The sequence below is a fragment of the Mangifera indica genome, chromosome 4 (genome assembly GCF_011075055.1).
Source record: "Mangifera indica cultivar Alphonso chromosome 4, CATAS_Mindica_2.1, whole genome shotgun sequence".
Taxonomy (NCBI): Eukaryota; Viridiplantae; Streptophyta; class Magnoliopsida; order Sapindales; family Anacardiaceae; genus Mangifera; species Mangifera indica.
In genome coordinates, this window is record NC_058140.1 from 1,480,095 (window position 1) to 1,535,651 (window position 55,557).

General features: G+C 29.7%; 4 protein-coding genes across 7 annotated transcripts; 2 read left to right on the plus strand and 2 right to left on the minus strand.

Annotated features, from left to right (window-relative positions):
* The first annotated feature begins 1,068 nt into the window (after nt 1-1,068).
* LOC123214507 (U-box domain-containing protein 10-like) lies at nt 1,069-3,782 on the plus strand. 2 transcript variants are annotated; one of them, XM_044634311.1, is made up of 4 exons: nt 1,069-1,786; nt 1,861-1,977; nt 2,049-2,399; nt 2,492-3,782. In XM_044634311.1, the coding sequence occupies exons 1-4, from the start codon at nt 1,463-1,465 to the stop codon at nt 3,569-3,571; spliced, it is 1,872 nt and encodes a 623-aa protein (XP_044490246.1). In that variant the 5' UTR covers nt 1,069-1,462; the 3' UTR covers nt 3,572-3,782. The 2 variants fall into 2 exon arrangements, with proteins under 2 accessions (XP_044490246.1, XP_044490247.1); XM_044634312.1 differs by having other exon boundaries at nt 1,072-1,786; nt 2,061-2,399.
* Nucleotides 3,783-11,883: 8,101 nt separating this feature from the next.
* On the plus strand, nt 11,884-15,435 carry LOC123213098 (uncharacterized protein At1g66480-like). The gene is made up of 3 exons (XM_044632456.1): nt 11,884-12,371; nt 12,587-12,859; nt 15,055-15,435. Exons 1-3 carry the CDS (start codon nt 12,024-12,026, stop codon nt 15,112-15,114), a joined length of 681 nt encoding a protein of 226 aa, XP_044488391.1. The 5' UTR covers nt 11,884-12,023; the 3' UTR covers nt 15,115-15,435.
* A 730-nt stretch (nt 15,436-16,165) lies between these two features.
* On the minus strand, nt 16,166-24,311 carry LOC123213097 (putative 1-phosphatidylinositol-3-phosphate 5-kinase FAB1C). The gene is made up of 11 exons (XM_044632455.1): nt 22,795-24,311; nt 21,848-22,636; nt 21,582-21,735; nt 21,154-21,492; nt 19,870-20,604; nt 19,455-19,786; nt 19,244-19,370; nt 18,939-19,103; nt 17,266-18,765; nt 16,880-17,146; nt 16,166-16,710 (listed from the first exon to the last, which is right to left on the minus strand). Exons 1-11 carry the CDS (start codon nt 23,331-23,333, stop codon nt 16,456-16,458), a joined length of 5,202 nt encoding a protein of 1,733 aa, XP_044488390.1. The 5' UTR covers nt 23,334-24,311; the 3' UTR covers nt 16,166-16,455.
* A 15,441-nt stretch (nt 24,312-39,752) lies between these two features.
* LOC123212773 (nicotinate-nucleotide pyrophosphorylase [carboxylating], chloroplastic) lies at nt 39,753-44,005 on the minus strand. 3 transcript variants are annotated; one of them, XM_044631962.1, is made up of 11 exons: nt 43,864-44,005; nt 43,646-43,771; nt 43,429-43,571; nt 43,144-43,277; nt 43,005-43,068; nt 42,844-42,926; nt 42,229-42,312; nt 41,986-42,138; nt 41,625-41,801; nt 41,003-41,070; nt 39,753-40,159 (listed from the first exon to the last, which is right to left on the minus strand). In XM_044631962.1, the coding sequence occupies exons 2-11, from the start codon at nt 43,702-43,704 to the stop codon at nt 40,063-40,065; spliced, it is 1,062 nt and encodes a 353-aa protein (XP_044487897.1). In that variant the 5' UTR covers nt 43,705-43,771; nt 43,864-44,005; the 3' UTR covers nt 39,753-40,062. The 3 variants fall into 3 exon arrangements, with proteins under 3 accessions (XP_044487897.1, XP_044487898.1, XP_044487899.1); XM_044631963.1 differs by having other exon boundaries at nt 43,646-43,763; nt 43,864-43,997; XM_044631964.1 differs by lacking the exon at nt 43,646-43,771 and having other exon boundaries at nt 43,864-43,966.
* Between the last annotated feature and the right edge of the window lie 11,552 nt (nt 44,006-55,557).

The following is a 55,557-nucleotide window of genomic DNA, read 5'->3' on the forward strand; positions in this document are numbered from 1 at the left end:
TATAATCGAATAGTTTGTATAATAAAAAAAGAGGTTTTAAATTTTTTATTGTATCATCGGACTAATATATTTTTTTTAGACAAATAATAATATAATAGAGATGTATTTTAAAAATTTTAGTAGTTTGAGGGTGTATGAGGAAACAGTCGATATATAATTAATATAATATGATAAGATATATCTGTAATTTGAGAAGTATCAATAATTCTATCAACGAGGAACGATATATTTTTGTTGAGAAATAATAATTTGATAAGAGTGTATATGAAAAATTTCAAAAGTTTGAGGGTGCATAGTATTTTTCAAAATAATGATATAAGAATTGAAAATTATATATTTTTAAACTTTGTCTTAAATTATGGTACCATATGAAAAATTAGGTCTTGCAACACAATACAATTAGGGGTGTAATTGACCCAAGCTAGGTATTTGTTGGCTCAAGCTTGGCTTGATTATTTAAAGAGGATCTCGAGCTCACCGAGCAAGTCAAGTCTCAGTTTAAGCTCGAGCTCAAGATAAGTTTAGCAGACTTGAGTTTGGCTAAAAAAATTGCATTTAGCCACCTAATCAACTTTCAGTTTTTTACATTTTAACACATTATTTATATATTTATCAATATATTCAAAGAATAAAAATATGATTTTAGGGGTGTAAATATAAGATTTAAAATTATTTAGAGCGTATTGATATTTTATTTGAGTCAAATTATAAGTTCATAAACTTATTGAGCCAGGCATCCTCAAGCTCGGCTTAACGATAGTTGAGTCGAGCATATGATTGTGTGAAAACAATTAAGTTTCGTTTATATTTTTAGATACAGTATTTGTTATATCATATAAAAATTTAGATTTTTAATTAAAAAAAAAAAAAGCTGTTAGTAGTATTTATGGGAAGTTCACAGAAATCTCTCTTGTTGACTAAAATAGTTAATATTAATAATATAGAAATATTTTGATTAATATTCCGCAATGTCAAATTATTTTCCAAAAAAGGGAGAGAACATGGGGACAATAACAATAATAACGGCCATTTACAGGCTGTCAGCAAAGCTTCAAAGTGGTCTCTCAATCAGATTTCACAGAAGACAAGCACAACCGGAAACAGTTGGTGTTCATACATTGTAAGAGAAAGTCAAGTCAAGAATAACAAGGAGGAGTAGAAGCCAGAGCAACAAGGTGGTTTATGTAAGAAAAAAAAATATATAAATATAGGTTAATGTGTTGTGTTGTGTTATGCTGTGTTTTACAATTCATCATATTCCAAATCCAACTGTATCCTCTTGTTCTTGTTCTTGTTCTCTTCTCTTTCTTCTCCGCGAATCTCGCTCTGTTTTCACTCATATACTCGCCTTTTAACTCACCCCATTGAAGTATTTACTTAAAAACCTTCATACCCGGATGGGCTTTCTCTTTCTCTCTTTTTCTTCTTCTTGTTGAGGTCAGTTAGCTAGGTGAGGAGGAAGATGGCCGGTGGAGCCTCCAAGGCGGTGGGGGGAGTGCTGGAGGTGGTGGGGGAGATTGTGGGGATGTTGGGGGAAAATGGGAATGGAGGGCTTTTTAAGAAAGATTGTACGGATCTGGTCAGAAGGATTGCTTTGTTGAAGCATTTGTTGGAGGAGATTAGAGATTGTGGAAAGCTTGATGAATTGAATAACTCTGAGTCTTCTTCTTCTTCTTGTTCTTCTTCTTTGTCTAAAGGGAGCTGGTGGAACGATCTGGTGCTTTCCCTGCAGGCTGCTAAACGACTTCTCTCTATTGCTGCAAATTTTGCCTCCAGTGATTCCTCTGTAAGCTTCTACTTTTAGATCTTAGACTGAATTGAATTTTTGACATTGCTTTGACATTCATTTTACCTTTCTAGGATGTTGCTGCGAAGAAGATCTCGTTTCAGTTTCAATCTGTGACATGGAAACTAGAGAAAGCATTGAGGAACATACCGTATGATCGTTTTGACATCTCTGAGGAGGTTCAAGAACAGGTAAAACTGGGTAAAATTTATAGTTCATTGGTGCTTTTTGTTCTTTATTGAAATCTGATGTTAATGTATAGCTTCATCATCAGGTTGCATTGGTGAGAGCTCAGTTAAAGAGAGCTGCAGAGAGATATGGATCTTTAAAGTCAAGGAAGTTTTTTCATGTATTATCCCAGCCGCTGGACAAGGAAGGTAGTAATACTAGTGATGAAGTTGTTGTAGAGAAACAAGATCATGCCCTAGAAGGAATCGATTCGGAAGCTGATGTTGCAGACCAGGTGTTCGATAAATTGGAACAGTCGCAAAGCCCTTCTTTATCATCTGAGTTAGCGCAGGAGAAGCCCGATGCCCTTGCGATTCCAGTTGATTTTCTATGTCCTATATCTTTAGAACTAATGAGGGATCCTGTTATTGTGGCCACAGGACAGGTAATATATTGCAGCAACAACACAATCTCGAATTTCATCTGAAAGTATTTATAATGCTGGATTTCTAATTGTGTTTTGTGATGAAATTGCAGACGTATGAACGATCGTACATACAGACATGGATAGACTGTGGCAATGTAACATGCCCAAAAACTCAGCAGAAGCTCCAGCATTTAACGCTGACTCCAAATTATGCTTTGAGAAGTCTAATTACTCAGTGGTGTACAAATCACAATATCGAGCAGCCTACTTGTGTGGTGAATGGGAAGTTAAAGAAGAGTGATGGCTCTTTTCGTGATGTTAGTAGGGATGTAGCAGCCATTGAGGCTCTGGTTCGCAAGCTCTCAAGCCGGTCAGTTGAGAAGCAAAGAGCTGCTGTGGCTGAAATAAGATCACTATCCAAAAGAAGTACAGATAACAGGATACTAATTGCAGAAGCAGGGGCGATTCCAATTCTTGTCAACCTTTTAACAACAGATGACACTGTGACACAAGAACATGCTGTGACTTCAATTCTTAATCTGTCGATATACGAAGACAACAAAGGACTCATTATGCTTGCTGGTGCCATTCCTTCCATAGTTCAAATCCTGAGAGCTGGAAGCATGGAAGCAAGAGAGAATGCAGCAGCAACCCTTTTTAGCCTATCACATCTGGATGAGAACAAGATAATAATTGGTGCATCAGGGGCGATACCAGCTCTGGTAGATTTGCTCCAAAATGGGAGTTCAAGAGGAAAGAAAGATGCTGCAACTGCATTGTTCAATCTTTGCGTTTATCCAGGCAACAAGGGAAGGGCTGTAAGGGCCGGAATTATATCTGCTTTGTTGACAATGCTTACAGATTCGAGAAATTGTATGGTTGATGGGGCTCTGACTATACTCTCAGTGCTTGCAAGTAACCAAGAGGCGAAAGTTGACATAGTGAAGGCCAGCACAATACCCGTATTGATAGACCTTCTGAGGACCGGTCTTCCACGCAACAAAGAAAATGCAGCTGCCATTTTACTCTCCTTGTGCAAGAGAGACAATGAAAATCTTGCCTGCATAAGTAGGCTTGGTGCTGTCATACCACTGAACGAGCTTGCGAAGAGTGGCACGGAGAGGGCAAAGCGAAAGGCTACTTCACTATTGGAGCTTCTGCACAAATTACAGCAACTTCAACAGGCGTAGTTTGTAATACAGATTTATATTCCAATTTTTCTTCTTCTTGATTTGATTCCAATTATTTTGACAATTACTGCCACACCATTCCTTTTTATTCATGAATCTAAAGACATGAGCATATGAGAGGTATAAGGAAAAGCCAAGTCTCATTGCTCTTTGTGTATGTATTTATTCAAGCATTTGACTGTGTGTAAAAAAACCCACTTGACATTTTTCACTTTTGATCTCTTGTTGTGATTGTAAAAAAAAATTGGTACGGAATATGGATTCCCTCAGGAAACTAGTTCATTTTAGTCGTCTCGCAAATGTATGATGAGATAGATTTATCAACAACAACGATTCCCGTATACTCAACTCGCCTAAAACTTTCTTGTGATTTAAAAACAGAATTTTCAACCCAAGGAGAAATATTTGAAGGGAAATGATTGACGAGATGGTATATACACAAGTTCTTCGGCTAGATTATAGAAATGTACACATTAGTGAATAATATGAGTTAAATTTAGAATTTAAAGCCATTTTACATTCGATTCGAAACAGATAATATCTACTTAGTAGGTTTAAATTGTTGCAAAGGGTCTACTGACACACAAAACAAAAACAAAAGGCAACAAAAGCGGAAGGAAAATAAAAGGTAAAACAAGTGAGATGAAAAAGGCAAAAAGCCAAGGCATGGTGATCATAATGAAAATGCAATTGAATTGAAACCCTTTTTGTATTATAATTTATTCTGTTTCTTGGTGGGTTTAAAAGGCTTTCTTCAAGCGTTGGATCTTCCTAAAATATCATCCTTTTCTTCATTTTAAACTATTTTGGCATTTCGAGCTCCACAGAGTCATATTTCACGTTCTCTGTACTCAAAGAATGATACCTAATATTTTTAATTATGGCTGAATTTGACCTGGGTTAAGTCAAAACAAGGAGTAATTTGAGATTGATTTAAATCTTGAAGAGCCAGCTCAAGATCGACTTGAGATCAAAGAAGTGAGACTCAAAATTTGTCTAAAAGCAATTTTACTTTAAATTTGATCCTAGTCAACTTAAATTTAAATATTTGAATCAACTCAAATTTGACTTATTTTATGAAAATGAGTTCAACTTTTAACTGAAACTCAACTAATTCGTTATGAACTCAAATTTAAATTTGAGCAATTTGAATTGAATCCAATCTTAATTTTTAATCATAAAAATTTCAATATAAATATTCAGGTTTGAAGTAATACATGAAAAACATGGAAGATTTTTGGTTTATTATAATAAATTTGACAGGGGTTAATCTCAGTAATTCCCCTTATGTCTGATAAACTGACAAATTCTTCACAGTTTTTCAAGATTACAAAAAATTCTTTGCCATTACACACATGCAAAACAACACATAAATTTGTTTTCCAAATGCAAAAGAATATCTATTTTGAGTACACAAATATATGCATACTTATGTATATCATCATATGATTGAATATTACTTTATTCTTATTCAAAATTACATAATTACTTGATGACACATATTAAATAAGTATCTATTTGTATACTCAAAGTGGATACATATAATTTTATTGTATATTTACTTGTGTAGGTCAAATTCAATCTATAGTTATTCGTAAGAGTTCTAGAATAACACATTCGAACTCATCTTGTTTTATCATAAGAAATTTGGGATATGCATGTAACATGCCAAACATGAATACCATGTAAGTTTTTTAATTTATTATAGGTAAATCAATACTAATATATGTGTTTCATGCAAAAAATACATAAAATTTGTTTTTTTAACAAAAAGTGTAGGAATGCATTCCTATTAGTCCGATAAAATATAAATATTGATGAATAATCACTTGACCTAAAAGTTTAACCATTATAATAAAATTCGAACATTTATCTCATCTATTAGTTAATATAAACAAACAATTTGATCAATTTTGATACATGAGTAAGATCTATCAAGGTGAGTCATTGAACATATTGAATTGAATTGAAACCAGTCTTTTTCAAACAAAAACTTAAAAGGGAAATTGGTGGTAATTCATTTAAAATAAATTGATGCTCAAACTAAGGATGGACTTGAACCAAATTTGAGCAAAAAAGTTCAAATTGAGTTAGCTTGAATCTATTGAATTGTCGAAAAGTTGCTAGCAAATGCATATTCTCTTATCATTTTTCATTTTTGTCAATAATTTTTCTTTTTCTATGACTTTTCATGATTTTCAACTATCTTTTTTATTCTTGTTTGGTACTTTCTAATACTTCTCTAGGACTTCATCATTTGCTTGAGAAAAACTTTATGGATTTGATGATAGAAATTTCCTGATGTGGGCTAATATTCATTATGATTTTGATTTAATAAAACCGGGTAATTAAATAGTTCAATATCAGTTTAAAGATGGACTTAAGTGATCAATAAAAATAAGTCTAATATACTTAAAGGGGCGTTTGGTTTGGGTAATATTTGATTACTAAAATAGAAAGATTATCTTGAAGATAGATTACTTAGAAGATTATTAGGTATAAATGATTACTATGTTTGATAAAATTTGATAAGTATAAATAATTATTATGTTTGGTTAAAGGTAATAAAAGATTACTAGTAAATTATTTTACTTAAATGCCCTTAAATATAATTATTTTTAAATATTTTTTATATTATTTGTCATATTAATTGAAAATAAATTTATTTTTATCTCAAAAATTTAATAAATAATAATTTTTCTATAATAAACTCAAGATTACCTCAGTAATCTTTAAATACCTAAGGTGAAGGTGTTAATCAGATTATCACCTATATTACCTGTCACGTCAGTATTGGTAATAGAAGATTACTGTAATCTTTTATTACTGACAAACCAAACAAGGGAATAAAAGATAGATTACCAAAGTAATATTAAAAACCCTTAACCAAACGCACCCTAAAAGTTATGATCTGGATGGATAACACAAGTGTGAGTCTTAAAGTTTATTGGACCTTAATGGGAGATCAATTAACCTACTATAAATTGGCTAGGTCTCTTCTCCAAAACCTAATGCAATAATTTTAGGTGATTTCAATAGGTTTTTCAGTTTCAAATTGTATGGAGATCCATGTATTTCTAAAACCCCAAAGTTTAATTCAGTATTTTATAATCTATACGTAGATTTTGGAATTATAATTGAATGATTTATTTTATTATGTTCTATGAAATAAATCTAACATTTGAATGGAGCCTGAGCCAACCTTTATTTGTGATTGATTTGAACTGAATCCACTCCTAGTTAAAATAATTCTATAGTCATTTGGCAATGGATTATCACAAACCAGTAGGCAACAGCAAACCCTATATAAAAAACAAAAGCAAAAATTCAATTCATATTGCTGATGGGGGAACTGTATTAATTTTGGACTCTAGAAGGATATAATTTGCATTTTCTATGTTCTTTAACAACAATATATTATTCATCCCAGGAGAAAAACGACTTCTTCAATTTGTCGTTTTAAATTTAGTCTTCAAAGTTTCTCCCAATTTTCAATTTGTTCACATTTGATGTGAATATGAAATGCTTTGGTGTCTTTTAGTTTTTCTACGTGTTCAAGCTGTAAAATAGACCTATACTTTAGTAAGGATTTGAAACTTTGAATTAATATACCCTCAATAGGTAGTTTGAATTGTAAAGGAGAAGGATTTCAAGTATGAAAATAAAAGTTCAAATCCTAGTTGGACAAGGGGTTTCACTTGCTTAAGTTGATTTCTTCAGCCTTGCACTTTGTATTAATTTGAAGGAAGTAGCTGAATTTTTTAAGAAATTTTATGATCTCTAACCATATATATATATATATATGAGAAATCCTTTTGGTGGAACTCATCCATCAAGCTTGTAAATCCTAGGGACAGTAGCCCTGTCCACTTCTATACTAACATATTTTTTTGTTAACAACCAATTTTTATTTGAGTCAGACTAACCTTTCCACATCTAATTGAGAATTACCTTTTCGATCTAACTGGGCATAAACCAATTACACCAAGCAGATGCAACTCTGAATACATTAAGAATTTAATTTATATATATTTGCATGTACCGATCACACCAAGTAGATGCAAATCGCTAACATGTTTCAAACCCATACCTTTTTTGTTGTTCGGGTCTCCATTTTGCCATTCAAATTACCCTTTTAGTGTCAATACAAACATATTAAAAATTGTTAATGTGTGCATTCAGGTCCATTCATGAGAGTGCATGTGAAGCTAAATTTGATCCTCTATTTCCACATTTAGAATTCCACAATTTAACCAAATGTTCTACTCATACCCGGTTCTAATAATTATTTTAAATTGATGTTACATTAATTTTTTTAATTATTGCTCAAGTAAATGTGCATATAAGGACAATAATTTTCATAATCAAAGGTCATTACAAGTTGTTTTATGTTCATATTATTCAGTCCATGACAAATTGTATATGCTCAACTAGTTGTCATGCACTGATTAATATGAATATAGAACAACAATTGCAATGACCTTTGATTATGAAATTTTCTTTTTCCACAAGTCATTAATTTTTTTTTCGAATTTTCGTCTGATAATTTTTATTCTTCATCTCCCATTTATTTTTTTCTTTATTCTTTTTTTATGGTTCTTTCTTTTTTCTATAATTCTTTTTCTTAGGCTTCAAGGTTTAAAAACTTGGTGGTGGAGCTATGCAACAAAAGGGTTTTGTTTTGAGACTCTGTCAAATAAGATTTTTTGTAAATAATTTTTTCCACAAAGGATGGATTTGAAAAAAACACTTTTTTATATCTAAATGATATAAATAATATTTTTTATTTAAAATAATAATTTTATTATTCATTAGTTTTAAAAAAATTTAAAAGAATCTTCATTATATGTCATACCAAAATATTTTAAATATAAAGATTTAAAAATTCATAGGTCAATCCTTGAAATTTTTTGAAAACCTTACTTATGACACTACTTCTTCGAAAATTAGTTTTTCACCCTCACATACTTTGAAAATACTATTTTGATCCTAATAGTTGGTAATATGATATTACACTTTTAATTTGTTTATACTTAATTCTTTAGAGTATAACTATCATTTTTGAAATTACTGAAAAAATATATTAAAATTTAAAAATACCCCATAGTTATCTCGGAATTTTAAAAACCCTCTGAAAAATTTTATTAACCATAAAATTTTAAGAAATTATGGTTTGTCCTCAAACATATGATTATACATCATTGACATATTTATCTATACATCTACTAGTACAATTAATACTATCACTAGGAAATAAATGAAATCTTATGTAATTTTGGATATTTAAAGAGCTCATTTTTTATTTTTGTTAATTTTCAATTATATAATAATTTTAAAAAATGAAATAATAGGGAGCTCTGTATTAGTGTAATCAAGCTGAGTTCGAGTCACACATGACTGACTCAGCTCTTTTGCACCCCTAATTAAATTCAATAATAGTATTAAGGGTAAAAAAGACATGAATAAATTATCAATTTTTTATAATAATAATACTTCATGTCATGCGTCAACAATGAGTATAAACATATATACAAATACAAACGTGTCATCATATAATTAAATAATTTTAAATTGAGAATAAAATAAATATTTAATCACATTATAATGCATCAACATGTCTAACCACTTGTTTAAACAATAAAACTATATGCATTAGTCATGAGTACTAATTTATATACTAACGATTATGTATCATTATATGATTATGTAATTTTAAATTAGAAATAAAGTAATATTCAATCACATAATAACATATCATTGTTACTGAATAAATTAGTATTTATTATTAATGCATATATTCTTATTTTATTTTATTTTATTTTTTACCCATTCAATCTCTCTAGAATTTAACAACTCAGTGGTCAAGCTTTACCCAAGAAGGGTGATCAGGCTTTGTCAAATAGAATTCCTCATTAAAAAAAAAAAAAAAACACTTTTGTACCGAAGAATTTTAAGCGAAGTTGTCAATTTCAAAAGCTTATTGATTTCTTTAATGTAAATCTTAAAAACAAATAAAATTTCTCACAATAATGGTGTTTTCTACATCAGGATTTTACATTGACAAAATTTTCAGATATTATTCTTTATAATACTTGACCCTTGAATAATCTCGTAGAAAAAATCAAAATTTCTTACTTGGAATGAATTATTTGGTTTTTTTTTTTTAATTTTAAAAGTTACTGCTCATGTGCCTCTTAATGAATTCATTTTTGAAGAAATTATTCAACACTTTAAAGTTACAAAATTTGATTAATTTAGACTAAAGTTTGAGAATTCTTCAAGATATATATATATATATATATATATATATATATATATATATATATATATATATATATATATATATATATATATATATATTTGACGAGGATGGAAGATTTGAAGATAGATAGGGACAATCACATTGTTACCCTTGAGGTTCGGTGAACGAACCATATATCCCGTCTAATTTGGAAAAACGATTTGACACCCCAAATTTGGTTCAATCAATTAAATGTAATAATAGTACAAGTAAAGGAGCAAACATGCTGAGCCGCTCATGAGCTCGTTGCTTGACTCACGTAGAATATCAATAAAATTCTAATAATTTCAAATCTCTTATTTACACATTCTAAAATCTTGCTTTTGGTTTAAAATATAATTAATAAATGTAAAAATTATGAAGTTTAAATAATTTTTTTTTGAGTTAAACTAGAGTTATTCATTCTTGTTTAGAACTCAAGCTTGAGCTAATATATTAGTAGTTCGGCAAGCTAGAACTCTTCCTTGTAATTGATCAAGCTCGAGCCAATATTACTGTTTGGGTAAGTCCATTTGCACCCCTATTGAAGTACAAGGGGTAAAAAACAGATTCTAAATAATTAATTGGAGAAAATCATTCTGCCAAACCTCAGGGGGGTAGAATGTAATAAATCCAGATTTTATATATATATATATCATATCACGAGGCTAGTGAACTTGGAAAATTTGGTACTTGGAATTTGAAATTCAACAAAATAATTGAATAGCAGAGCAGACAATTTTGTTTATTGAAGTAATTTTAAAAGACTGTAAAAGGGTTAGGTGTGTTTTCAAAGTAGCTTTCATTTTGACGAATTTGAGCGAAATTTATATAATTATGTCATGATTAAGTCAAATTTCACATGCTTGATTTTTCAAAGGAATCACAACGAGGATCCCGAGTTTCCCCCGTGATTACCGTTAATTATATGATTAAATAATAATTAAAAGTTGATTATGTAATGTAATCATCTTTATTACATTGATGTGAAATATGGTTGTTAAAATTGAAACAAATCACAAATGGGTTAATAATTAATTAATTGATTAGAAAATGATTAAGGATTAACCCATTTTTGCTTAGTTAATTGTATCTTAATCATGTTTCTTAAAGTAATATAAGAATTATTTTAATTCTTTGGAAATTAAGATTAGAGTTCTTGATATAAGTTTGTGTTAATAAATTTTTTTATTAAAAATGAAATATACCGAGTTCAAGATCTAAAATAAAAAAACTTTTAATGTGACGGGATGAAAATCAGTAATGAAATTATATAATAAATAAACAAATTTTTTAAAACAAATTCGTTTCCTTCCCATGGATATACAAGTACTTGAATAACATTTGTTTCCATAATAGAATATTAGATGAATAGTAAGAGAGACATCACTCTAATGAATTAAATCAAATTTGAACTTCATCATAAAACAACCTAAAAAACACTTTAAAGAAAAGATAATTTCTAATGATTTTCTTATTTTTTAATGATTTTTTTTTTTTAATTTTCGATGACCTTCAACGCCATCCAAAAGAACCAAACTTAATTTTAAATTAGTTGAATTCAAACCAAACTCGAACTAACCTTTCTTAAATCTGGATCTGGCCTAAATAGACGTGTACCCTAGATTCATTCTTTATCTCTAAAAGAATAGATTAGATTAATTGGAGAACTATATGTAAACATGGTCGAAGTAGTCACTTTCTTTAATGGTCCGATTTTTTTTCCAAGTTCATCATGAACAGTGAAATTTAGTTGATGGCAGCTCTCTCTAAGATAACGAAAACAGAATAATCTAAATCCCATCCCCACACATCACGGGGCTTCGAATTGACAGAAAAAGCGCCCTTCTTGAATGTGAACATGGCAGTTGAATCATTCGTCTCAGTAGTTTACAATAATCCATTTAATGGAGTTAAAAATTCTACTTCGAAAGCGACATCTTACGTACTTTTCAGGTTTTTCAAACATTTTGCCCATTTCAAACTATATTTGCCTTCTTTATTGACCACTGGCTCGCTAGTCTCTCCGCACGATCTTCATCAACCACCATAAAAATTTCTTTTATAAATAAACAACTCTTATCTCTTCACTTTACAGTTACCATTGCTTTGTAATTTGTCACCTCTACCTTATTTTAAAAGCACTTTGGGGACGAAAGTGCTTCAACAAAAATGGGGAACAGTTTGGGAGGAAAGAAGACAACAAAGGTGATGAAAATAAGCGGCGAAACATTCAAGTTAAAAACTCCGGTGAAAGCGGAAGAGGTGTTGAAGAAATATCCAGGATACGTGGTGTTAGAATCGGAAGCCGTGAAGCATTTCGGGACTCGGGCAAAGCCGTTGCAGCCGCAGCAGAATTTGGAGCCCAAACGGCTTTATTTCCTGGTGGAGCTTCCGAATGTTCCGGCGGAGATAGTTCCAAGGAGGGTCCGGTCGGGGATTCAAATGAGCGCTAAAGACAGGCTCGAGAGCTTGATGTTGGCGAGGAGATCCGCGTCGGATCTCACCATAATGAAGAAGGTAAGCAGCACTAAAAAAAGACTTTAATAAGGAAAAAAATGATTTTATTCTTGTTGTTTATACTTTGAATGGGAAACTATAACGAATGATGACAACATAATTTTTTACAACAGAAAATAGACTTTTAAAGAGTATTTTTCCTTTAATTAAAGTATAAATAATTGATTGTTAAAATAATCAAATTTTTTCTCGCCAATACCAATTTTTTGTTGTAGTGTGGTTTGGGCGAGGAGAGTAATAATGGAAAGAGGGTGATGATGAAACTTCCGAAAGCTCAAGTGGAGAAGATGATGAAAGAGTGCAGCAACGAGGCCGAGGTGGCGCAGAAAATTCTGGAGCTTTGCGTGGCGAGTAATGATGGAGGTGATGATTCCGGTGAAATTGCAGCGAAGAAGAGTGACAACGGTGGTGGGGTGTTGCAGAAACAAATGCTTTGGAAGAATGGCCATGGACATGGGGGAGTTCAAGAAGGATTCAAGGCACGTGAGGTTAGTATTTTCTGTGACAAGATCCTTATTTTATGCCATACCATGTGCTTGCAAATCTCTAACTCTACCAAAACCTATTTTAGCAAACGAATTGAGCCGCTTGCAAATCGAGTTTGATTCTCAAAACCGAACTCGATTTCGTTACTGTTTAGTTCATTAAACTCACGGTTTTGTTCTAATTGAATATTAAAAAAAAAAACACTCAAGTTTTTAATTTTTACACTTAAGACTCCTAAAATTTTACTCTTTTTAGATTTTGAACATAACAACCTACAGATAAATATATACATTATAAGATTTGATTGGCCAAGTTTGAGTTGTTTATTCTTATCTAGAGTTTGAGTTCGAACCTATAACTCTTGAGTCGCCAAGTTTAAGATTAAATTCAAGTTTTGTAAAAATATAATCATATTGAATTTACGTCTAACAATACTCGATTCGACACGATTTGACTATAACCTAATTTCCAACGACACTATCTCACATCATAAATACAAATTTATTAAAATTTTTCTTCAATATAAGTTCAAAAAATCAGGATGTTCGAATGCAACTAAAAGACTATATTTGGTTTGGCTGGGTTGACATTTGGGTGGTTGTGGGAGGGTTTTTTGAGTTAGGAATCAAAGAGAGAATGAATTGAGTAAACATTTTTTGCTAAGTAGGTCGACCTAAAACTCATTGAAGTAATAAATTGATTAGGACCAATTTTGACATTAGTTTCTTCTATTATAGGTAACACATTTAGGTAAATTTCGCGGTAACTTTTTATATTGTCAAAATATAACTATGATATATTGTATGTTTAAAGTAAATAATATTTTAATAGGTTTTTTTTTTCTCTCTAATGGAGGTTTTGGTCGATCTTCTTCATACACTAATTCAATAATTCAATCAAACTCAGCTCACTTGGGTATATACTAAATTTGAACTCAAGCTTGATTCACAAAATTATTGTTAAACACTAAAACTTATATATTTATTAATTATCTAATATTTGAAGTGAATAAATAAAATTTTAGCAATATAAATACACAATTTTAAAGTTTTAAGAGTTTATTAATATTATACTCATACTAAACTAAGTGAGCTTGAGCTCAGTTCGAGAACTGAACTTGAGTTACAAATAACTCAACTTGTTTATAATTTTATGATAACTATAGGTCAGAGAATGAAAAGAGGTTTTATTGGTTTGTAATAAGGAATAATATATCTCGTTTACTGACTCTATTGACTAATTAGGAGCAAATTAACACCGAATCCTAGGTAATTCACATTAATAAGTCAAATTTGTGACAATATGCCATGTTTATCAACTTTATTGACAAAATCTTAATGTCTATTACCAGTACTATCACTAGTTAAAATGTGAAATCTCAAACGTAAAGTCAAAGAATCTAGATTTTACTTCTTTTAAATGAATTTAAATACGCAAATTAGTTATTAGAGTTGACCAAATGGATTCCTCCTAAAAAATATATATATTATAATCTCAACTACCATTTGTCAGGATAAGACTTCTTCATTGTGTTTCACATGCATGTTAAATAAAAGAAAATTTTCATGAACCGAAAAGAAGCACATAAATTTTAAATTTAACTTAATTAGTAAAGATAATTATCTTACATGTTTCTTCATCTCTCTTTCATTGACCGATGAATTCCGTATTTTTTTTAATTGATTTAGATGTGCATTCACGTTTATTGGCAATTAAAGTTGTGTAATATGGTAAGCATGACTTCATAATCTTCATAAGCCAACATATAATTAATTATTATATAACTATAAAGATATAAACACAAAGACTTTACGTTTAATAATCTGATCAATTATCAAGATATTATTCTTTTTAGACATACAATTTATTACAAACATTAACGAGAGCATTGAGTTGTGAATGTAACACTCTTAAGCAAATCGTATATTGGTAAATACGAAAAAAATATTGTGTATGTATAGACATCTTATGTAGTTTAAAGATATTAAGATAAAACTGATTAAATTGTATATGAGATGTAAAACCATATTTTGGATTGTAAAACTTAAAATAAAACCACTCTGAACTTTTTATCAAGAATTGATAATATCTTGAATGTGTGTAAGATATTATGTTAAAATCCTTGTATAAGATTATTGCATTAAATTTATTATCATTATTTATATGTTTATATATATTTTTCTCATTTTGAATGCAGAAACGTGTGAGCTTCATGCCAGTCAATGAAGGAGGAAGCCAAGTAGCAGTTGCCTCTTGACAAGCCAAAATTATAATAAAAATTAAGTTTCTAGGTTGTCTTCAATCTCAATTTCAGCCTGCAGAATTTCCTCATCAACGATGGATCGGCCGGTCTTTGAAAAATAATATACTAAGGATTTGAGTCTTCTTATTTTCATAATTAATGTACATAGAACAACATTAAATGAAGCTCTATATTAAGATAGCTAGCTTACTTTATAATGTGATTTTGAGGAAGTTTTGTAAGAGCTGAGACTTGAAGATGTAACCTAGCTAACTAGCTCAAGATTTTGTTATGATATTATATCATCGATCCTATGTACGGTAGTTTCTCTTCGAATAATACTTTATATATAAACAGTTGAGTATTAATAGATACAAATAAATTAACATATTATCATGTAATTGAGTATTAATAAATATCGTTTAGGTACCAATGATAATATATCGTTATATGATTAAAAGTTATTTTATTATTAATTTAAAATCACTCAATCTCACGATAAGAGATATTGTTAGTATTTCTTATAAGTGTTCATAGTTTTATTGTTTTTAATTGGCCAAACCACTTATTCCCGCCCAAGATATAGTTCATTGTCAAAGTGATATGTGTAAACTTTCAAAAATCCAAATACCCATCTGTCATCAAACTTTTGTTAAAATTTGTTGTTAGTTATAAGAGTAAAAATATAATTCAACTAGTAATATTAAAAAAAAAACTAAAATTTTCTTTTTTTCCACCTAAATTTTAAAACTAACAATTTTTCTCTAACATTATATTTTCTAATTTTGAAAAATAACTCTCTTCCCCCCAACCCCCCAAAAAAATATGTTAGAATTTATTTTCTTCCTTCTCTGATGACCATCTCTATCTCTGACAACTTCATCTTCCCATTCTAAACCTTTCCAGTTCTCTCTCCATCGACACCCGAAGACAAAGATGAATCACCGCGCGTAATTTTATTGGTTTGATAAATAATAAATATAGAAAATATTGAATTTTAAGTTAAAAGGCTCCAAATGTTGCTTTACTGGATACAAGTTATGAGCACAATTCCTGGCCTCAAAGGTGTTAAAACCAAAGGGATTTACATTACAAACTGGAGTTTTGTGAATGAACCTTTTTGCACATAAATAAAAACATGTACAAAGAGCTCTCTTCACAAGGAATTTCTATTTTTCCCTCAAATGTACAAGCCTTCTCTTTAAGGCCACTTCTACACATAAGCAAAAAAAATTGGAAACAAGGGGGGCAATTGGTAAAGCAGGGAGTTGACTCCACTCCATTTTATCTATAATTATAGTGTAATTAATGAACAAATGGCTTTTGTGCAAGAAAGAATGCAATGTTGCAGCAGTTTCATGAAGACCATTGATCAGGTACTGTGAGAAAATAGCTTGTCATTGCTTTCCTGAATCTTTTCTTGTACTGTTTGGGAGAGATGATTGTCGGGGAAGCATTCATTGGACCGCCCAGAATCCCGCTAGCTTTAACCCATGTCTCCAAATGCTTGTCCCATGTATACTGTCTCATGAAATCAATGATCCCTAAAACCAGCTCCTTGTGCTCTTCGTCCACCCCAACCAGCAACGAGTAGTCCATTACATGAACAGACTGCAGAAGCACAAGATTATGGATAGTAAGATAGATGCAAGCATTCATATAAAAAAGATTTTCAGGTGTATAAGTCTGACTGAAATCTAGACCAAAACTGAGTGTCAAGAGAAACATGCGGAACTAGTGTTCGTGGATATATACAGATGATGCAAAATGAAAAACTTACTGCCAAAAATGATGTATCATTCCAAATGGCTCTTTCTAAGCTTCTCTTTGCCTTGCTTCCGAGAAATATTGGTTCTGTTCGCAGAATTTCTAAGAGATTCATATCTAGAAGTACCTTGTTTGCACCTGTTGTATCTTGATTGTATCGAGATCTCGCAGAACCCTTAAGGTCATAGACCTTTGAGATGCTTCTCCTGAAAAAGAGATTCTCCATTACCATCAAATCCATTTTTATTTCCTTGCCACCTTTCAGATGTTTAACAGAGACCTGCAATCAAACCATCCACATTAGAATCATAATCCATACAAATTCTTTTATCTTTCACCACAGCACCCACAATGATCATGCATCTACATGCACATCAAATAGCAAGGTTTGAAACTAACCTGATAAATGCCAAGAATTTTAGCAAGACAAGTTGGGCTCCTTGAAGTAAGAGATTCTGTCATATATTTGAAGTATTCTGGTGCAAATTCCACAAAGGAATCCAACTCGGTCTTTTTAACTTGTTTTATTATGAATCTCTCATCCAATGACTTGGCAAAAAATACATTGCTTTTTCCACCTTGTGCACACCATCTCTGGCTGCGGCTCAAGGAACACACGAAATCCACTTCACTAGGACAACATTTCTTTCTAAGAGAGTCAAACTGCTTTGCAAAGTAACAAGTAACAGAGAACTTCACTTTACCAGCAGCAATTGAAGACTCATCCTCAAAAGAAATGGTTAGGTGTGGCGACTTCTTGGGATCAGCAAACAAGTTACTCATTGAAGAAGCAGAAGTATCTTCAGATCCGTAACTTCCATAGTGGATATAATCCAAATCTGCAGAGCCAAATGACTGCCAGGCTGAAAAGGTAGAATCCCCAGAGCCTTCTCTATTGGTCTCATTGGCACTCCACACTCCATGCTCACTGAACTTATCTGCAACACAGTCCTCATACTCCTTGGAACTAAGAGCATATGATATTATGCTGGTAGGATCATTATCATAGACAGCAATAACTAAATCATTATTGCCCCCATGGGAAAGCAGCAACCGAGCCCCTTCAGCCACACGAGAAGCAGAGGAAATAAATGAGGGTGTTGAACTGAGAACCAAATTTAGCTTCTGTGCCTCCAGTGGCAACATTTGAAAGTAAGTGCTCATTATATTAGATACTGGATCTCTGACCATACACCTATATTCTCCTGAAGCGTGGAAAGATCTAAGTGTCGACAAATGCAATGAAGAAGAGGGCAACCCTTTCAACATTCTTTCCCGCATTCTCCGAGCAGAATCAAAAGAATGAAATCTCCCCGGAGTTGTTAGCCTTTTAAAAGGGTGATTATCGACTTTTCTTATCTGCCCAACAAAACCAGCTTGGAGACCATCTCTCTGAGATGCTTGTAGAGGCTGGACCACTTGATCAGTCCCCGTCCATGCAGAATCTATTCTCTCAGACAGAGTGGATGCAATTTCACTATCCAAATGGACATCTTCCTCTCTGTTAGGAAGAGATGAGCCTATTAAAGAAATGTCAGAACCAAAAGGTTCAAAGGTTGGTAAACTAGGCTCATTGTTCTGTTCTGGCTGTGAATCATTTGCAGGAGATTCCTGTACTTCTAAAGAAGAACCAGACACATTTTCCTCATTCCCATACTCAATTTTACCATCCTTGCACACTGAATCACTTCTTAACTCTTTCAGATTGGCATAAGATGGCCCCCCAGGAGTAGCCTTGACAATAGAAACTTTCTTAAGAAGAGAGCTCAATGAACAAAGTTGTTGATCCCAAGCATGTGAACCAAGGAGGAGGGCACGTCTCAAACGGTTCAGTTCAAGAATGTCTACAGATGCTTGACTTGATTCTGAAGTCTCCGTAACAACAGGTCGTAAGAAATCCTATTCACATAGAGAGCAATTAAAAACAATAAAGACATCATTTCAATAATAAAAAGCATCTATGAAAAATTGATTCTCTGCATGCATTTGCCAAGATTCTAAGGAGCTGAAATTTGCAATAGTTATGACATTCTAATAGCAGAACTGACATTAAGACTTCAGAAAAAGCTTACCAGGTAATCATTCCTTTCCTTCTTAATCTGATCCTTCAGTGCCAGAATGTGGTTCTTTAAATCTGTTGTATTGGAAGTTTCACATCCAACAGAACTACTTTTCTGTTCCATGCCTTCAAGCACATAAGATATCTCAGCGTATACAGTTTCCATCTTAACCAAAAGCTGTTGAAAAGGACAAGATTAAAATACTAATACAGCCTAACACTGAGAACATGCAAAATTTACTGATAGTTCTCTAGAACTTAGTTATACTTTTAGCCTCAGTTCAGTGCAAGCAAGCAAGCGAAAATTCATAAAATCACCTCTTCTGCCTCTTTTCTGATCCACTCCTGTTGACCATGGCCATTGAATTCAAGAACCAAGGGGGGTAAATGGACAGAGAGAATGTCAATAGGGGAATAACGGAAGAATGCAATCATGCTCCCAAACCTGTCAAATAACGCATTTCAGTGATCACCAACAAGGAAATCAATAATTGAAAGAAATAAAGTATTTGAACTTAGAGAGGCTTACCCATAGTAACGGAGGCAGTCTCTTTGCAATGAATGACCACAGCTTGCAACACGATTAGCAGTAGCATGATTTGAAAAGCTAAGTTCCAAAAACTTTCCAAAAGAAAGCCCCCATGCAGCATCTGACATGACCACTCGACGAGTTGCTGGAGGGACTCCATCTGTTTGAGCACACCTCAAGCATCGATGCCACATCCATATCTTGCCATCCCGTTCCCCAGGTAGCTTTACTGATGAGAGATGTTTAACATTGATCATTAGATTTCCCTGCTGGTGGGTATAACATAGAACATGGGCTTCTGCTGACTCATTACAAGATTGACAACAAGCCGTCTAGCAACAAAAGAATCTTGTTAATTCATTAGATTTGGAATAATATATCAGAAGATAAAAGAAAGAACTCTTTAATAAACTACCTCATCGAACAGGTCATCACGAAGGTACCGCCCAAGTGGCTTATCAAATGAGCCATAGAACTTTATGCGCAGGAGCCGGGAGCGTTCACACACAGTTCGTTTCCGCACACAGTGGCTTGAAAATGACACCAATATACTCTGGTGAGTGTCAGCAGCTGAGAAGTATTCACCGGATGGTTCATCTTCATTAACCCTATTAAATTTTGTCAATTCAGGAATCTCCCCATGCTGCCTCTCCTCTCGACCCATGATATCTTGCAATTCTGGTTGTGTAAGATTACTAGCATCAACAGAACAGACGCTGGACTCCTTCAAATCATTGCATTGATTAAGGGATTGTAAATTTAGGCCAACATCAGGTTCTAAATCATCATTGCGTGAGGTTGCATCATCAAACCTATGATCCATGGAAACAGAAGAACAAATATACTTGGGATCAAAATGCTCAGACAATGATTTCAATCCTCCACGTGCCAGATTGAGATTCACAGATCCATCATCCTGGGTACAGAAATCAGCTACTGCCTGACAATTAGGGATTAAAGAAATGGAATTATCAGCTATTATCCTCTCTGGTATAGTACGTGAGTGGTTTAGTCTGGTTTTAGGCAGAGTAGCACCCTCGTCAGCAAGGAAAGAAGTCTCAAGGGATAAGTGATAGGCTGCAAATACTGCATACTGAACAACATGTTTGACTTTCTTTAGTTCTTCCTGAGAAGCACCCCTCAGCAGGACCTACAAAGTGAATCGCAACAATGTGATCATAGAAAACCGTAAACTGAAATCTTTCTACATCAAACAATTAAATCTTACACACATGAAGAGAAAAATCAAATAAATAATAAATATAGAGGTTTGGACCGTCATTTCCTTAATAAGGGTTATAAAAAGGGAAAAAAGAATACATAGTACACAAGTACTATTGTAGAGAGTATAACAAGAAGTCCAGTAGAACAAGCTATATCCCAAAGCATTAAAGAAAATAGACACTTTTCGCAGAGAGATTCTAATATTGAATCTCAAAACTTCAAAGATTCAAAACCAATAAATACAGAGGTTTGGATCACGGTTTCCTTAACAAGGGTTATAAAAAGAAGAAAATGAACGCATACTACACAAGTACTATTGATAGAGAGTACAACAAGAAGTCCAGTAAATCAAGCTATATCCCAAAGCATCAAAGAAAATAGACACTTGTCACAGAGAGATTCTAATAATGAACCACATAACTTCAAAGATTCAAAACCAAACAACAGCAATGATAGGTTTGGGCAGAAACACTACCGTGCAACCTAAACGCCTTGGACACCCTTCAAAATACATCAACGTTTTAGACTTTTTTTTAAACTGATTGGTGGGCTCATGTTCTTCAGAAACTTTTTCTAGCCGGAAGAGTTCACAATGTCCAAGTTGTGTTGTTGAAGCATTATCAATCGACGGACAGATATGAGCACCAGTGCACTGAGCTATCCGCTCCAGTAATGGCCTTTTCACATTAAGCACTAATGAAATGTCCTTTGTCAGAAGTTCTTGGGCATAAGATGACACACTTTTTTCCACCAGCAAAACATTGGGGCGAAGAGCCTCTATCTTTGAAATTACCATCTTGAGGTGATCATTCCCCTAATAAAAAAAATGATCCATAATTGTTCAGAACTACATTTGGATACACTTTCATCTATATGAATGATAGAATATAAGCCAGAAAGAACCTGTTGCAATAATGTATTAAAAGAAGCCAACTGATTTGCTGCTCTCTGATATTCAAGTGCTCCTCCTAAAATAAGTAATCTAGGATTTTTGTACTGTGATGTCATGCGCTTGTGCTTTATATTTTTTGTACAAACTACCCCCTTAATAAGGGTGCTGCGTACATAAAAAAAAATTACAGTCAATGGAAAGTGACATTAATCCATACAAGCAAAGGGGTCTGCAAAACCAAGAGCTGTAATATTGCAAAAATACTAAGCATGATTACCTCTCACTTGGGTTTCCAGATGCAATGCATTTAATCTTCACATAATCAACAGGATCCATACTGCCTCCTCTACTGGTATCTGGTTTCACAAAATTTGCAGCTTGCCATGCTATCATCGTGACTATACCCAGCCAGTCCTCTTTCCCCACTTTGATATTCTCAGCTCGTAATAGCTCTGAAACAAGAGCCCTAAAATGCCCTTGTACCACAGCTCTAAGAGGTTCTTTATTACCCTCATTTTGCTTCTCCTTGGCTGGAAACATACTAGAAAGACTAGTACTGGATGAGAACATCGCACTTGATTCCCCAATATCATCATCATCATCATCATCATAGGAGAAGAAATTGCTCTCAGCCTCATCATTTTCATCATCAGGTGGTGGGGGATTCCAGATAAGACCACTACTTTCAAATTCTAATGGCTTCTGTGATCTACTATCTTGGTCTCGAAAAATAGAGAGGTCATCAGAGTAATCATCAGTATTTTCTGGATCCTCAGTCCCTCTATCAGGCCTTTTCAAAACAGCCATACTTTCTCGATTGAAGGAACTATTGTTCTGAGACAATGGGCTTCCCTCTTGTGCCTGCTGTACACTTTTACTGCCTCTACAATGAGTAAAATTATTCCTAGAGGGGCTGTCAGAGGGACTTGATCCCAATGACTTCAAATTGTAAAACTCGTGCCTAGCACTAATACTACTTGTATCTATATCTGAAATATCGAGATAATACTCGCTAGATGGGCTGAAAAAGTGCTTCCTAGATTCTTCTGCCTCTTCTTCATCACTCCTATATTAACATATAGAAACTTTAAAACACAAGTGCTATCAAAAAAGCAGAAATAATTAATGTTCAACCATAAAAAAACAGATTTCTTGAATACCCATGCATTAAACTAATTGGTTCACCATGCCAATTAACTGTTACAGCCATCTGCTAGAGATTACCTGCTGGGCGAGCACCGAACAGATACTGGAGAAGGCTGAGCACTAAATGAAGTCATACTTTGGCTCCGGCTGGTCATTGCATGAAGAGAGTACCCACAATCCCGGAATTCAAGATAGTGAGCAAGACGATCACTCTGAACAGATTCACTATTCACAGAGCAATCATTTTTCTCAGAACTCAAACTTGGTGAAGGTGGCTCAGGGCTTTCTCGAGGAGAGACAGAAGGGTGCACCTTCTCACTGTTCTTCCTCCCACATCCATAACTCACACTTATTCCATTACAAAACTTGCAAGCCTTGATACTCTCCCTCGATTCAGTACCCTGATTACACCTCCCACACAACCAACGACCGCAACTTTGGCAATGGTATCCATTGCAAGATTCATTCAACTTCGCATCACACTCGGAACACATTTTGTGAAGATTATCAGGCATCTTAAATTCCCCAGACAAACTTGATAGATCACTACCTCCCCAAGAAATCCAAGACCTAACCTTCTGTATCAGATCTAATATTGAACTATCAGCTATTCCCATAGAACAACAAAAACCCAACAAATTTTCGTGTAAACTCAGCTTCTCCTTCTGCCACTGCTGCTTCTTCTAAATTGAGTATTTCACTTTCCTTTCAGTAAGAAAACAAAAAATCTACAGCTTTTGTCTGACTCAAATTTGATATAACAAATCCACAACAAAAATAGTGGCTGATTTGGGTGTGTTACAATTGATTTTGACTTCTTTTTTTTTTTTCCTTAAACTAAAAATGGGTGTAAAATGAAATCAAATTCCTCCCAGGATTCCCAAAATTTATCAAAGGAGGAAGAAATCAACACATCATTCTATGAACTAAGAGAAGATTCACAAATCTCAAAGTATTTACACTAAAATCATACATCAACATCACCATCAAGAACAAAATACGAAATATTTTTCAATCAACAACAACAAACAAAAAACAATTAACTCTAATTAATCCTCCCAAATCCAAACGTTAAACACTTAACCAATCCCAGATTCATCAATAATGCATCCAAATACAGATTCAATCATAACACAATCACAATAGAGTCCACCAAACCCAACAATTTCCCCCTCCACTTATCAAACTCTCCACCAAACCAAAATCAAGAGCAAACCCAGAATCAGCCCACTTCAGATTTAGAGTAGCCCACCAATCCCAGATCAAGAAAACGTAAAACTAACCACTTCGAACTTAAATAAGTTCCTAGAATTGAATCAGACCAAGTCACCCACTAACAAAAAGGTTGAAAACCCAGAAAAGAAAAAAGTTAATAAAGAGTGGTAGATGAATTAAATGCAAGGCAAAATGAGGATTAAGAGAAGAAAAAGAAGGAGTACGGAGAAGGTTCCCTTTGCACCGGAATCAGCTCGCATCTCGAACAAGACCGCCATCTTATAATTATTAATATTTTTAATTTTAATATTATTAATATTGCTTGTTCTTCACCTGCTGTTCTTCCTTGATACTAATAATATTTTCATTTGAATTGAAAATTAAAACCTCAACTTCTCTTTCTTTATACATTTTATCTCTCTCTTTCCATCATCATCTCTCTTACTTTTCCTTGGTAATTATTATTAATTACTGTATTAGTTTATTAATTACTTACGAAAGCAGATTTGATTATTTTTCTCTGCTAATAAATAATGTAACAGTAGAAGAGAGTTTTTTCAAAGCAGAAGAATATTTTCAAAGTCCACCTTGGGGTTTCTAGAACTGAAGAACACCTAGTTTGACACGGTTTACAAAATGGTTCTTTCACCCCCACATAAATGGCTTTTTTTTGGATAATTAGGAACCCCATCCAAGTCGGACCATTGCTTCGAAATGAAATTCATCACATTAAGTAAGTCAAACTTTAGTTTTAATAACTTTTTTCATAACTACTAAATCAGATAAGTCAACGATATCATTTTTGTAAGTCGTCAAGAGATTTAAATCTAAACTTTTCACCTTGAAATCCCACCTTTTTATTGTCCAAGCCACCCCTTGAGACCTTCACATAAATGGTTTGTTCATCACTTTTTCATATGAGTGATATTATATGTATAAAAAAAATCGATTTAATTTATCCAAATAATTTGATATGATAATATGTAATAGTGATTTTGATGTAAAATAAATAAATAAATAATTATATCACCCAATTGCATTTATCACTTTAATTTATATAAATAAATCAATAAGATTTGTTATTACATGTAGTTTTATTCGTTTCGAATATGTGATCATCTCACTTTGCAAAATTTTGTTTGAAAGTAGAGTCATTTGTGCAACCTTTTGATAAACATTTTCCAAAGTAGAGTTTTAGATTGGCTTCCCAACCAAACTCTATCATCTCCGGTCAAACTTTATAATTATTGGAAGCAATATTTTTAAACCCGGACATTAACCTAGTAAAAGGGCAAATTCTAGTCTTGATCAGTTTGACTTGTCTAATTTGTAGTAATAAATATTAAAATAATATTCAATTAAACATAATTGTGGTTTGGTGGTATATGATTCATATTTCAAGTAGAGGAATAATTTTAAAATCCGGTTTGGGGTTTTCTAAAACTAAAAATAACCTTTGTTGATGTGGTTTACATAATGGTTCTTTTACCTTAGGTTAAATTCAAACCGAATGACTTAGATTGACTAAGTATTTGGCTCAAACAAGCAAAAATCCAGTTGAAGAATTATTAACTAATCAAGCTCGAGATGTCAACAACCTTTTTTCTTCTTCTTCAATGCTTTTTTCTCTTCTCTTGAGACTCTTCTCTATTTCCTACAACTTTTCTTCTTTTTTGATGTTACTATTTATCAACTCGAGCAACCCAAGCTCAATATTAAGTTCAAACTGACCGTTTTAAATTCCAGTCAAATTTAAACTAATCCTTATTTGCTTTTATATCGGCTCGAACCAACCCTTACTTTCACTTGCATGGATGGTTTGTTCACCTCATTTTTGAATATGTGATGACCTCACTTTGCGAAGATTAGTTTAAAATTAGTGTCTTTTGCAATCAAATTTTCAAAAGATGCAAAAGACACTTTCAAATTAACATTGTTTAATCTTTTCCATCAAAATTATACAAAATACACACTAAATCACACCATCGAATATATGATGAATCATTCTTAATAGTAAGAATATTAAATTATTCTCTAATATTAATTTTTCTAATTTTATCTCATAAATAACTTTATTATAGAGTGAAACTCCTTTTATGTGTGAAAACAAAGGTAGAAAGCCATTCCGTACAATAATATTAGAAAAAATAGAATAGCGTCAACTCGACGAAAACTCTTTTTTTTCTTTTAACTTTTAAGGGTCAATTCTAAAAGTACTTTCAAACTTAGCATCGATTTACACTCTGTAAAAACCCAAGGGATTTTATGAAATTAACCCATTTATTTAAAAAATATTGTTCAATTTAGATTTTTTTTCATTGTGATTGGTGAGCGCTGAGCACGCATGATGTAGGTTTATACATTATTTTTTTAATTATTTTTTATTTGGATTTATTGAATAGGGTAAGAATGGGTGTCAGCGTCAGTATAAAAGCAGAATTTTCTTTGTTTTTATTATTATATTTTATTTTTCTAGAATCGAATCCACAGACAATTATTTTTGAATAAAGAATTAAATATTAATAAATTAACATATTACCAGATGTTATTTTATTTATAAAAATTAAATCTATCGTTTATATATAATATTATTTTTTAAAACATTTTTAAATATTAAAAATTAGAATCCAAATCAGAGATATAAAATTTTGATTTTTGAAATGGATGAAAAATGATAAAAAATTAAGTTTATATATTAAGAAGTTTTCATCAAAATATAAAAATTAAAGATTTAATTATTTTTTATAAACTTCATAAAAAAATATTTATTTCAATGGGCGTGATGGGCATGCTCTATTAAAAGGATTTAGAATTATTTGAATTAAACAGGTCAATCTTGCCAATCCAAATATAATTTTTTCCCATAAATAAAAATAAAATATTTTTAATTTGAAGTATTTTAAATATTGGCATTCATGACATCGGTCGTATAAATAAACAATAAAACTATATATATATATTTATATAATTTAAATATATAGATAATGTGTTATCGTGTGATTAAATAATTTTGAATTAAAGATAAAATACTACCCACTTAAATAATGATATATTATTTATACATTCAAATTATATATTAAAAATATGTACACATAATATTATTCATAAGTAAATGGTATTATAAATATGGAGAAAATAATGAAATTAAAAATCAATTTTAATATTAATTTATAGCCACTTGAAAATCTTAATATAAAAATAAGCATCATGATAAGCACTAATGCAATTTTTTTTAATTATTATTTATTTTATGCATGTGACAATATTTTAAGGCTTTCTAATTTTTTTAATGTACATAAGAATTTTTTTCCAAAGAAAAAAAATAATGTTTTCAAATGATGACTAAGCTTTAACCTGTTTAAAGGGTTGGTCCAGATAATTTCTGATCTAATCAATGAAATAGACGATTAGATTAAGATGTCAATATTGTTAATATATATTTATTATATATAATTAAACAAACTTGTAGTCTATTAATATGATGTATTCCCTCTCCCAATTGTTGAGACTTGAAACAATTGCAACGATTTTCATTTTATAATTTTATAAAAATTAGAACAATATATAACTAAATGGAATTATTGTCTGGCGGTGCATTGGGGTCTTGAAATCAAATGAAGAAAGTTTTCTCACATCATTCAAATAAATTTTTATATTTAACAATTTTCGACTAAAAAAATAGTTCGAATTTCAATTAAAGGAGGAATGCATTCATGAAAATTCGTAAATGAATATAAACACATTCATATTTATCAAGAAAAACCACAAATCGTGTTGCTTGTTAAGAATATAGACACAAACAATAAACTATCATTTTATGTTTTAGACTTATTAAAGATCAATTCAATTAAAAACCCTAATAGTATTAACGAGATCTTGATTCGATGTGATAGATTCTAAAAGTCATATCCAAATATTTAATTTAATTCCTTAAAAAAAAAAAAAAGGTGGAGTGAGATGACATGTCTCATACAAATTTACAAGGGCTTGGTAGCTTTAGTTTGGCACATTTGTTTGGTGAGAAGACAACATTTATAAAAGAATGCGGAAAGATATATCAATTTTTCCATTTCTTCTTGTCGTTTTTCTATTTTGTATACTCTTATTTCTTCCATCAACGTCTACCTGGTTTTTTCGTTCATTCTGAAAGGCATTCACAAGTATTCAACAATATTATATATCATTTTACAATAATACCTTATCAACAAACGATAAATATATATATATATATATATATATATATATATATATATATATATATATATATTAAACTTTCACTTTCTAACTCTTAAACATTCAAACATTTATCCATAAATAAATTTTTATTAAAAATCTCAATTAGGGTTAGGGGTAAAACTGTATTTATTAAAAATTAAAAGTTTTATCATATTTTTCTCTTCAGGTTTAAAAAACTTATAATTTTTTCCAATCCAAAGTTTGAAAACTGGCAAATACCCCTCTAGGGTTTGCTCCTTTTCTCTCTAGTGTTGATTTGCCCTCTCCGATCATCGGCATCCTCACTCTCGTCTTATCTCTCCTTCTGGTCACTCTCTCTTTCCTCTTTGGGCTTCTTCGACTAAGATGAAGATGAACGGTCTTCGTCTAAGAAAAAGACTCATTATCTTCATCTCTCAAATGAAAACTTGTCGTCTTTGTCTGAAAAACTAAGACGACACGCCTTCATCTCAAATTAAGACAACACGTCTACGATTTCGATCAAAAACGGTTAGAGAGGGAAGAGAGACTGATCGGAGGAAGAGATAAGACGGGAGGGAAGACGTTGACAATTGGAGAGAAGAGGAATAAACCCTAAGAGATATTTTTCAGTTTTCAAACTATGGATTAGGGAAAAATTGTGAGATTTCTAAACCTGTAGAAAAAAATGTGATAAAACTTTAATTTTTAAAATTTCTAAATAAATAATTATTTTATCCTTAATTCTAACTGATATTTTTAATAAAATTTTATTTATAAATATGTTTTTGAGAGTTTGAAATTTTACTATACCTTATATGTGATTAAATCTTTTGGCCTATAAATAAATGGGTATATCATCCTATAATTTGATGTTTACATCTTTTATTATTATACGAAGAATTATTGTAATTTGGATATTATTATAAAATAAAAGGTTGCATCTTTTTTGGCCTTATACGAGTGTTTTAGTGTGACCAAAAGATAAAAAAGTAGAGCGAGGCAAGAGCCGCCCCTAGACAAAAATTCTTCGTCTTTCTTCATTGTCATCATCATCCCTGACTCATCTCCATGTGGGTTTATGTTATTTTGTTGAATCAGCCTTTGGTTGTTGTTGCCTTAATATTTGCCTTGTCAAATTAGGCCTTCAATTTATGACCCTACTTAGGTATTTCAATCTTCTTCCCTTCCATAAGTTAGGGGTGTAAATCAAATTAAATCATTTTCAAATCGAACTCAAATTTATTACTAGCCAACTTGATAAGTTCATGAGTTTACGATTCAATTTGAGTAAAATAAAAATAAACTTTAAGATTCAAATCTTATATTTATACTCTAAAATCATATAATAATACGTCAATATTTATATTAACATACAAAAAGTTTTTTAGTTTTGACTAAGTGATTGTTGAACCCTAGCCTTTGAAAAAAATGTAATAAAGCGGATTGATGTACTTCTCGTGTAAAAATACCTAGGCATGATGTAATGATGCTATCATCTTCCATGCTTAGAGCAAAGTAAAACAATTAAATAAGGTAAGGAATCTCTTCACTATTTCTTTTCAATAATTCCTCCAAGAAAATAATTTCCATAATATTGGTGGTATCATTTCAATATTTTCTTCCAAGCCATTATAGGGTTTGAAGAACAATCCATTTATTTTCCCAATGGCCGGCTATAGACTCCAAATTTGTGAATGTGACATGAATTCAATTCAAACCCACTTCCATAATTGATGTCTAATCAAGACTAGAAAATTTTCTCATTGAATTAGTTGGTGCATTTCATAATCCTGGTCCTGGAGATAATCAAAATGGGAAAGGCTAAGGCCAAAAGACTTATTCCCACCTAATGTTTAGTCTCCACTAAACTTTTTCTATTAAGTTTTGAAAATTTAAATGTCCACTTGTTAATTGTTAAAGTTAACAAAATCTATTAAATTTAAAGGTAAAAACGTTATTTAACTAATAATATTAAAATAAATAAAATTTTATTTCATTTCCCTTATCTTAGTTTAAAAAATTAACAATTTCTCTTTACTTAAAATTCTGAAAACTTACCTATTTTCCACTAGGGTTTTCTTTTTTTCTTCATCTCTATCGATGATGGGAATTCATTGGCGTCTCCATTGCTCAAGTGAAGATCGACTTCATCTCTCCCTCTTGGCGCTCTCTCTCTCCAAATCAAAATCTCTTTCGAGCGAAAATCGGCTCTATCTTGTTTGAAAATCGGTTAACTAAACAAAACCAGTTTTTTAAAAAATAAACAAAACAATAAAGTACAAACTAGTCTCCAAAAAAATAATAAAATAGGATGACTTTTTGAAATTTGATCCAAAACTGGTTAATCAAAAATTCAGTTTAGATAACTAGTATTTTTAATTTGGTTCAAAACCAATTAACCTTTAAATACGTTCGGTTTTAATTTATGATTTTGTCTTAAACAAAAATTAAAATAATATCAAACCGGATTGGTTGAACAGGATTATTTTTTTTATTTGCCTATATTTATTAAGTTCTTGTTTTCATATTTTGTTGCTTATTAATGAGGACTAGAAAAAGTTCTAGTCGCACTTGGAATATTAATTAAACTTTTTGTATTAGATAGAAAAGAAAGAATTGACGTGTTAATCTTTGATTACTATTACGCTTTCTTTTTCTAAAAAAGGGTTTTAAAACTAATTACCAGTCATCAAAAAGTTTAATGATATTTAATATAAGAAGGTGGATATATTTGAGTTGAGTCACCTCACGCTCAACTTTATGTTTGATTTATTTATTTTTTTAGTAATATTATTTATTTTTCGGTAATATTGTTCACCCTGTTGATAATACTATTAATTTTGTTGACAATCTTATAATGATATTATGTATTAGTTCAAGCTTGAGTTCAAACTGGACATTAAGGATTCAAGTTGACCTCAATTCGACCTTTTTTAGAGCTCGTCTCCATGTGAATCCCCCTTTACATGTATTAACGAAATAAATATTAATATTTGACATATTATTATATAATTCAGTGATTTTAAATTAGATATAAAATATACAATTAAATTACTAAATCTTATAATGATACATTAGCGTGAAAATCTATTTCATTGGTATATATAAAACTACTCTAAAAAGTTTGGCGTGTTTCAGGTTTAACATTATTTTCTTTTCATTATTTTACCTTTGTATTACTTTCAACTTTCATTCATCTATTTTTTTTTTCCTTTGTTTTTTCTTGTTGATGCTTCCTCAAAAGTTTCAAAATTTTAGTTTTTATATATTTAATTTGTAGAAGTAATATTACTCCTACATATGTCACAATCAAAAAATAAAAGAAGAAATTTTGACATCTTGTTGTGATTTTAGTTCAACAAAAATTAGTATTATGGTCACCATTAGAGTATTCAATAACTTTCCTTCAAATAGCAATGTTATATAATAAGATCCTTAAAAACTTAAGAATTCGAATTGATTATAATTCAAACAAGAGTTAAGTCGAGATCAACTCAAATTTAAAATATCAGTTTGAGATTAAACTTGATCTGTGATTAGCTTATTGGAGAAAAAAAAAGGTAAAATTTTTTATAAAAACAACCATTGTAGAATAAAAAAAATCAGCTCGATTGTAAATGAATTTATAAATAAATTTTTATTACTTTATTGAGTCATACAAGATCATTTGAATTATGATGTCCAATCCTAAATTTTTACCATGCATTATACTTTACACCGATTATTTAATTATAACCAAAATGGGAGATCTAAAATGCAATTAATTAAAACCATGAGCCCCCATAGTAATTAAAGTAAATTGCTTAATTAGAAATAAATTAAAAAATTGAACATTAAAAATTGAAAAATTAGACTAAAATTATACCAATAAGCCTCTTGATTTTGACCCTTCAAATGTCCTTCGATTGAGAGGCATGTTCCAAAGTGATGGCCGATGGGACTTCACTCTTTTATTTTACTGTATAATTAATTATACAGTGCAAGTTAGGCCAGCCTTTTGACTAATTCATTTTAATTATTCTTGCCAATATATAGCCGCCCCTATATAATCTAATTTATTATTTAGCACACCAATTGATAAACAAGAGACTTAAACTTGCAGATAAACTTCTCTCGATTGGTCAATACAATCTATGAATTGGCATTCTCTCTGTGTCTCTTATCTATCTATGATGGAAACAATTAATTTTAGGTCTTATCTACTCTGGATTAGCATGCTTACCAAAAAAAAAATCCCCGACAAAATGTCGGCAGCTGTTTTTAAAACTTTAGGTATGGATAAAACTTTACTTACTAATAATACAATCATGAATGTAGGTTTTCTGATAAAAAGTTGAACAAAGTAAAAAAAATCATTATATATTATATTTTTTTTGCGTTTATTTTATATCATATTATAGTAAATATTAGAATTAATTAACTAATCTTTATTGCCTATGACATAACTTATTTTGCTCGAAAATTTAAATTATGTACCTTAATGGGTGACCAGAAAATATTTACTAGCTTAAAAATGTGCTTTTAAAAGTTTTTTTTTTTTTCAATATCAATACTAATAATATTAAAATAAATAAAATTTTATCTCATTTTTCTTACCTTAATTTAAAAAACTAACAATTTCTTCATACTTAAAGTTTTAAAAACTCACCTATTCTCCGTTAAGATTTTCTTTTTTTCTTCATCTCTGTCAATGATGGGAATTTGTTGGTCTCTCCATCGCTCGAGCAAAAATCAACTTTGTCACTCTTTTCCAACACTTTCTCTCCCTCCAGGCCAACATCTCCTTCAAACGAAGATCGGCTTTGTCCAGTTTGAAAATCAGTTAACAAACTGAACCAGTTTTTTAAAAAATAAGCAAAATGATAAAGTATCAAACTAGTCTCCAAAAAAATAATAAAATAGAATAACCTTTTGAAGTTCAATTCAAAATTGATTAATCAAAAATTTTGTTTGGATAGTTGGTGTTTTTAGTTTGAGTTAAAACTAGTTAATCATTAAGTCAGTTTAGTTTTAGTTTATGATTTTATTTTAAATGAAAATTAAAATAATATCAAACCGGATTAGTTGACAAGGATTCATTTTTTTATTTACCAAGATTTATTAAGTTCTTGCTTTTATATTTTGTTGCTTATTAATGATGATTAGAAAAAGTTCTAATCACGCTTAGAATATTAATTAAACTTTTTGTATTAGATAGAAAAGAAAGAATTGACATGTTAATATTTGATTACTACTACACTTTCTTTTTCTTTAAAAGGTTTTAAGACTAACTACCTGTCATCAAAAAGTTTAATGATACTTAACATAAGAAGGTGGATACATTTGAGCCGAGACAGCTCAAGTTCAAATTTATGTTTGATTTATTTGCTCTTTTAGTGATATTATTTATTCTTCAGTGATATTGTTTACCTTGTTGATAATACTATTAATCTTATCAACAATCTTACAATGATATTATGTAGTAAGAGCAATGTTATATGTACCCATTTTTTATACATAATTCATATACACAGTAATGTGTCATCATGTAATTATGTGATTTTAAAATATGTATCATCATATGATTAAAAACATCCAATCACATGATAACACATCATCTGTGTATATAAATTGTATATCAAAAATGGATATACATAGTTTTATTGATGTATTAATTCAAACAAGTTTAAGCTTGAATTCAAACTGGGCATGAAGGATTTAAGTTGACCTCAGCTCAACCCTTTTTAGAGTTTGTCTCGATTTGAATCCTCTTTTACATGTATTAACGAAATAAATATTAATATTTGATGTGTTATTATATAATAGAGTGATTTTAAATTATATATAAAATATACAGTTAAATTACTAAATCTCATGATAACACGTTAGTGTGAGAATCCATTTCATTGGTACATGTATAACTACTCTAAAAAGTTTGACGTGTTTAGGGTTTAACATTATTTTATTTTCATTATTTTATCTTTATGTTACTTTCAACTTTCATTTATCTTTCCTTTGTTTATTTTTTTTTTGTGGTTGATGCTTTCTCAAAAAGTCTCAAGAATTTAGCTTTTATATATTTAATTTGTATACGTAATATTACTCCTACATATATCACAATCAAAAAAATAAAAGATGAAATTTTGACATCTTGTTGTGATTTTAGTTCAACAAAAATTAGTATTATGGTCACTATTAGAGTTGTCAATAACTTTCTTTTAAAACTTTCTTTCAAATAGCAATGTTATATAATAAGATCCTTAAAAACTTAAGAATTTAAATCGGTTATAATTTGAACAAGAGTTAAGTCGAACTCAACTCAAATCTAGAATGTCAGTTCAAGATTAAACTTGGTTTCCGATTAGTTTTATTGGACAAAAAAAAAGTTATCAAAAATTAAAAAGAAAAAAAATCATTGTAGCATAAAAAAAAATCACCTCAATTGTAAATAAATTTATAAATAACTTTTTACTATTTTATTGAGTCAAATCAACTAGATTCGATCTCAAATTGAGAGTATCTTTGCTCGTACTTAGATCATTCAATCTGAATTTTGATGTCCAATCCTAAATTTAAACCATGCACTATACTTTACACCAACCCAACACCGACTATTTAATCATAATCAAAATAGGAGATCTAAAATGCAATTAATTAAAACCATGAGCTCCCATGGTAATTAAAGTAAATTGCTTAATTAGAAATAAATTTAAAAAATAGAACATTAAAAATTAAAAAATTAGTCTAAAATCATACCAATAAGCCTCTTGATTTTGACTGTTTAAATGTCCTTCGATTGAGAGGCACGTTCCAAAGTGATGGCCGATGGGGACTTCACTCTTTTATTTTACTATATAATTAATTATATAGTGCAAGTTAAGCCAGCTTTTTAATTAATAAATTTTAATTATTTTTGCCTATATAATCTAATTTATTATTTAGCCCACCAATTGATAAACAAGATGTACCTAAACTTCCGGATAAACTTTTTTCTTTTAATGAATATAATCTATTTACCAAAAAAATGTCTTCAGATTGTTATTGACCCAATATATAGTAGATCATAAAGTTATTATTTAAATTTAAATTTAAAATATAGCTGATAAGATAGAAATCTCTTTTTTTTTTTCCTAATAATTATTCAAAGAAAAAATAAAGAGAGAGAAAGATAAAGATTAATATAAAGTAAATTAGATGGGAATACTCTCGTCAACAACTCGTTTTAAGATATGTAGTTAAAATTGAATTATTTTCAAGACATTTATTTTGTAACTTTTGCTCATACTATATCGAAATATCTCTTAGAGTTACTAATAACATAACCGTAAACATAGGTTCTCTGAAAAAGAGTTAAACCAAATAAAAAGACTATTATGTAAATATTAGAATTAATTAATTAATCTTTATTGCATGCGTCATAACTTATTTTCCTCGAAAACTTAAGTTGCGTATATTAATGGGTAATTAGAAAATATTTACTTGCTTAAAAAAAAAAAAAGCTTTACAATATCGGTATTTAAAAATGTGCTTTTAAAAGTTTTTTTCTTTTTAATTCAATATGAGTAATCGTCACTTATCATTAAGGACAATTAATTAGTTAGTTGATCCAATACGTGTAATTCTTCATAAATTTTTTTAGAAGACTTTAAAACGTGCAGTTTTTTTTTTTTTTCTATGATGGTGTTCGAAGTTTATGTTTTTAATTTAAAAAATATTTGTATGGAAAATGATGTTTTACTTTTTGTTTTTCGGTATCTTCCAACTAGGAAGATTTTTATTCGAGACTTTCTTTTGCATGAGTTCACCGTTTTAAGACAAGTGACCAAACACTAATCACCAACCCGACAACATTTTATATGTTTTCAATCCGATATTCAACAACTCCAATAGGCAAATATCTATTAAAAAAATCTACCTAAAATCTTTTATAGATATTTTTTTTATTTTGCATCTATACATAATATAATAAATATATTTTTATTTTTCTAATTCATATATTTTCAATATTAAAATCATTCTTTTTTTAATCTGTTCAAACAAGAATGTATTGTTAGAATCTTATTACGATTAAGAATCCTAAGATCTCATAATTTGACTTTAATTTTTCCATGGATAAATCCTATAAATATAAAAGATTACATAAGGAAATCCTAAACGCTAAACTATGAGGTTCACAATGAGGCAAAATTACCTTATCATAGTGTATTCGTCAATATACATATAAGCTAATTACCACACCATGGATATAGATATTTCAATCATTGAACAAAACTATGTTAAAAAATTTTAAGTCATATTTATTTTCCATTCTCTTCATTTTAATTGTTTCATATTACGTTGTAGTAAATATTTTTAATCTAGATAATCGCAGTTATTTTAATCAATTTTACGCAAGACTCAAAATTACATACATCAATTAGTGACTAGAAATCACATCAACACTTTTAATCTAGATAATTTTTAATACATAAATAAAACATGATTGTGTTTTATGGCACGATAAAATGTGAACATAATTTTAGAAAAGATAAAAATGTCTAGATCTAACTATGGATATAAGTTAGGTTGGTTAGGGAAATGGGTAGTTCATCGTTTAAAAGGAAAAATTACATGATCAAATATTGTTTGAAATTGGCAGTTAATTTGAATTAACATTTTATTGAAATTAACTAACTCAAGCACAACCCATTTTATAAACAAGTTGACATGATAGAACATGTTTAACATGTTTTAAAAATGAGTTGTGTCATATTGTGTTATAACATAACTTGTTTGACTTGTTTTGATACGAAATTATATAATTTTTATGTTTTTGGCTTATACATGATCTAATTTGATCTTTTTTTTAAACAAAACAATACGATCAGAACATGACATGATATTTCTATATAGGTCATGTTTGGGCTATGTAGAGTCAACCCAAGCATGATTTGTTTACTATTTATATAAAAATGCTCAACCTGAGTATGCTTTTTAACATGTCGAATTAATGGGTTGTGTCACAAATTGTTGGCTTTTACTCCTTCTTTCCTATTAAGGTATCAAGTAGACAAAGTGGCCATATACATTTATAAGGGCCAACTCAGATTGCACAACTAATCCTTTTGTGTCCTCTTTCTGTCTTAGTTAGAAGTCACAATCCATTGCTTTTTTTTTTTTTTTTTACATTATATAATTTTTTTATATTTTATTCATGATTAGAGCAATTTTATTATGACTATTATTTTACCTCAATATAAATAATCAACTACTATTGTTATTAATTTACCATATGCTTCTGAATATTTCAAGCTTATCTTGAAACATTTTTGCTTTTTTTAAAAAAATAATAGAATTAATTTTTTATTATAAAAAAGTTTTATAAAGTTTATAATTGTGACCAGAATGCGACTTGTAAAGTTTTTCTTAAGTAATATTACATATATTAAGAATATATACAAATATAAATTTAAATATTAACGTTTAATGATGTAATTCAACTTTACTTTTAAATTAAAATCACTTAATTACTTAATTATGTGTGCCGTTTGGTTGTAACTGAAAAAGAAGGATTTAGAGATCATTTTGTGATAGTAAGTTCAATTTTAAAACACTTTCACTTAAAAAAATATATATATATTAAAACCTTCTTATTAATTTTGGATGAAGAAACTCAATTCAAAAAAATAGAAGCAAACAAACAATAAAAATATAAAGATTGTTAGAGTGAAGTTTGGTTCTATCTAATAGATATTTTCATAAGGTTGTCGGGGGTTTTTATGAGGTATAAAAAAACTCGGGGTTAAGGAACAAAACCAATGTAAAACTTATACGTAATTATCTTGTTTTAAATTTACATATAAATACGTGGTCATATTTTTTAGAATGAAATTATGTGTATATATTTTTTATATATAAGTTAGATACACAAATAATATATAATCATTTAATGGCATATCATTTATATAACCAAATTATATATAATAAATATATACACTTAACATTACTCTATTTTTTATATCTTAGAATTTAAAATTTAAAAAGCCTAAAATGATTAAAAGTGTAAGCATTATTAATTCAATCACATAAATCTTATTTGTTTTGTTTTATGTTTTTTATTTGTTTTTCTCTTGATTAGTTTCCCAATGAGATTGCAAGATTCTATAATTGAAAAAATAAATATTAAAAATTAAATCAAACTGGTATGCTAATTTAAGTATTTAATTATTATTATAATTATTATTTTTGTTTTATGTAGCAATTTACCTAGTCTAGATAGAATATTTGAAACTTTTTAATGTCTTGTTCAGGACCAAAATTGTGCATTAAAAGCCGCAATTTGATTCTCTCTGTCTAATCTAGAGCTTATTTATTTCATAATTAAATTAAAAAATATATTTCACATTTCCCATCACATATTTTATAACTACACAATTAATTTCAATTTGGAGTCTTTCTTACCAGACATTATTTATTTGTTATTATAATTTAGTTTTCTTGCGTCTTGACTAACCCTTGAAAATGAATTTTCATGCGAAAGGTCATAAAAATCGGCAGAAAATTCCAAAATATCTTGAGTCATTTTCTTGAAAATTAATATATTATTTATTTATTAACCCATTTACCATTTCTTGAAAATGACTTTTCTTGGTATAAAAGAAATGTGTCAAACTTTGAACAAATTTGCTAATTGAATTCTATCTAACCTAATAATATGATAACACGTTAGATTATTTTTTTCTGTTAATATCCACCTAATATGTGCGTAATATTACTCTTAATAAGAAATTACAAAAAAGTCATGCTTTTTTTTTTAACATTTAAAAAATTTTTAACTAATTTTAATCAAACCAAATGTATTTTACTCTAAAAGTTACAATTCGCTAACTAAATTCTTTATCAAAAGCTAAATCCTAATATATCCAGTATAATGATTATAAATTTAATCACTGTATCTTAAAATTTGTCAGTCTAACGAAATTAGACAAGGTTTCTAGTTATTAAAAATAGAAAAACTATCCAAATACACTTTTCAATCACACATTTGTTCTTGGGATTGTATCATAAATAAGTAATTCCATGAATATTAATAATGAATACAAATACAAGTAAATTTATTGACTATGTTAACAGTAAATATAAATATTTTATCTTTAATTTAAAATTACTTAATCATATGATAACACATTAGTATTATACTCATTATTAGCGCATGAAATATAGTTAATCTAAATCATTGAATGAGACGTATTTTACCCTTTTCAAAAATAAAAAGCAGTACTTAAATTCTATATCAAACCAGCTTTATTAAACATTCTAATTCAGTTTTGATCTAGATGGCTTGTGAAGAAGTATAGTGTTTGACCAATAAAGCTTGTTCATAGTTTGGTGCCCTTCATATGCTAGCATTAATATGGGGCCCCCAAAAAAGGCTTAATTCTTTGAGTTGCGTTTAGGTTTCGAAATGCTGAAAAAGGTAAGTGTTTTCATTGTTTTTTGAAAGTGTAGCCTAACTTTGATACCAAGCAATTCCACAAAGGAAATTTGCCTTTTTCAACCTCAAAATTGTTCAAAGTCAAGCTTTTAAACTATAAAATAACCTCAGTTGAAAGCAAAATCTAATTTTCAGCTATAAATCACCATCAGAAAATGACTCCCATGAGCAGTACAGGAAAAGTGTAACTTGTAAGCCTGCTAGAATGTAAACTTTTTAAACACAATTTGCTTCAGCTTCCGGGGAAAGTTAAAGCTAAAATGAAAACAGATAATTTGTATTATTGGGTCGAAAACTTACGTATTCCTGAATGTTTTCAATGGAATGAGGTTGAATGGTACAAAAATTGTCAATTTTCCTTGGGGGGTAAAAGACCAGGTTCTTGCTTTTCTTTTCTTATTGTGGCCGAAAGGAGAACAAAAGTGTGTTGCCTGTTGAATTTTCCTGTGAAACCCAGAAGTATATGTGATGTGAAAAGAATTTTATGCTCGTTTTGTACGCCTTCCGACTTGAAGTGCTAAATCTGTGTCGATTTTGAGGGAGATATCAAGTGCTTTGACAGAATGTGTTAGCGCACCACTGCAAAGATCAGGACATAGTAAAATGAAAACCATAGAAAGTAATTATAATAGTTATTTGCTTAAAAGATAAATTCATGAACTTCCATCCAAGGAATTTGGGCTGTCCATTCATAAACAATAATAAAATCCCTGCATTGGGCATGCATCTAGTGATTATAAAGCAAATTTATGAGAAATATACCCAAAGCCAAAAAGATGTCCATTCAGTGAATTAGGAGAGATACATCCATTAAAAACTTAAGAGAACGAAAAATAATTGCTGCATCAAATACACAATCTTCTCAATTACAGTTATACTTTGTCTGTATCATGTAAATAACAAAGAGACCTAAACAGATACTTCCTCACAAGCGAAAACATTGTTTTTTTAATAATCAGCCAGAAACACAAATGTAACTGACTCAGCCCAGTTTCCTCCCTGAGGTTCAGAAATAGAGAATTCAACACCCTATCTTATACATGACAAGAAAAGGGCTCATTTAAAAACTTTAAGAAAAGTTCTTTCATAAGTACCCATTAATTTAGTACAAGAAGTGTGACATGGTGCTATCTTTGCCAACAACAAAGCACCAATACTACTGACAAGCAGATCTTTTTCTTGCTTGATTGTGCACACACAGGTTATATATCAATGCTCTGCCAAGTAACATTTACCATTTCTAACTAAAGGAGCAGAATACCTTGCTTAATGGGTAGCAACTAGTACATTTTCTTATGAGTACTATTAACTCCAAGTAACTCATGGCCGCCTTCACTTACCCATATACATATTTTAAAAAAAAACACTTTTCAGGTAGAATAGCATCAATCAAAGCCTACACAAGAGTTTGAAAAAATTTACCTGGAAATGTAGGTCACCCCAGTTTGTCCAATTTTATGAACCGTTTCAATTGTCACATTTCCTGATGCCTGTGACCATGAAACAGAAAATTTACTTTTACCTCATAAAGCATACAAGATAGAATGGAAAGCAATTAGCAGTTGTCCAAAGTCAAAGCCAATTATACATTTGTGATATCTGGTGGGATGAAGGGCTGCACTTGATACTGTCAAAGAACAAGCAGGCTTGTATGGGGATTTTAGATAACGAAGTAGTGAAAAACAATCGTTAAAGCATACATGATTGAGGCTGATAACCAAGAGCCCTTATGTAATTATATAACCAGAAAACTCTTGGCATCTGTGTTGGGTAAAGCCCACACTAAACAAGCTTAAATGTTGATCCAAATCTTCCATGATTCAGATTAAAATTTCCACCTATTCAGATATCACAGCAACAAAGTGATATCCTTCCTACAAGATGGTGTGATAAATTAAATATAAGCCGGTTATCTACCAGAAGGATAGTATACAGACAAAGTAAAAATCAGTAGTGATTGTTTTTCTTTATACAGATACCTAACAAATATACTCCAAAAAATTGACCACAAGAAAATGAGAGCACTCCTGCAACTAAGAGGTACCTCGGTCTCAAATCTGCCATTTATCAATTCCACGGCTTCTTTCAGCATTGATACATCAACATCTCCACTTAATATAGGTACAACCATGTTGTCCAACATTATCCTGGTGAGAGAAGTCTTTGTTTCAGAGGCATAATGTAATACCTCCTTTACCTCCTCAAGTGTCCTTGTCTCAACCTAAAACAATTTATAGAAAGAAATATAATTAACATAATCATACAAATCTACATTCACACTCCACCACAGCACTCTAGAATACTTTAAGGATTAAGAAGTTAATTAGTTCTACAAACTTTGTACCAGAATTCAAATTTGAAAGGCAAATCAAATCAAGAGGCAAGGTAGATAATGAAAAAATTACCTCAACCTCCATTTGAAGATTCCTTTTCTCTAAATACTCATCCACAGATCTGATGGCATTCTTAATCCCTCCAGCTGCTGATATATGATTATCTTTTATCATCACCATATCAAATAAACCCATTCTGTGATTCCTCCCTCCACCAATTAGTACCTATAAGAAGGAATTTCTGCCACATTAACCAAATAATATCCAACTGAAAAAAATCTTAAAGCTAGTCAGTGAGCAAGGGGAGGTCTTCACCGCCCATTTATCCACCAAACGTAGACCTGGAGCAGTTTTTCTTGTCTCTAAAATATATGCAGGGCATGCAGCATCAGCCATTGCCTGCAGAAAGCATAAAAATAATTTATTGTATCCTGCACATCTAACAAAGATATCATAGCAGCCAACAATTGCTAGGTCCATTGCTTCATTCCATTCACTGCAACCCTGAAATCTGGCATTTTTATGATGAAAGTTGTGCTGTCATCTTCCATGATTAGTTCTTCACTGTGTCTAATGTATTAATCTTTTTAACTTTTAACAGGTGCATACTGCTTTTCCTCTAAGTGACAACCATAGCCCAACTATACATGAGATTGAAATGTAAAGCACTGACTAAAAATTGAAAACTAGTATGAAGGATATAGAGAGAATTGAGCCCTTCTTTACTTAAATATATTTTTGTTTTTCACTTAGTCAGAATAAACATGTGCACACCACTCTCAACCTTAAACCCATTAACTGGATGATTTGCATGTCCCAACCACAACAATGAACAATACAGCAAATGAGTATCATTATGATAGACACACCTAAGTAACTGTGACCAATTTCTTGATTTCAATTAAAAATACGGTTCAACAGAAAAAAGACCTTTGTCAAAGTTGCTATTCCACTCATCCGCTGCATAAAATTTAGAACTACCCTTTCGGCCACAACAATGCTGTGCGCCCGTCCTGCACATAAACAAACAAATGATTAAACATAACATATCAATGGCTCTCTCCAAAACACATTTCTTTCTCTTAATTTACCATAAACTTTCCCAAACTGCAATCCTTTACGAACATAATCTCCATCCTTTTGAGACCACTCCACCTGATAAAAATATTATACATTAATACTGATTATCAAGCACAGAAACCAAAAACCCCAAGCATGTACCTTCTATACCTTCAGAGAAGGATCAACTTCATGAAATACCATCTCAGCAAGTGCAATTCCAGCAACTACACCATCCTCCTTCGCCAAGAAATGTGCTTCCACTTCCACATCAAATGGAATAGTTGCCATACAGGTTACATCCCCTGCAATTGAACCATAAATGTTAATTAACACAAAAAACTCTTTACACAACAAGCACACAGAGAGCACCACGTCAGCTCAAGTGGCTGGTAATCACGCCATGATCGTGCACCTGTCCCACTGAAAGCTCACACAATGATAATCAAATCAAACCTCGATCACCAGCATCTTCAGCGAGGGCTAGTTTAATGACACCATTCAAATCGTAAGTTGGATGTGAAGGAGGCTTTATAGCCATGGATTCAGAAGATATACTAAACGTTTTGCTCTCAATTGCAGACATTCTAACAATTGGCCTACAATAAACAGATAAAATTTCTTCAATTAGGTTCAATATAAAGCAAATTCTAAAACAAAATTTCAGGCATACCTTGAACTTGCACAAAAGCGAGGATAAATTAATGGAGAAAAAAACAAAACCCTAGGCATTAATTGCAATTTGATTGCAGTAGCTCTATAACGACTAAAAAGAGAGCTTCAACAGTGACCTGAGCGCCTTGAAATGAAAATATAACCAAATAAAAATATGAAAAAGAATGAAATTTTCGAACAAAAATAAAGGAAATAAATAGATAAATAAGATTTCACCTGATTGGAGCGTCGTGGTGGCGGCTTTGCTGGAGAAGAAGACTGGAGTGAAACTCCGCTGGCTTTACTTTTTAACAAGACAAACAAATTAAACAGAACATTTCAAGAGGTGACAGTTATTTGCAACCACGATATGTCGTCTTTTTGAAATTTAAGTGCGGGACATGTCGTCTAGACTTTTGATGCCGTACAGTGACGTCGTCTGACGCCATATTATCAACGCAGTGCGATATTTTGCTTTAACCCAAATTGTATAAGTGATCAAGTGATAAGTTTACCTCTGGATTTCCGTCGGCCAAAGCCTGACTACTTCTTAAATGCAATGCTTTTAGACTCAAACCAAAGGGATAAGGATAAATTGGAGACATTTCCAATGAGAAAAACTCAAACCGAAACTCTGACTCCGAAGCTCGATTAGAGTTTGAGGATCAATTCCGCTCCATCCTAAACGAAGTGTTAAGGGTCACAAACTTAACAAGTTTTTTGAAGGCTTCTTTCAAAGTTTATATCTCCTCGTAACATTTATCAAATTCTCTATAATCGTTATACATATTTTATTATAGTATTCTCTTACGGTCATTAGTATCATAATATAGATATATGCTTTCAAACAATATGTTGAATCATATTAAAAAATTATTATCTATTCAAATATCTTTTTGTATTTATTTTTCACTATCTTACTAGATATTTAAATCTCTATTGTCATTATCATATCTTATCATACGTAAATTTTAAATTACATATATAAACTGATTACGGGAAATCTTATCAACATTAATTTTCTTTGTTTCTTAGTTTGAATACATTATTATCATAACTTATCTTGCATCATGTTATCCATGTATAGAGATGACAATGAATCTTGTCAACCCAAAAGTGGCCAGAACCAACATGTTCTGGGTCTTATTGGTCAATCCCTACAAAAATGAGGGTCTTTCGTGAGTTGTGCCTTTATGGGCTTTTTGAAAGGTCGAACCGTGTCCTTTGCTGGACCAATTTTTTTTTAAATTTTGCAATTCTTGTTAGGTGTTGAATCTGAGTTTGAAATATAAAATAAAAAAAAAACTTAATAACTATATAAATATTTTTCATTATTTGGCTCAAGATCTGAAATTTTTTCTATGTTAAGATGTATATAAATATTTTTCATTATTTTGCTCAAGATCTAACATAAACACCATTTGATTTAAGTTGGGTTAGAAAATTATTTATTAATTTTTATAACAAAATATTTTTATTTTAAATTAATATATTAAATATATTATTTATTATAGTATTTTATTTTTGTAATAAAAAATTATCCGAATGAAATCCATCTTAATTTGTAGGGTAATATATTTTTGTGTAATATTTTAGTTTTGATAATAGAAGATTCCCAAGCTAAAGGTAGCTGCAGAACAAAATTGTGGGGCCTAAAGTCATTTCCTTTAATTGAATGGCAACAATTTCCATCAAGAAAAAAATTGGGCCTTTGATGAATAATGTGTTTATTCCCAAAGTCCTACAATTTGGGCTTGAAAGCAAACAATAATCCAATAATCCAGGCCATTGTATTAGTGTTGGATTAGATGTCCCTGTAAGCCCAAGTATAGCCTATCCTACCTTAGTTTAGCTAGGTAGGGGTGTTTAAAAATAGGGATATTGAAAAAAACATATTTTTGGGTTTGTTTATATAATTCGATCACATTTTTATATACAAAATAATTATATCATAAAAGCTTTACGGTTTCTAAAATACCCCTATTATAATTGAAGTTTGAATTCATATGATAGTACTATTTATCCTCTACTGTACTATTTATATTAGATAATTTTAACTGTTTATTATCTATTGTACTGTTCACAATAGGCTTTATATGAATATATTATTCATTACTTATTGTGTATTGTTTATAGTAGACGATTTCTATTGTTAATTGTACTATTTACAGTAATCTTTATATAAAATATTGTTATTCATTGTCTACTATTCTATTCACAATAGGTAATTTTTATTGTTCATCGTTTGCTTTACTATTCACAATCATCTTTGTATAAAATGTTATTGTTTATCACCTACAGTTACTATTTATAATAGTCGATTTCTACTGTTTTTCACATGTTATACTATTCACAATAAGACGAAGACAAGAGTATTATAGATGTTTAATTAACAAAGTGATATAAATATCTAATTTTAACTGTTTATTGTCTATTGTACTGTTCACAATAGACTCTATATGAATATATTATTCATTACCTATTATGTATTGTTTATAGTAGACGATTTCTACTGTTAATTGTACTATTTACAGTAATCTTTATATAAAATATTGTTGTTCATTGTCTATTATTTTATTCACAATAGGTAATTTTTATTGTTCATCGTCTGCTTTACTATTCACAATAATCTTTGTATAAAATGTTACTGTTTATCACCCACAGTTACTGTTTATAATAGGCGATTTCTACTGTTTTTCACCTATTATACTATTCACAATAAGATGAAGACAAGTGTATTATAGATATTTAACTAACAAAGTGATATAAATATTTAATTAAAAAAAAGTGTGGTAAAATTGTATAGACGAACCGAAAAAATGGTATATTTTTTAATATTCCTTAAAAATATATGATAACTGAATCGAATTGACTTTTAAATAAAAAACCAAACCAAAAATTAAGTTATTTAAAAATTCAGTTCAGATACCGATTCAAAATATAGAAAAACTTATTTTTTGGTTCGATTACCTATTTGTCAATTTTTTTAAAATCAATTAACTAAACCAAATTGGTTTATTAAAAAAAAGAATAAGAAATTAATAAAATATTAAACCTATTTTTAAAAAATTAAAAAAATAATAAAATAGGATAATCTTTAAAATTCAATTCAAAATAAATTAATCGAAAATTTAGTTGTTCAATTCAAAATTGATTAATCTTTAAATTAGTTGAGTTTTGGTTTATGATTTTCTCCACCGAAAATTTGGTTTGATTAAAAAATTATCAAATCGGTTGAATTAACAGGTTTTGAACACTCCTATAACTAGGGTATGGGTGTTCAAAATTAATCACTATTCAAACCAAACAAAAAAATAAGATATCCATAAAATCGGTTTGGTTACTAGTTTAAAATTATGAAAAACCAAATTTTCGATTTAAATACCTTTTTTAATATATGAAAACCCATTACCCAAATCAAACCAATTTTCAAATAAAAATTTCAAAAGTCAGATAAAATATTTTATAATCAACATCACAACCGCAAAATTCATTTTAGCAAGACAACTCTTAGACTCTCCATAAAAAATATTTCATTTCTTTAAAAGTTTCTTACACCAACACATAGCTCCACCAACTCCTCCAGCAAAGTCTACACTCATTGTATCTTCTAAACTTTTTCTTCAACATCAGCAGTGCACAACAATTTTTTTTTTCATTTCTAGTACCAACATTTGAAACCTTGACTTGATTTGACTACACAATTTGAACCTCCTCCCTTCACTCCTCCGTGCTCAACTCTTCACATCTTCTTTTTCAATCGTATCTTCTCTTATTTCAGGCATGGATACTTCAAATATTGCTCTCTCCACGTTATATCCATCGATTTGTTCGAGTGGAAATTGCTTCTTCATATGACCTTTTGTATGTTATAGGAGTGTTTTCATTAAAATTATTTGTGTTTGTTTTATTAGTGGTAATTTCATAATCATCATGTTTGATACATGAAAATGAAAGCAATATTTTAGAGATTTAATTGAAAATTTAAAATATTAATGTTAAAATTTAGTTCAAAATAGGATTATTCGGTTTGGTTGTCTGATAATTTCAGTTCGATTATAAATTGGTTAATGTATAAATCGGTTCGATTTCGATTTAAAATTTTCATCAAACTAGAAATTTGGTTTGGTTTATAAAACTAATTTACTAGTTCCGTTAATTAGTTTTAAACACCCTAAGCCAATGATGGATTCGAATCAAATTGATTCTAAACAAAGTTAGCTCAAGTTTCGCTCAAATCTAGAAAAATCAATTTGAGATCAAACTCATCTCAAATCCATAAAAATCAATTTAAGATCCAACCTGACTCACTCAATTGGTGAATAGTTAAAGAAAAAAAGGAATTGTCATAATACAAAAAAGTGGCCGAAGAACAAAGGAGAAGAATGATCAAACAAAAATTTAGCTCAAGTTTCGCTCAAATGTAGAATAATCAATTTGAGATCAAGCTCATTTCAAATCCATAAAAATCAATTTGAGATCCAACCTGATTCACTCAACTGGTGAATAGTTGAGAAAAAGAGGAATTGTCCTAATACAAAAATGTGATCGAAGAACAAAAAAGAAGAATGATCAAACATAAAGAAGAAGAATAATTTATAAAACGAGTTTTAGTGTAATGACATTATAAGGTATCAATTTTGCACTAAATATCTACTTTTCAAACTTAGATCATTCAAATTGAACAATAATTTAAATCTTATCGATCTTGAATCATATGTACCGATGACTTTAGCTAATATGTGTGCTCTCTTGTTAATTTCTTTGAAAAATCATGTCACAATAATTAATGTATGACTCCTTATATACACCTTTCCCATCAAATAATGTAATTGCGAGAAAATTTGGAAAGTTAAAATGTCGGTAACTTTATATACTTAAATGACTGTCTGGAATAGTTACATGAAGAAAGAAATTTGACTACTCTTCTATTAAATCAACCGGTCTGCTAGTATTAGAGTTAAATTCAAATTGAATCAAATTTATATATAAGTTATTTTAAATTTAATTTAAATTTATAATATTTAATTTAAATTAGTCAGATATGATATTAAAATATTATTAATAAAATAAATAATATTATTAATATGATAAATAATATTACTATTAGAATGAACAATATCACTGGAAAAAATTTAAATTGAATTGGCTTGATTTATAATCAACCCTAGTGAGTAGTTACAATAGAGAAAATCATGTATCACGCCCTTTCTGAATTACCTATCTAAAACAGTAACATGGAGAAAAAATCAACAATTTTTATAAAAGCAACCGCTTTTACTCTTTCCCAGAAAATAATGTTATATTTGGACAGACATAGAGTCGATAATTGAATTTATCCTGTTCCAAAATAAATTGAATATCAAATAATTGAGCTTCGTTCATTTCTACATCATCTGTTGAAACTTGCCCGGCCATTCCCTCCTGGCCGGCTTCAATGTTTTGGCAGATATTAGACGAAACTAGAGCTATTAAAATTCTGACAAAAACACAATCCTAATTAAATCAACTTGTTTCCACGACAGCCGTTTTGATACGGACTATGATGTTTCACTAGAATTAGGGTTTGGTCGAAATTGTCTGCCAATCTTTACATTCTTGCAATCTTATCCAAGATAATGAATTTATTTGATTTTTGTCTTAGCATAAATCTATAACAGTCATCTCAAATTAGTGAACAATAATATTAGAGAACAAAAAGAATTATGAAAAAGAAAAAGTTCATCAAACAGAAAAAAATTATTAACAAAATGATTTATGACATCAACATCAATTTTGAGTTCGATAAACTTAATTGTTTTAGCTTAAATTCGTAATTCAAATTCATAGTTCATTGATAAAATTATACTGTTTTACCTAAATAATAGATAAAACGATTTTATTTTGTAAATGAGTTATAAACTCAAATCAAACTTTAATAAATTTAAGTTGAACCAAAGCAAACCATTTTTTTTACTAGCTAATCTCAGACCACCTTAAATTTGGGCTTGACAAACTCGAGTCAAACCAAAACCAAACTCTAACCAAAAGGTATTTAAATTCGATTTGATTCATACCCACCCCTATAAATAATTGAGCTACCATTCATCCATTGATAAATTTATTAAATCACACATAAATTATGGATTTTTTAAAAAATTTAAGGAGGGTCAAATTTAAATTTTTGTCAATTTGTGAATTTTTTTTAAGAAGTCAAAGAGACTCAAGTGACCCTCATTGACCCTACCTAATTTGACCATTAATCGATGAGATAAATAGTTTCACTGACAAAATAGACAATATCGTAGAAGAGGGATTTAAGGCAAGTTGTTAAGTTTAAGATCCAATTTAAAATCAATTCGAATCAAGTTAAACACTGAGCTGAGATGAGCTAGCTAAATTTGGATTACTTCTAATGATCCAAATCCATAATACCAACCAATAAAAATATCATAGTCCATAGATCTTTATCCCAAGTGGGGCTGGATTCTATATGTGGCAAGTTCAGATAAGATAATTCAGTTCAAGATTAACACAACTTCAAAAGTGATAGATTAAGATGGATAAATTAAGATTTAAACTCGACAAAAAAATAATTTAATTTTAGATTTAATTTGAACAAGCTCAAACTTGAATTACTATTTTTCTAATTCTTTGATTTGCTCGATTTGTTTGTGTAATACAATTGAATATTTCCTTCCTTGATTATTATTTTATACAAGAATTAAAGTTTAAAAACTAAAAAATTTGATTTAACTTGAAAAATAAACTTATTATCATAAATACATTTACCCTAGGATTGTATTCGATCTAAATTATTCGATCTTAAATTCAAGTTTGGGTAGAACAAGTTGAGTTCGATTCAAGTGTGGAGTTCATTTTATAAAATTAGTCGAATTCGAACCAATACAAATTATATTATTTTCAAATCGAGTTTGGAACTCTCTCCTCTTTGAACTTAAATTAGGCCTAAAAAATCTAACCCCTTCCATGTATACTTTTCTGGAAAATAGTTGTACGAATATTTTTTTTTTTATATTTATTAACAAAATATATAAATTTTAAATTAATTTTCAACATACGTGATAAAAGAATTATTAAAATTTGGCCCTTCTTTATGTACTTTATATAATAATAATAATACTGAAAAAAAATCCAGGATGCAAAGGGGTATGTAGAGCAGAAAATAAATGAGAAAATCTACGAACATGTCAACTTATCTATATATATTAAAAAAAATTATTTCATTAGTCTTATTTTTTTGAATATTTAATCGACAAATTATAAATATTTTTATTACAGGAACAAACAGTCTTCTAGTTAGATTAGTTAAATGAGCATTTGGTAGTTGATGTGGTTGGTGAACACCCAAATATCAACTGTTCCGTTTCCAACTACAAAGGAAATGCTTTAATGCTCTACTCGTATTTTGGTATTGTCCACGTCAATCAGAAGTACACCAAATTAACAGTATAATTATGCTTTTGAATAATTTTAAAAAAATATACCATATAATACTATATCGGATACACATTATAAAAAATTAGGTTTTCGAAATATATTTAATTACTAATTAGTCACATATTGTTATTCAAAAGCATATATATTTTAAAAGCTTAATTTTTTATAACGTATATCAAACATCGTATTGTATGATATATTTTTTTAAAAATAATAAAAAAATAATTATTAGATTATTATCTTAGAAAATATTACAAACATTATTTAAAATTCAAAATTTTTTTTGTTTAGACTACTATCACTTCATTAATTCTAAAAAAAAATGTAATGATTCATATTGATAATATATGTCGTACAATATGATATAATATATCTATTGCATTATATAATTTTTTATACATATTCAGATACATGTAATTTTTTATTTGTATTATTGTATAATATGATACATATTGTATACTATAAGATATTAATAAATATGAGTCATTTACGATTATGTTATTAATATAATTTAACAGTGTGACAAGGTGCATGCTAGTATTGCTACTGCTAAGTATCTCATATCACTAGGTTTTTTTCACTTCTGTATAATTATTCATTTATACGATTAATAAAACTATATGTATATACAATTAGATACACTGATAATATATCATTATGTGATTAAATAATTTTGAATTAAAGATAAAACAACACTTAGTTACATAATAATATATTATTTATGTATTCAATTGTGTACTAAAAAATATGTGTATATAATATTACTCTTCTACGATAAGAGGTAGAGTTATATGTAATCACAAAATTAATGTAATTAATTCATAGTACAATTAATAAGAAAATTAAATATTTATTCCTATTCCATTTTCAGGGATGGTAGATATTCTCAATTTAATAGAAAGTGCCCTGATTTTCCATTAGGGTTTCGTAATCATAGTTATCAGTATTTTACAATATGATACAATACAAATAAAAAATGATATATATTATAAGGTGTATTGAGTTAATACGATACAGTGAATATTTCATACGATATGATATATATTACTAATATAGATCAATACACTTTTTTAGAGAAAATGATAGTGTAATAGAGGTGTTTATGAATAATTTTAAAATTTTAGAAGTGTTTGTGATATTTTTTAAAATAATGATGTATTAATTATAATTTTTTTATTTTATTAATATTTTATGAAAAAACCTCAAACGATACGATGTCATACAATAGATAATATAAAAAATTAAATTATTGATATACAATACAATATACAAAAAATTAGGGGCATAAATTTACTCCCATGACAATAGAAAATTGAATGGGTCACGTAAGGGAAAACTTAAGGCAAAGGAAATCTACCTGTTCTGCTCTTCTCGTTTTTTGACTCTATCTATGCTTTGATTCAACTAACATATAGATGACATCGATGATCGTTGATTGTAAAGTTTGCTACCTTTTTTTATGTTATTTTTGTCAATTTGACTTAGGAGAAGCTTAGTTGTATAATATATATAAATTTTTTAACTTATTATATATTTCTAACACTAATGAAATTCTTTAATTATGACATAAATTCATATTGAATCAAATATTGGATCTTCAATAAAATGTGGAGGTTTAAAATAAAAAGTTTTCATATATGAACTAAATTTATTTGTATGTTAAAATAACTTAAATTATATATTTTCTAATTAATTATAAAAATATTTTAAATATTAATTTTAATATTTATTTAAATAGTTAATTGGTTCAATCAGATAGGCGGTCTGAACATCAGCGGCATTGCACCGTCCCCTTTGTCGGACTTGACCCTTGGTCCAATTTTATTGGTGAACAACAAACAATCTACCTGATAGATAATTGACTTTTACCGGTAGTTTGTTGCTAATTAATTTTATTTTATTCATATACCATTGAAAATTCTGATGGAACGGGAAGACATTGTAGTATGTACCAAACTAACCTTAATAAGGAATGTTTCAATTGAATGTAAATTGTTGTTTTCCAGAGATGGATTCGAGTCAATATCAAATAAGGGTTTACTTAAATTCAATTCAAATTTACGATGACTAACTTGAGTTTGAGATGTATTTAATTGATTAAGAAACACTACCACCCAAAAAAAAAAATTAAAAAAGAAAAAAAAAGAGTTTTAATGCGATGATATCAATGAATCTTTGAACTCGAATTAAGTTACAAAATTAGACCTTCAATTTGAGTGTGATTTTCTTGAACTTAACTAGATTTAAACCCAAGCAAAAATCTGTGCTAAATTATAAGTAGTTTTCTATTTATATATTTAAAAAAAAGGGATTTTTTGAATAAAAGATATCAATTGAGGCTTAATCATATCATAATCTCCCCATAACTGGTTGATGTTGAACTGGTTTGGGAAAGTGATTAAGTCAATTGCGTACCCAATCAGGAATTATATAAAAATAATTTATTTAAAGTTTGCATCTTTGGTAAGCATAATAGAATTTTGCAAGTAGACTTTTTACTCCAAAGTTGTAAAGTATTTCTAAAATTAGTAACAAGACAAGGAGGGACAAATTAATATTAAATTAGTTGGAATTTGGAAACGATCAATAACAAGGATTATTTAGATATTAAAAAAAGAAAGAAACAAATTTCAATTTGTTTGAAAAAAAAATGTCATTTTTAACTAATTGTCGTAACATTATGGAACAAAAGTTTCATTATCATTCATTTAGTAAGGGGATTATAGTCATAAATGAAATCTAAAGGGTCACTATTAGAATAATTATAAAATATAAGAGGGTAAATAATTGTACTATATCACAATTTAACTGTTAAATTCTGGATCCAATGACTAACCTAATAATTATTAAATCAAAAAAAGTTAAAAATTTGATGTTAAAATATTATCAGATGAAATTTAAAATCCTACTCTCTTATATATTGTTGAATTATCTTCTTTTCTACTTTAAATTACACTTTAACAACAATTTAATTTAGTTGATTATCTAAAAGATCTCGTTTACTACATTAATATTTACAATAAATAAATAAATAAATAAATAAAACCTAGGTTTCAAAATTGTAATAGAGTTTAAATACCACTCAGTCAAAAATATTTATTAATAGGTATTATCCCATAATTATATTTAATATATATAATTTTAATTATATATATAATGATGTCATATAGATATCATCCACCGATTCTTAATCCCCAATAGAAATTAATTAAGTTGAAGGTATAAAAAATAACTGAAGGATATAATATAAACAGAAATTTTTAATGCAGATTAATTAAGCTAAATAATTGATTACCTGATTAATATCCTTTCAATGGACAAAATAATTATAAATCATTCAAGTTTGAAAAGCATGGCTCCATTATTGACCTAAAAAAACACTAAAAGAGAAAGAACATACACAAAATATGACAATTTAAATAATAATAATAATAAGAAGAAGAAGAAGACAATTTATTCTATTTTTTTGTCAAATAAAGACAATAAAGTTTTGTTTTTTCTTTTTTCTAAAAGTAAGATTTAATTAATTCATAATTTTGGATTAAGATTGTGATACGTGACAAAGCATGCATGCATAAAAGCATAATAGCCAGGTAAAGCCTTACATGGAATTCAAGTTTAGAAGAAAATTAGATTATATGACCATAATTAGAGAGATAATATAAGCATTAATCAAGATTAGCTGATAAATCGCATAAATATACAAAAGATAGGAATGTTGGGTACAGGGCTTGATTTGATTCCATCTAAGCGTGACAAAGCTTTAGTAGATATCAATTTGAATTAAAAAAAAAAAAAACCAATTTGAAATTAATGATTTAAAATTCGAATTTAACCAAAAATAATTTTATTTTGGATTCAATTTGATTCGGTTTGAATTTGAATATTTAGATTAACTTATACTTAATTTGTTTTATAAAATAGTAATATTATGTGTATACACTTTTGATATATAATTTGAGTATAAAAATTATATGATATCATATATTTGAATATTATTTTATCTTTAATTGGTTTCGCCATGTTGTCTTGATTCATTAGTTGTCTTGCTCTGATTAAACATCAGTCGGTGCACAGTCTATTTGAAAATTCATACTTGACTGAGAGTTATATGGATTTGACTTGTCTAGTTTATATTAGCTTCGATTGGGTATGAAATTTATCATACACAACAATCTGAACAACAAATTCAGTGGAAGCAAAATAAGAACAGAAAAGTAAGGGGGATTTTACAATTTTTACATCTATCGAAGTTAGTCCATGAGCAAAGTCTATCCATTACAACTTGAAATTAACCACAAAGAAAGACTCACCTTTTTTTTTATGAATGATTCAGGACATTAGCACATTGTCAAATCTAAAATACACCAAGCATCTCGTTTGTACTAGTTCAAGCTCCCTTTGAACTTCAAGATTGAATTCCCTTCAAGCCTTACTCTTGAAATCACTTCAAGCACTAGTCTAGCTAGAATGACATCCCTCGATCTAATC

Bases quoted from the DNA above. Each gene is read 5' to 3' on its own strand.
- LOC123214507 (XM_044634311.1), top strand. From the start codon at position 1,463: ATGGCCGGTGGAGCCTCCAAGGCGGTGGGGGGAGTGCTGGAGGTGGTG. The intron at 1,787-1,860 runs GTAAGCTTCTAC...TTACCTTTCTAG, and splicing joins TTGCCTCCAGTGATTCCTCT to GATGTTGCTGCGAAGAAGAT. The intron at 1,978-2,048 runs GTAAAACTGGGT...GTTAATGTATAG, and splicing joins CTGAGGAGGTTCAAGAACAG to CTTCATCATCAGGTTGCATT.
- LOC123213098 (XM_044632456.1), top strand. From the start codon at position 12,024: ATGGGGAACAGTTTGGGAGGAAAGAAGACAACAAAGGTGATGAAAATA. The intron at 12,372-12,586 runs GTAAGCAGCACT...TTTTTGTTGTAG, and splicing joins ATCTCACCATAATGAAGAAG to TGTGGTTTGGGCGAGGAGAG. The intron at 12,860-15,054 runs GTTAGTATTTTC...TTTTGAATGCAG, and splicing joins AAGGATTCAAGGCACGTGAG to AAACGTGTGAGCTTCATGCC.
- LOC123213097 (XM_044632455.1), bottom strand. From the start codon at position 23,333: ATGGGAATAGCTGATAGTTCAATATTAGATCTGATACAGAAGGTTAGG. The intron at 21,493-21,581 runs GTTCTTTCTGGC...TTTTTTTATTAG, and splicing joins TTAATACATTATTGCAACAG to GGGAATGATCACCTCAAGAT. The intron at 16,711-16,879 runs GTAAGTTTTTCA...GTGCTTCTGCAG, and splicing joins ATGATACATCATTTTTGGCA to TCTGTTCATGTAATGGACTA.
- LOC123212773 (XM_044631962.1), bottom strand. From the start codon at position 43,704: ATGCCTAGGGTTTTGTTTTTTTCTCCATTAATTTATCCTCGCTTTTGT. The intron at 43,278-43,428 runs GTTTGATTTGAT...GTTCAATTGCAG, and splicing joins TGAAGATGCTGGTGATCGAG to GGGATGTAACCTGTATGGCA. The intron at 42,313-42,843 runs GTCTTTTTTCTG...TGCTTTCTGCAG, and splicing joins GAATAGCAACTTTGACAAAG to GCAATGGCTGATGCTGCATG.